Here is a 72,089-nt window from a genome sequence, read left to right as displayed (position 1 = left end):
TCTCTTCCTTGGGCCTGGTGAACCCTGGTGTGGTAACTGACTACCCTGAATCAAATTACAGTTGTTAGAAACTGTTAGAAAAAATGGGGCATAGGATTAGTTGTAGACATAACCTGAGAAGACATAATTCTATGACCCTCTTTAGGAGAGAGGATTCGAAGGAGACAGATATCTTAGCACTGAGACAGCTGTAGGATGAGTTAGACAGTGATCTTAGCACTAGGACAGCTGTCAAAGTGTAGGTTTTAGAAAGAGATTTTCTATCTAAAAAGCCAGCCAAGACTATGACTTTTTATAAAAGTTTATTAGGATGATGCATGTAGAGAATTTTCTGCATAAAATATTAGGAAAGGAAGCCAGTGGTGAAAAATGCCAAGACTCCACTAAAGATATTTCAGCATCTCATTCCTGTAGAAAGAAACGGCATGTAGACCAAGGTAGACTTAATGAAAGGATCCTAGCCAATTGTGGACTGTGTGCTGCTTAGCAGGGAACCATTCAGTCTTAGTAAAGAAATAAAATAAGTAACCCAGACTCTCCTCAATGTTCTCAGATCGTAGAAGTCCAGGGCACATGTAGCAGGTGCCTGACTTCAGAGACCAAAATGAAATGTTCCAGAGACTGAATAACAAGAAGGATATGGAGACTTTAGAGACTTTATGTCAGATTGTCATATACAAGTTAAAGTACTCTAGAGTATATGTGTATATATATATATTTTTTAAATATATTTTTGATGGAATCAAAATGCCCAGAATATATTCCAAACCCAAGTTGTTTTCAATATTTTTGTGTCTAAAGCTAATTTGATAAGGACATTGGAATCAAAGGGGGCTAAGGTAACCCACTGAAACTTGCAAGACAGAGAATGGACAAAAGAAAGAGGGACTAATGGCTGTATACCAGATAGCTTCCAGTCTTCCTGATTGCACTTAGGTGCATCACCACTTGGCCAGTGGAGATGGAGAGGTGATACTGAGTTCAGTATGAGGATGCAGAAATATACCAGGGATCTTCCTCCAAACTCATGAGAATTGTGCTTCATACATGACAGAAACTATCCATACCTCATTTAATTACTTGCTTAATGTCAAGATCTGTGAAGACTTTGATATCTCCCCTGCTTTTTACTGCCAGATTAGTATCCTGTTTTCATGGATGCTGACAAAAGATATGAATCAGGCACAAAGAACTTAATCTCTCAGAGCAACAGCAGCAGCCAGCGTATAATCATTTCTTCCATCAGTTTTCTAAGAACAATTCCCAAAGAGTCCTATGAAGAGAGTAAGGTGACCCCTTAGTATTAAGTAGGCTGCATTAAAGGAACTTGGACTTAGGGAACAGAGATATTTTATAAGCTATACCAAGAATGCCTGGTGTTTGCTTTGGAGAGACACCAACTCTATCTTCCAAGGCAGTTAGTTCACTATATAAACATCCTAGAAAGGACAGTCTGGAGAAATGGCAGTAGTGCCTCTTCTTGCAATTTATGCAAAAACACAAAAGATGTGTGAAGAGTTGTTTCCCATCAAAGAGAGTTTGAGTCCCTTGAGTCCGTTTTGGCCATGCTACTTCTTAGAGAATACACTAACCAATCCAGCCTGGTGATGACATTAGAGGAAAGAAAAGACCATATGGTCAAGCATGGACAGGGTAGAATGCAACTACTCATAATAAGTCTATATAACTTAGCTTGATCCTGATCATTACCTAGGAAGTGACCAAATGAGATGATCACTTGCTGGGGACAGCCACATTCATTCAGTGATTAAACTCTCTGACTACAAGATGTGGACCAACAGTGGCAGTGGAAGGTACAGTCACGATCATTTTCAGTTGATTTTTGAGGATGTTCTAATCCTCCATGATGTCTGTGGATAGTGCAGAGCATGGAACATCAATTGAGTAACTTGATTATCAGTTTATTGTTGAGTGGATTTTGCAATGAAGGTTTTCCATTATCAGACAGTTTAAGTATTCCTGGTTCCAGAAGCCAAAAATACAATAGTTTAGCTTCAAAGATCACAGTGGTACAGACTGAACTTGAACAACAGAACTGTAACCTGAATATGTGTCAGTGGTGGTGAGCCTGTACTGATTGATCCAAGATAGGGTAACACCAGTGGAAGCTGGAAATGGGCAGGACTCAATGTAATGTGACCTTTCTCCACTGCAGAAACACAGTCATGACACATGGGACACAGTAACAGTTAAGTGCCGAACATTCATTTATCAGCTTGATTGCTGTCAAACTCATGAGTAAATGACTCTTAACATGGGCATTTATATTAGGGACCCAGATGTTTTGATAAGGAGCAGCTATTTATATCCATAATTGTTGTATAGTCGCTAAGTGGTTTCCAACTCTTTGTGACTCCATGTTTTCAGCATGCCAGATTCCTTAGTCCATGGGATTTCCCAGGCAAGAATACTGGAGTGGGTTGTCATTTCCTTCTCAAGAAGAGCTTCTTGACCCAAGAATCAAACCACATCTCCTGCATTGACAGGTGGCTTCTTTGCCACTGAGCCACCATGTCCATAATACAGTACCCCAAAGAGGATCGTTTTTAATTTACCAGTTTGTAAGAATGTATGAACACCTAACACATAAATTCATAGTATAAACTCAGTTGTAAAATCAATGAACCAGTGCTTTGAATTGTCCCAAAGGACTCACCCACCCGCAAGGTCCATTTAGCTTCTCTTGCCCACTGTGAATTGTGCCCAACCCCATTGGTTGGATTTGAGCACCCTCTTCCTTCCAAGAGTCTAGGTAGGATTGTGACTTCATCAGTGTCCAATAAAGCCATTGAATTTTGATTCTTTCCCTTCCCTGAAATAGCCCAGCATGCTTGACACTGGTTTCCCTTTGGGGACCAGGAAACTTTAGCCAATCAATAATTATCTTTCTCATTGAAATGCCTGAGGTGGAAGTAAACATGGAGCAAAGGATTAGGCAATGTACACAAGGAAAACTGCTCCTTACCTTTAAAATTAGACTCTAGTATTCTTGCCTGGTAAATTCCATGAACAGAGGAGCCTGGCAAGCTATGGTCCATGGCGTCACAAAGAGTTGGACACAACTCAGTGACTGAGCATGCGGGCATACCTCTATTTATAAGATGTGTAGAAATGTAAATGATTTATAAAGAATTGTCTGTCAACATTCAAAATAGAAGTGTTGAGAACCCCATTGCATGGGAACCCTTATTTAAGGCATTGAGAATATGGTGGTGACTCATTTAGACACAATGTTTGCTTTTGTGGAATTTTCACTTTAAAGATGATGGTAGTAGTGGTGGCATTGCTTGTGTGTGAGTGTTGAGGATAGTGACCAATAATAAAAAATAACAAATGAGTCTGTATTTATATATGAGGCAATGGGATTGATAAGGAGGTTTTCACATAGCAAGTAGTTAAACAGAACAGTTCCGAAGCCTGTAATTGACTAGTGCCTCCTGCAGTTGGACATAACAGCAAACATCAGAAGATGCAGTTATACACCAAGATAAGATCTCAGGAACTGCTACCAGAAGAAAAGATGTTTCTTTAAAGACATAATTAGCAAACTATAGGAAAAGGACTTTTTATCTAGAATACCTTTTCAGGTATTTGGAATTTGTCATTTGTAGCCAGAACATGGGACCATGCAGAAAAGTTGTTGCTTCATAAAACTTTTCTACCTAATTACAGAAATGGTCCTGGCAAGAGAACAGCAGAGGTAATTACACACCCTGGACTGGCATCAACCTGTTCACATTCTTTCATAAGGCTCACCTTCAGAGAAATGCATGAATGAGGAGAAATCATTAACACCTAAAGGATCAATTCCCAGTGACCCAGTCTTGAACCACTTTCTCTTCTCTACTGACTCCTGTGGATCGTAATGCAGAAACTTTGGAGGGTTAAGCCTGTGGAACCTGGGACACCATTTTCTAGATAGGAATTTGGCTGACTAATGCTAACGGCAGCAGTGTAGACAAGTAGAGACTAAAATGATGAGATGAGCAGAACATATTTCTGTACAAAGTAGACAAGAGATCCTCAGCTGGGTGTCAGGAAATCATCTCTGTATGAATGACCAGTAAGGAGATGAACATCTCCATGAAAGATATTAGATCTTCCCTGGTGACAAGAATAAGGCAGTAGTCCCTAAGACTTCTCTCTTCATCAAGGTTAGAGCCAATAAGATTCTCTTTTACAGTAGTGCATAGGTTCACCAAGAAAAGGATAGCTGGCCAAGAAGGGCTTCTCAGACTCCTTCACTCCCTTAGTTCTTCCTTGCCTACCCGTGGTAGGGTTGAAGAGATTTGGGCATAATAGTACAATGGATTTGTGTTGTGAGAGGTGATAACACGTGGTGATAGAGGTGTCTGATTGCTAACAGAGGAAACAGAATAAAAGGTGAGCAGCTTTCTTAGCTTTGGCAACAGGGATTAGACAGGGAGATGAAGTTGGAGCTCTGGAGCAAGGAGAAAGGTTACAAGTAAAGTAGGTAGGACAAAGTGACAAAATGCGGAACCTTTGGGCAGCCATCCAAGGGCGGTCAGACTGGAACTGTAAAACAAATGCTTTTCCCCATCAGTTGTATCAATGCCTAGAACTATGTTACCAGTAGTTGACTACACGACTGAGCAACTTTCACTTCACTTCACTTGACTACATCAGAGCAACCATTTCAGCAGACTTCAGAAACACTTTGGTCTCATTAATATAAGAGATTTTATTTTATTCCATTCTGTTCTATTTTTATTTTTATCTTTTTGGCCATACAGCTTGCACGATCCCTCATGAAGGACTGGACTTGGGCCACAGCAGTGAAAGTGCCAAGTCCTAATCACTGGACCACCAGGGAATTCCCAAGAGATTTTTATTTTAAAGTCGATCTTCATACTCAGAATGGTTTGTGATTATGCATCTTTACATTATCCCTGCTTCATGTTTCCAGGACTCCATGTCTTTCACATTATCCTCACATTACAATTCTGAAATGTAATATAAACAAGTCATTTCTTAGATCAATTATTCCAATAGCTTTCCTTTAGAACAAATTCTGTAATACACCTAGCATGTGAGGCAATTTGGTCTATTGCTCTTACTTTGTTCTCATCTCAATTCCTGCCACTTCCTTCTTCACACTTTGTATTCCGGCAATATTAAGTGGATACTGGTTGATGCCAACATTTTAGTTGTGGTGGTTCTTGTTTAGTCACTAAGTCATTTCCAACTCTTTATGACTCTGTGGACTGTATCCTTTCAGGCTCCTCTGTCCTTGGGATTTTCCAGGCAAGAATACTGGAGTGGGTTGTCATTTCCTTCTCCAGATCTTCCCAACCCAGGAATCAAACGCATGCCTCCTACATTGGCGGGCAGATTCTTTACTGCTGAGCCACCAGGGAAGCCTGACACCAACATTATTTATACCTAAACTTCCCCATAGTTCACAAAATGAGAGCTTGGTCTTTAGTACCATCTTCTCTGCAAAATCTTTTTTTGGTTCTTATAGATAGACTTATTCATATATCTCCTTTGCTAAATTTCTTTCTTATACATTCTTAGCTACTGAATTTGCATTGTTTTAAAATTGTTGCTTTAGTCTTTTTTTTTTTTTTTTTTCTGATAAGAGCCTTGAAACTTTCAGGGAAAGATATTGTGTCTTATTCACTTTAATTTTTATAATGCCTATATTTTTACTGGCAAATGATATTTTGGATTGATTTGAACTTTTGATCAAGAACTGCTGCTGCTGCTAAGTCACTTCAGTTGTGTCCGACTCTGTGCGACCCCATAGACAGCAGCCCACCAGGCTCCCCCGTCCCTGGGATTCTCCAGGCAAGAACACTGGAGTGGGTGGCCTTGCCTCCTCCAATGCATGAAAGTGAAAAGTGAAAGAGAAGTCGCTCAATCATGTCCGACTCTTAGCGACCCCATGGACTGCAGCCCACCAGGCTCCTCCGTCCATGGGATTTTCCAGGCAAGAGTACTGGAGTGGTTTGCCATTGCCTTCTCCTGATCAAGAACTACTAGTAATCAAATATTATTTTTGTGACTATTTCTATATGCTCTGAATGAAAAAGTATCACTTTGATACGTAAACCATATACTTCATTCTAAGGAAATTAACACTATTTTGGTAGAGAAAATAGTTACAGCTGAAGAGAGACCATAATGGTCAAATAAAATGGAAACAATCTAAAAGATGCAACATTACACTTTGGAGTAAATACTGAACAAAACACTATCTAAATAGAAGAAAAACAAGCTTCATTTATGTTCTTGCTTTCTATTAAGATAATGAATATTTTGAAAAAGAATAAGGAAAATTTTATCAATAGTTTGACTAAAAAACAAGCTTCATTTATGTTCTTGCTTTCTATTAAGATAATGAATATTTTGAAAAAGAATAAGGAAAATTTTATCAATAGTTTGACTACATCAGAGCAATGATTCAAGTAGATGTCAGAAACTGGTCTAATTAGTACAAGAGATTTCTATTTTAAAATGCATTTTCAACTCAAAATAGCTGTTTACTCATTTCTTCATAATATATACTGAGTTAAGCACTAATCTCCATTAACATCAATATCAGTGAATAGAAACACTGACAAACATTTTTCCTGCCATTTAAGCAAAATAGCATCTTATATCCTCTTAATTCTGAATGCTCTAAGTCACCCACACAGACAATATACTGGTACTCTGAATGGTGATTGAGCTAAATAGCAGAAGATGGGCAAACTTACCACGTATTTCAAAATGAGGCAAAATAAGAGATTTCTGTAGTAGTCCAGTGATTAAGACTCCATGCTTCCACTGCAGGGAGCACAGGTTCAGTTCCTGGTAACTAAGATACTGCCTGCCACACTGTGCAGTCAGAAAAAAAAAACAAAAATGAGGCAAATTGTTGGCACTTAATTGAGATATTTTCAGAATATTTGAGGAATTAAGAAGACATGCAAGTCAGCAATATGCAAACCTGCAACAATTGGAAGGAAAGTGGAAGACAATTAACATTGACAGTATCAATTTTAAGTCAAAGTCTATCAAAACCAATGAATTCATGCCAAAATTAAGTACAAATACACGTTGCATATGTTAAATAAATTGTTTCTGTAAAGGAAAAGTAATCGGTGTCAGCTGGACTACTGAGAGAAAAAAAGTATTGATGAAAACAGGGCTCAAGGATAATAGAATTTAGATAATCATAGGGAAAGTATATATTTAGAAGAATTAACTGTATGCACATATAAAACAAATGATGAATTAGCCTGACAGAAGATATATGTAGCTAGGATAGAATTGATCCTGCACATTTTGGTAGTCATTTGTTATTTTTTACTGAAATCTTATGAAAGAATTGTTAAATTATGCTAGCAGCACAGTGCACAGTGGACTGCCATATAACTAGACTGGCATATAAACAAAAGAAGATGAATGAATAAAACCCCTGCAGTAATACACAAGGAAATGAGGCAAGAGCAGTGGTAATGGGAATAGAAGCAAAGGGCAAAGGGTAAAAGACATCCCAAATTAAGAAATTATTGCATCAACACAATTGACAAAATGATGAGATTTAGAGAATTAAAGAGAGGAAAGAATCATAGATGCTTAAAAATGCTTACTTTGTTAAAACATAAAAAATGACAGCAGTGTAATGAGTAGTAATCAGTAGTATAAATAAGAAGAAGCATAACTGGTGGTCATTTAACAAATTGAAGTTTGTACCTTTTGCTTGTAAGTTGATTAGAGACAAAAATATAAGACTAAATTCTGCAGCCAGACTCTTCTTCACTTTTCACAAAATGTTTATGAAGATTACACTAAAGTAAAATGGAAAATAAATGAGTTTTTGAAATATTCTGATAATCTTGCTATTGCTAAATTATTTAATGAAGAACTAATATGATCTTAGGCACTTTTCCTAGAAATAAAAAGTCTTAGCAAAATTCTCAGGAAATGTACACTTAGGAACTTTATTTTTTTTTTTACATATCTGATAATACTGAATATGGTGACAACTTTCATTTACTCTGAACAATGCCAAATAGTGTCTGAATTTTTTAAGTATGTGCTGGTATCCACTGTTGGTATCTACCACCTATTTCAGTGGTCTTTTTTTCCTTTTTAATTGCACCTAGAAGATATATGGTTGAAGAAAAATTACTTTATTTGAACAAATGATCCTACAAGAGCAACACATATCAGAATAAATTTCACAAACAAAAAGCAGTAATCGGGATTTATTTGGGAGTTGTCATACAATCATTATTCAACATTAGATAAGTTAAAAGCAATTTGGATTTTATAGTGAAAATCACCCTCCAACTTGGTTGTATGTGTTTAATGTATCACTGAAAATTTTGTCAGTATCATTATCTCCTGAAAGAAAAATATATTTTATTCTAGCCCTTAGAGAAGACACCACTATGGGGACTCATTCATTTAGCCTTAAAGTCTTGTTATTAAGAATGTAGCTCAGAGACCAACAGAATCTGCATCACTCAGGGGCTTTTTGGAAGTGTAGAGTTTCTAGTTCATTCCAAATTACTGAATCAGAATCTGCTTTCAAAAAAGATTCTTTCTGCATTTCTATGTCCATTAAAGTTTGAAAACACTAGATTAACCTTATATAAACCAATCCACACAATTCAATTTTGCAGGTAACATTCTTTAAAATGCATGATGATTAAAATTTAATGTTTTACGGAAATGATGTTAAGGAATTTATTTAACTAGAGGAAATAAAACCCATGTCACTCAAAGCCTATTCTCTGCCAGATATTGTGTCAGACATTTCCAAATCTACTAATTCACTTAATCTTTACAATACTCTTGAGGTAAGGAACACTATGTCCATGTTTCCAGGCGTGAAAACCAACCTCAGATTACATATCTCATCTATTCCACGCAATGGATTCTTTCAGTAAATGCTGAGCACCTCCTTTCTCTAAGTTGAGCCAGGAAATAAAATGAGTTTATGGTCCCTACTACCATGGAATGTACACTATATTTAAATTAGACAAACTCCAGGAAAATACAAGGTAGTGTAACTTTCTAAGAGGGAAAACTAAAGTTTTTCAAAAGTTGTACAGGGGAAGCTTCTGTTTGGAAAGAGTATCTACCCAGCTTTGTGAAGTTGCCCCTGAACAAAAAAAGGCATATAGTTTAGGAAGGGGATCCAGGGGGCAATTGAGGCTGAACATGGAAGGAATCCCGCAGAACTTTGTAGAACAAGGTACGGATGTTGGATCTTATCCAAGAGTCAAAGGAAGCCGCTGGACGGTTTGAAGTTAGGAAGTGACAAGCCCAGATCCACACTTGGCAAAGCTCCCGCAGTCAGACTTACGCCAGGGCCAGCGGGCGGGTGGGTTCATTAGGGCCACTCCCCTAGGCCGTCTTTCTCCACCCTGGTCACCGCCTCCAGCTCCTCAGCCAAGCCTTCGGAGGGGGCCGGGAAGTGAGCGAGAGGGGCGGGTGGGAAGAAGAACATTCTCCAAAAATATTAAAAAGAAAACATCCCCCTTGGCAGCGAGTGCGCGGGAAGTTGAGCGCGCGAGTTCCGGGCTTCCCGTCCGCCCCCCGCCGGCCGCAGCCCGGGTGAGCCCCCAGCCCCCGCTCGGCCGCCGCCGCCCACCGGGCCGCGGCCGCCGTCCGTCCGTCCGTCCGTCCATCCATCCCGTCGATCTGTCCGCCTCCCCATCCCCCACGTCCTTCCCAGGGCTCCGCGCGGGGTCTGCAGGGAGGAAAAGGGCCGGGGTCGGTCAGGGCGCGCGGAGCCCGCGGAGCCCCCGGCCGCGCCCGGGCGGCGGCGCCAGCACGACCCGGTCCCGGGCGGTTCGGGGCTCCGGGGCCCCGCTTTCGCCGCCGCGCGCCGCTTCCCGGGTCGTCGCCTCAGCGGCCACTTGTGGAATTCATCCCCGGAGGCTGTAACTTTAAACCGGCCTGAACAAGGCCTATTTTTATTTGGAAACCAGCGGCCAGAGTGCTGAACCAGAGTGGAGAACACTCAGATGGAGGGCCAGCCCGCCACCTGAAGATTCCTCACGAACTGGCCGCGAAGGACAGGCTTGTCCTGGGGCCTTTCTTTGAGATTTCAAAGCTCTGTCGCCCCCTGTTCCAGGATGGGCCGGACTGGTTTCTGGGGGGTTTTGGAATGAGGATGATGCCTGAGCCTTGCCAGCCGTATGTGCACCCCAACATTGAGCCTCCAAGCCGTGACTCAGAGGCCACCACGCATAAGCCCGGGTCACACTCCTGCAGAAATCACCCCAGGAGCTCTTTAGGGGCCGGCTTCTGGGGGTGAGGAGCAAGATGAATATAGCAGCTAAGTACCGCCAGGCGTCCTTGTACGTGGGTGACCTCCACGCGGACGTCACCGAGGACCTGCTGTTCAAGAAGTTCAGCGCCGTGGGGCCCGTGTTGTCCATCCGCATCTGCAGGGACCTGCTCACGCGCCGCTCCCTGGGCTACGCCTACGTCAACTTTCTGCAGCTGGCGGACGCCCAGAAGGCCCTGGACACCATGAACTTTGACCTGATAAAGGGCAAATCCATCCGTCTCATGTGGTCTCAACGTGACGCCTACTTAAGGAAATCTGGAATTGGGAACGTGTTCATCAAGAATCTGGACAAATCCATTGATAACAAAACCCTTTATGAACACTTTTCAGCTTTTGGGAAGATCCTGTCCTCCAAGGTGATGAGTGATGATCAGGGCTCCCGGGGCTACGCATTCGTGCACTTTCAAAACCAGGTTGCTGCCGACAGGGCCATCGAGGAGATGAATGGGGCACTGCTTAAGGACTGCAGGCTCTTCGTTGGCAGATTCAAAAGCCGCAAAGATCGAGAAGCCGAGTTTCAAAACAAAGCCCATGAGTTCACCAATGTTTACATCAAAAACTTTGGAGATGAGATGGATGATGAGAGACTGAAGGAAGTTTTCAGTAAATATGGCAAAACCCTGAGTGTTAAGGTTATGACAGATTCCAGTGGAAAATCCAAAGGCTTTGGCTTTGTGAGTTTTGATCGCCATGAGGCTGCCAAAAGGGCTGTTGAAGAAATGAATGGAAAGGACATAAACGGACAGCTGCTTTTTGTAGGCCGGGCACAAAAGAAAGCAGAGCGACAGGCTGAGTTAAAGCAAATGTTTGAGCAGCTGAAACATGAAAGATTTCGGCGGTGCCAGGGTGCGAAGCTCTATATTAAGAACCTGGATGAGACCATTGATGATGAAAAACTGCGGAGGGAATTTTCTTCATTTGGATCAATTAGCAGGGTTAAGGTAATGCAGGAAGAAGGGCGAAGCAAAGGGTTTGGCTTGATCTGCTTCTCCTCTGCGGAGGAGGCCACTAAAGCAATGACTGAGATGAATGGCCGCATCTTAGGCTCCAAGCCACTCAACATCGCCCTGGCCCAGAAACCCTAGGAGAGGAAAACTTTGTACATCAGCCAGTGTGTGCTGCAGACTGAGGAATGTTAGTGATCTCTGCCTGAATTCTCCTCAGTTAATTTTAAATTCCAGCTGATGGCTGGTTAGTTTAGTAAACGTTATGATGGAAAGTTTTGTATACAAAACTATTTATTTTCCTTTGGAGCAAAAATAAGTGAATCTTAGAACCTTGGTTCTTTTTACAGAGGCACACCATGTGATTATAATATGGTATATTTTTCCGATTTTGATATAGTGTTCATAGTAATAAGTATAATTGGATATATTTTTACTACATTTTGAACCAACTGAAGTGTAATTACTTGCGTTTTTTTGCATACTTTTTCTTATTTTAATAGTATTGCTAGCTTTAATTTCTTCCATGAAAATATGCCCAAAGTAGTTCTTATACCTGAGCATTGCAAAGTAATTTATTTTTATAAAAAAAAAAACTTTCTAATTTCTCATCTAATGTTTTTAAAAGAAACCAAAGTTTTAAAATTGCTACTACAAACTCAGTATCTAATCTCGTTTTGAATTAATATTTAAAATAGTAGAAAATCATTGAATTTTCTTTTGGTTTTTATCCTGAAATGATTGTTTTTCTGATGGCTAAAATTAATGATGGAATTACTTTAGTGTTGCCTACAAATCTGCCTTATAGGATATTTTACTGTTCTTCCCATTGGTTAACGTAATTCAGGTGCTTGCTGGTTATCAGATTTGTGACTTGAGTAGTAAAACCTTAACTTCTACATTCCTTAAGTTATAACCCTGTATCAATTCAGGTCAAAAATTGGCCTTCGCATACAGCATATAATTATGCGTTAAGTTTTGAATCAGGAACCAATATTATGTAAGTCATATATAGGGAACATAGAAATTTTGTTTAACAATTGTGTTTTCTAATCTCTGTTATATGTTGTTCCATGTAGTGATACTATCTCAGGGTTCAGAGAAGTAAAACTTTCCTATTTTTATGACCTCCATGTCCTTTTTATTAGACCTTAAGAGCTTTGTAACCCATTAAAGCTCACTTTTAGATTTGATTAATCAGAAGCTCACTAACTGATTTTCTGATAAATTGAAGTTACATCACTTAGCCTGTTGTCCAGAATAATTTTGATTTCAGCCCCATTTCCAGACTTTTCTTCTCTCCTGCCTTTTCTTTATATGATGTGGTTCCTCTTTACTTTTTAAAAAGGGTTTTATTATACTTACTTTTACTGTGTGTTATTTGAAATCCAGTTTGGAGATAGATACAAGAGTTATTTACATTTAACTAATTACTTTTAAAATTCTGATTCTCTCATACCAAAGGTGTCTAGAAAATAGTTTTGTTGTATTTGTTGTTTTATTTTTTTTTCCCTCTGCTTAGTTGCTCCCTGTAACCATATATCCAAGTCCTCTGTTTCATATATTACCAGTACAATATTACAGAAATATTAAAATATTTTACTTTGGCAATACTTTAGCTGTGAAAGAATGAGAAAATCTGATTCTGTTTATTTTTCTATCAACTATATGAACATTCATTGAACATTTTCTAAATTAAAAGTATCTTTTAGACAATGAAAAAATTATAGCAACATATAATCCTACTGTGCAGACAGATCTTCTGTTAAAATGTGTTGCATCTCTTCCCCAATTTTTCCTATACTTATACACATAACTTAACAAAAATAGAATCATACTTATAAAACTTCTTAAAACTGCTTTCCTAATTTGACAGTGTGACACAGTCAGCTTCCATGGGTAGTTGGAAGTAAGTATTTGCACTATAATTTTAATGACTTTTTTAACTTCCTTTTAACGTTTGTACCATAATGTTACAATTTTCTCTTGATAAACATATAGGTTACTAGATTATCTCTTCCATTCTCCTTTTTTTGCTCTATCATAAACAACTTGGAGATAAACACCCTTACAAACTCATATATGCTGATATATATAATTAATTTATTAAGAAAATGTGTGATTCATTGGAATTAATGTTTAAAAGGACAACAATTTAAAAACTAATTTTGATAAATATTACCTAAATGCTATTCAGAAACTTGTGCCACTTAACAATTCCACTGTGGGAAAAAAAAAAAAAGACATTTCCATTGTCAGTAGGACTGCTTATTTCCATATACTAAGAGGGATTTTGCTTACGTTGTTGTCTGATTCAACATGATATGTAAAAACAAAATATTTCATGATTATTTATTTTACTACTTTATTACCTCAAAATTTAAACAGCATTTCTTGTAATTACTGGACATTTGTATTTTCATATTTTGTAAATGATGTCAGTTTATTTTCATGATCTTAATGTGTTTTCCTGTGGGGGTGTTTTTTATTTATATGGAGTTTTTAGACTTCTTTTCCCTGATACTGTCACCTTGTTTATAGTTTTGAGGGTCATTCCAAAATTAAATTTTTAACCTCAGATTTTTCAAACTCTTAGTTTGGTGGCTTTAATGTTATATTTCAAAACACTTTAAACACCTCAAATATACAAACCCCCATACACACATACAATTCATCTGTATTGTCTTCTATGACTTTCAGAGTTTCATATTCTCAATACTTTCTAAGCAAAGCTTTCGTGTATACAGTATCTTAATCATAGCTTATATTAAATATTTTTTAAAGTATGTTGCTTTTCCAATTCTACTAACATATGTTGGTAAATACTGATTTACTATAAAAGTGTATGTGAAATCCATATGCCAATTATAATTCTTTAGCTCTTTGGATTACTGTGTTGAGAAGTACTTACCTACAAAGCAAAGAGCTTTTAAGAAAGGGTGCCAGGCAACAGGACTGGAAACTGTAGTACACATATCAAGCCTTGACATCTTTTTCTGGAAAATCCATTTTATATAAATGTTCATTTATTTGAACAATAGTTCACAGTACTTGTAAATGGATTATCAAGATAATATCAGGGAACTGAATTCTCTTCTCACATGTATGAGGATTTAATAGGGCATAATGTCAGTTGTTTAGGTGAATTGTGGCTATAGTTTCATGACACAGTAATATGCCATTTTAGTAAAAATTTCTTATTTTTAATATTTACCTTAAGAAATGACTGTCAGTTTACAAAAAAATCCTGTAGGTTTTTATTATTTAAATTTTACTTTCAATTTTGTGTGTGTGTGATGCTATCGAGTTCTTGTGGCAGCAGAGATTCAGGCATTAAAGAAACTTTACTCTTTTTAAATCCAAGTGCCTTGATAAATGAAAAGAATGTTCACTTTCTAATAAGTATTCCTGTAAAAGCTAATTTCCATAGAGATGCCTTAAGCCACTGCTTCTGCGCCCCCTTCTCTGTCCTCATACACATTGCCAAGTTTGTTATGCAGATGTCTGCTTGTACAGCCAATTGAATAAATATGTGCCTTTTGAAATTTTATTTTTTAAAATTTTAAGTGGATTTATAGTTGGTAAAAATAAGCTTTCTAAAGTGGTTTAGAATTTATATTTTCATGTTCTTAACATTTGTATAAATCCATTGAAAAGAGATCAAATAAAGACTGAATCTTTCAGTGGTGTCCAAAATTCTCATGTCCAAAAATCATTTTCATTTATTTATTTTTAAGTATTTCTGATTTTCTAGCAATCAGTTTCTCATAAGAGTAAATTGAAAACAACTTTCATTTTTAAATGAAGATATTCATTCATATTTTATGTTTTAAAAGGCCAATTCTCATATGAACTAGTGTTTGTTTTTAAGTTATTCATAATTATGGGACCATGATTGAAAAGAACCTCTAAGTTTTCATCAGAGACTATTTTAAAGACACTTTTGAATTTAATTGTTAAAGCAAAATTCAGTTAATATTTTGAGGATTTTGAATTAGCTTACTTGTATACTATTTGGAAAATGTACATCATAATGTAATTTTTTAAAGAAAATAATAATACTTCAAAAAGATAATTTTTTTTATGTTTTATTTTATTTTTTTTTAATTTTTTTTTATTATTATTTTTTTTTTGGTCATACATTGATATGAATCAGCCATAGATTTACACGTATTCCCCATCCTGATCCCCCCTCCCACCTCCCTCTCCACCCAGTTCCTCTGGGTCTTCCCAGTGCACCAGGTCCGAGCACTTGTCTCATGCATCCCACCTGGGCTGGTGATCTGTTTCACCATACATAGTATACATGCTGTTCTTTTGAAATATCCCACCCTCACCTTCTCCCACAAACTTCAAAAGTCTGTTCTGTATTTCTGTGCCTCTTTTTCTGTTTTGCATATGGGGTTATCGTTACCATCTTTCTAAATTCCATATATATGTGTTAGTATGCTGTAATGTTCTTTATCTTTCTGGCTTACTTCACTCTGTATAAGGGGCTCCAGTTTCATCCATCTCATTAGGACTGGTTCAAATGAATTCTTTTTAACGGCTGAGTAATATTCCATGGTGTATATGTACCACAGCTTCCTTATCCATTCATCTGCTGATGGGCATCTAGGTTGCTTCCATGTCCTGGCTATTATAAACAGTGCTGCGATGAACATTGGGGTACACGTGTCTCTTTCAGATCTGGTTTCCTCAGTGTGTATGCCCAGAAGTGGGATTGCTGGGTCATATGGCAGTTCTATTTCCAGTTTTTTAAGAAATCTCCACACTGTTTTCCATAGTGGCTGTACTAGTTTGCATTCCCACCAACAGTGTAAGAGGGTTCCCTTTTCTCCACACCCTCTCCAGCATTTATTGCTTGTAGACTTTTGGATAGCAGCCATCCTGACTGGCGTGTAATGGTACCTCATTGTGGTTTTGATTTGCATTTCTCTAATAATGAGTGATGTTGAGCATCTTTTCATGTGTTTGTTAGCCATCTGTATGTCTTCTTTGGAGAAATGTCTGTTTAGTTCTTTGGCCCATTTTTTGATTGGGTCATTTATTTTTCTGGAATTGAGCTGCAGGAGTTGCTTGTATATTTTTGAGATTAATCCTTTGTCTGTTGCTTCATTTGCTATTATTTTCTCCCAATCTGAGGGCTGTCTTTTCACCTTACTTATAGTTTCCTTTGTAGTGCAAAAGCTTTTAAGTTTCAATAGGTCCCATTTGTTTATTTTTGCTTTTATTTCCAATATTCTGGGAGGTGGGTCATAGAGGATCTTGCTGTGAATTATGTCGGAGAGTGTTTTGCCTATGTTCTCCTCTAGGAGTTTTATAGTTTCTGGTCTTACATTTAGATCTTTAATCCATTTTGAGTTTATTTTTGTGTATGGTGTTAGAAAGTGTTCTAGTTTCATTCTTTTAGAAGTGGTTGACCAGTTTTCCCAGCACCACTTGTTAAAGAGGTTGTCTTTTTTCCATTGTATATCCTTGCCTCCTTTGTCAAAGATAAGGTGTCCATAGGTTCGTGGATTTATCTCTGGGCTTTCTATTCTGTTCCATTGATCTATATTTCTGTCTTTGTGCCAGTACCATACTGTCTTGATGACTGTGGCTTTGTAGTAGAGTCTGAAGTCAGACAGGTTGATTCCTCCAGTTCCATTCTTCTTTCTCAAGATTACTTTGGCTATTCGAGGTTTTTTGTATTTCCATACAAATTGTGAAATTCTTTGGTCTAGTTCTGTGAAAAATACCGTTGGTAACTTGATAGGGATTGCATTGAATCTATAGATTGCTTTGGGTAGAATAGCCATTTTGACAATATTGATTCTTCCAATCCATGAACACGGTATGTTTCTTCATCTGTTTGTGTCCTCTTTGATTTCTTTCATCAGTGTTTTATAGTTTTCTATGTATAGGTCTTTTGTTTCTTTAGGTAGATATACTCCTAAGTATTTTATTCTTTTTGTTGCAATGGTGAATGGTATTGTTTCTTTAATTTCTCTTTCTGTTTTTTCATTGTTAGTATATAGGAATGCAAGGGATTTCTGTGTGTTAATTTTATATCCTGCAACTTTACTATATTCATTGATTAGCTCTAGTAATTTTCTGGTAGAGTCTGTAGGGTTTTAAAAAGATAATTTTTAAATATATAAAGGGTCAAACAAATTAAATAACCTCAGAATATCCTTGGCTTCAAGTAATAGAAAATCCAACTCACATTAGAAAAGGAAATTTTATTAAAATATTCAGACTTAAGGTATCTTCATGTAAGGTATATGAAAATGTCTATATTGGTTCTAACTCTTCACCCCCTCTGTCTCAGTGTCATCATCAGGGAGAGGGTCAGGATGTTTATAAGAATTCCTGTCATCACACTGAGACACAGTAACATTCAGAGTATAATACCTTTCCTAGAAACCTTTTAACAACTTTCTCTCTTAGTTCTCATTGTCCATTATTGATATGTATATTCTATAAGATCTGCCATTAGAATTAAGAAATAAGTCAACTTTATGTGTAGAATGGGCTTATGAATGAAAGAAATTTCATAAGAATGGAGATATTTATAGGCATATGCATCCACTAAATACTGGATTTGTTTTATCATTTATATCTAATTTTTAATTTCAGTACTTATGGATATTTTCTCCTGCTAACATTAACTTACAATTAGTTCTTAAAATTTCTCCCTGCAAATAATTTTCAACACTTGAGTCAAACTCACCAGTGTCTTCTCCCTCAGGTTGTATCATCATAGGGACTAAACTGTGCAATATATCCTGTATAAAATTGAATTCATTTTTGTTTAGTAATGGGAATTGTGTTTTTACATGTCATGCTTTATTAGATCTAAATTAGGCATCTATTGAAAATTTTACTGAAAAGTTCAAATTCAGTTTAGTCACCCCAGTGGGTTTTCAACCTTCCTAGGTGGTTCAGTGGTAAAGAGTCCACCTGGGTCAGTAAGATCCCCTGGAGTAAGACATGGCAACTCACTCTAGTATTGTTGCCTGGAAAATTTATGGACAGAGGAGCCTGGTGGGCTATAGTCCATGGGGTTGCAAAAAGTCAGAGATGACAGGGCATGCTATATACAATGGGTTTCCACCAAAAATAATTATCAACAGATTACAAATGATCAAGAATATTTCAAATATAACTCTACATTTAATAAGGTATTGGTTTCTTGAGCTCTAATTTAGTCTGTCAAGTATATCTTCATGTATGTTAGTTAATATTTTAGAATCATACCACCAGAGGGAAAGAATTTACTATGTATCACCAACTAATGTGATATTATGTATAAAGAATTTTTCTTAAAAAATTCCCACTGACAATGTAATAGAAAAATCTTGAAAAAGCATCTACAAAGTTAGGTGCCTTCAAAATGGCCCCAGTATATAAAATAAATCTAAGTAACACAAATCTAAATGGATGAGCACTCATTTTCTTTACTAAAGAATTTATATTAGATCCTTTAATACATTAAAATTGTCAGAATGAACAAAACTGGACTTATCCAGGCTTTTCAGTTTAATTTTTCCTGTATTACATAAATTTGGTACAACCTCACATTTTAACTATGCGCTGTAAGAAAACAAAAACAGAGGTACTAAATTCCGAATTACACATGTACTTGTATTTGAATCTGTTAAGATCAGATTATTTTGTAAGTTTATTCAGAGGAAGTATTTATAGCTCCTTTTTATTTTTGTCTAATGGTCAGGTCTAAGAGTTTATAAAATGTTTTTAACTATATTGAAGTTCCCTGAATGATACAATTGAACCCATCAATTAAGAAAAGAAAAATGATCCTCTTAGTAGCATTCTTTGTCATAGAACAGGCTTAACTTCTGAGAGATATTGGCAGTTTAGACAATGATGTCACATCAGAAGTTGTTAACCCACTCATATTTACATCACCTTAGATAAAATTATCCCTGGTTAAGTTCTGCCAAATGCTAACAGCACATTTTGAGTTTCAAATGTAATGTCACTAACATAGAGGATGTTGTTATTAATTTTTTTTTGCATACAGTGAATATTGGTTATGATTCACTGTGTTGTATGTGTGTGAATTTTTTTAATTGGTGTTTCCAATGGAATATTCTTATCTCAGAAAACCATATCTGACAGTGTGTTTTGAATCACAATTTTGATTTATATTCCATTTCATTTTGTACATGTGCCAGTGGCATACCAATACACCACAATTTTGACATATTGCTAAATCTAGTTCCTTGAAGTTAAAATAAGCCTTTATAATAGTAATTCCAGCAAATCTTTGTTAAGCAAAAAAGTGCCTCAATTTGAATGCAAGTCAGATGTTAGAATTATTTTGACACATCACTATTTTACTGAATTACCAAGGGAATTGTTAGTAATCTAGTATTATCCACTACTCTATTCACTTATATTTCATGCATAGTACTGAGATTGTATGGTTATTTCATTTTTATTTTAATTTACTTTATTTAATAAATACATTTAATTTATTTAATTTACTATTTATTTTTATTTTAACCAAAATATATTGCAACCTCTCATAGCCATGTCACATGTAAATCTTTACCATGCCTAATACATGCATTATTTTTGGTCCCGGTGTCTCTTTTTATCCTATTCCTATGCTATGATTTCTCTTGGTTAGTTTGCTAGAAATAAACTGTTCTTATTTAAGTTTTTTTAAAGTGTCATCCTAAACTCTGACTCACTCAGAGCTTTAACTTTTTCTCAAATAGTATGCTGTCTGTTACATGGAATAAAACAGATCTTCTAACTGGTTAATTAAAAAAAGAGAGAGTGGGATATATTGCCAGATCAAAATAAATAAGAGCTCTTCATTTGAAAATGAAGTATTCTTTTCTTTTCTTTTCTTACAAGGGTTAAGAAAGACTTTCTATAGACTGTTATACTATAGAGGCAGCAGTACCTGTTTTGAAATTAGACCATATGGCATATTGTTGTAGGGAGAAAAAAAGCAAGCATTTACAAAAGGTCAGGGAGGCTCATCTTCAAGCATTTAGAATGTTATTTTTAAATATTTTATTATTATTATTTTAATTAACAACTCATTTTCCTCCCTACCTATTTTTTTTTTTTTTTTTTTAGCATTTTAAGGCATAGATTGGATATATTTCTTAGTGGGATATCTATTATTTTACCAGGAACATGTGATGGAAACTGTCCTGCCTTTGTAAGAGAAAAAGTAAAGCAATCAATCATCAGTTTTTAAAAAGAAAATATTGGGTAGAGAAATAACATTTGGTAGCAAATCATTACATCTAAATGAAGTCTATTGTTCGGGATCAACTTGGGAAGTTGAATGAATGACTAATGCAATTTTTTGAATTATCATGTCCTCTTAGACTGTTATGAATCACGTGTCATAAAAGTAACCATTTTCAAATGTATGATTCATTGGTTTGTAGTATATTGAAAAGGTTGTGTGAAATCACCTTTATCCAATTCCAGAATATTTTTTATCATGTCAGAAGAAACTTCATATATTCACGAACAGTTAATCCCATCTTCTCCTCCTCCTTGAACCTAGCAAACACAAATTTATATATCTAGAATTTGCCTGTTTTGGACATATGACTTAAATGTTATCATATGTTACCTTTTGTTTAGGTTCCTTTGCCTAGCTTAATGTTTTAAGATGTTCATATTGCAGCTTATATCAGTACTCAATTCCTTTTTATGCATGAATAATATCTATTTGTATGGATATACCTCATTCTTTTGGGCTTGCCTCATAGCTCAGCAGTAAAGACTCCACGTGCAATGCAGGAGACATGGATTCAATCCCCTGAAGAAAGACATGGAAACCTGTTTCAGTATTCTTGTCTGGGAAATCCCATGGACAGAGGAGTGGGCTATAGTCCATGGGATCACAAGAGCTGGAAATGGCTTAGTGACTAAATAACTACCACAACCACATTCTTTTTATCCATTCATCTTTTATTGTATAGTTAGGTTGAAATATAAACAGATCATAGGTTGGATGGGTGAGAGCCCAGATTATGCCTTTTTTTGGTGATATCTAAAAGCTTAATATTTTACATTTAGATCTACAATCTACCTGAAATTTATTTTTTGTTATAATGTGAGTTCAGAAGTGATGTTTTTTATTTCCATTTAGACATCCAGCAGATTCAGTACTGCTATTTACTGAAAAGTATAACCTTTTCCCTGCCTAACTCTGAAGTGCTATCAGATGCCTTTATTTGTTTTACCAAGTCACTTTCTGGATTTCTATTCCGTTAGTCTATAGTTGTTTATCCTTTGCTAGTGTCATGTAGTCGTTATTACATTGTAATCTTTATATCAGAACAAATCCTTTCATCTTGTTATTCTTACTAAAGATTTACTTGGTTATTCTTAGTTATCTGATTATTCATAGAAATGAAAAAACACAACTTGTGAAGTTTCATACATCTATTTGTGCATATGTATGCACATGCATATAAACATGTATTCCTTTTGGGAATTCATTGTGATCATATTGATTCTGAGTTGAAAGCCTACTGACTAGTCTTCTAACTCATGAAAATGGATATCACTTTAATTGTACTCCTTAATTTTTTCAACAATACTATGTAGTTCTTGTTTAGAAGTCTTGCATATATTTAGTCTTATTCCTAGCTGTATGATATTTTTGTTATTATAAAATGTTTTGATGTTATTTCTTATTTTTACTATGTTATAGTAAAACATTTTTATTATTCTAAAAAAATAGAAATATATTTGCTTATAACATAATGCCTAGCTATCCAATCTCCTTGCCATACATTAATGATTATTTACTTTTTTATATGAACCACAATATGTTAATTGATTGTAATCAATTATCTATGGGATATTGAGTGTTCCCTCTACTCAGTTTTGTCAATTGAAAAAAAATACAAGGTAATGCATTTGCAGTTTCTAATGTGCCAACATTTAACATGTAATGTATTTGAGTATATAAATTTTAAAGTTAGTAGTGAAGCGTAGTTTAAACAAGCTATATTCTTTTTCTGATTTCCCTCATCAAGCTGTGGCCATGAGCTTAACTGAGGATTTTAGGTCACTGTTCATCACGTGTTTCTTTCCAAACTACACGAGTAACAGAAATTTCCCCTTTGCTTAAGCAGCTTTGCAAACAGCTTTGTATTCTTTAGGTATCTGAATTAATTTGGAAAGGGATTGCTGTTAAGACTATTTTACATTTGTAATTTTCTACTTGATTCTTTTTCTTTTATTTGATATATGTTCGTAAGGTATTTTCTTTGTATATTGCTCTGCAGCCTAGAATTACCATCATCTTCTTCCAAATTGCTCAAAGGAATCCCATTTTATTAATTCTTTCTCAGAAAACTGTGTTGATCATTTGGGTGACATCACAACCAAACAATCAAAGCAATAATGGCTTGAGTGCCAAGACTGGCATTAAACAAACTTAATTAACTTTTTATTTATTGAACCTTATTTTTTAGTAGGTCCACAAACTCACAAGTACTTATATCTTATCCTAGAAAGGACATGGAAATGCACGAAGCTATATAAACTATGACTCTAACTTTTAGTATGTTCTGAGGATCAGAGAACATCAACATTGTTGAAAATAAGTATTTTATGCTCTCTTAACTCTTCTGAACAAAGCAATGGGCAGGTTCCTGTAGGTGGTCAAGCAGTCAACATATGGCCATATTATATTGTCCACAGCTGACTAAAACAATGATGGGAAACAGTTCAAAAACAGCCCTGGTGAAAATCAGCAATAGGCAAACAAAAGAGATCTATCCAACTATAACTTTAATTCAGTTGGTAACTGGTTGAACCAATCAAATCTTGGTGCATCAAGTTATGCATACAGAAGGTACAGGTGGTAATGACATATAAATCCTGAGAGGCAAAAAAAATTCAGAGGTGAAGAATTTAAAAACGAATTAAACCAAAAGTAAGCATATTGGTATTTTCACTGAAAAAGAAGTTCACATCACTGAAATACAATGGAGTAATAATCTGATCTTGGGATTCACTGGTTCTAATGTATGTTCCATAATCAATTAGCCTTTAGTCTTATAGTACCTACTAGGGGTGCCGTCTCAAAAATGGCAGGATGATCTTGGTTCGTTTCCAAGGCAAACCATTCAACATCACAGTAATCCAAGTCTGCAACCACTGATGCCAAAGAAGCTGAGTTTGACCAGTTCTATGAAGACCTATAAGACCTTCTAGAACTAACACCAAAAAAAGATGTCCTTTTCATCATAGGGGATTGGAATGTAAAAGTAGGAAGTCAAGAGATACCCAGAATAACAGGCAAATTTGACCTTGAAGTGCAAAATGATGCAGGGCAAAGGCTAACAATTTTATTAAAAGAACACACTGGTCATGGTAAACACTGTTTTCCAACAAACCAAGATGTGACTCTACACATGGACATCACCAGATGGTCAGCATTGAAATCAGAATGATTTTATTTTTTGCAGCCAAAGATGGAGAAGCTCTACACAGTCAACAAAAAACAAGACCTGAAGCTGACTATGGTTCAGATCATGAGCTCCATATGGCAAAATTCAGGTTTAAATTGAAGAAAGTAGGAAAAAGCACTAGGCCATTCAGGTATGACCTAAATCAAATCCCTTATATTACGCAGAGGAGGTGAGGAATGGACTCAAGGGACTAGATCTGGTAGGATAGAGAACCTGAAGAACTATGGATAGAAGTCTGTAACATTGTTCAGGGGGTGGTGATCAAAACCATCCCCAACAAAAAGACATGCAAGAAAGGAAAATGGTTGTCTGAGGAGGCCTTACAAATAGCTGAGGAAAGAAGAGAAGTAACAGGCAGGGAGAAGGGAAAAGATACAGCCAACCGAAAGCAGAGTTCCAGAGAATGGTAAGGAGAGATAGACCTTCTTAAATGAACAATGCAAAGAAATAGAGGAAAACAATAGAATGGGTAAGACGAGATCTCTTCAAGAAAACTGGAGATATCAAAGGGAATATTTCATGCAAGGATAGGCAAGATTAAGGACAGAAGCAGTAAAGACCTAACAGAAGCAGAAGAGATTAAGAAGAGGTAGTAAGAATACACAGAAAAGCTATGCAAAAAAAGGTCTAAATGACCTGAATAACTGTGATGGTGTGGCCATTCACCTAGAGCCCGACATCCTGGAGTGTGAAGTCAAGTGGGCTTTAAGAAGCATTACTATAAACAAAGCTGTGTAGGTGTAGGTGATGGAATTTGAAATGTAGCTTTTTCAAATCCTAAAAAATGATGCTCCACTCAATATGCCAGCAAATCTAGAAAACCCAGCAGTGGTCACAGGACTGGAAAAGTTCAGTTTTCATTCTAGTCTCCAAGAAGGGCAATGCCAAAGAATGTTCAAACTAGCATACAATTGTGTTTACTTCGTATGCTATCAAGGATATGCTGAAAAGTTCTTCAAGCTAGGCTTCCGCAATACCTAAACCACGAACTCCCAGATATACAAGCTAGGTTTCAAAGAGGCAGATGTACCAGACTTCAAATTGCCAACCTTCGATGGATCATGGGGAAAGGCAGTGCCAAGAAAACATCTACTTCTGCTAAAGCCTCTGACTCTGTGGATCACAACAGACTGGACAATTCTTAAAGAGATGGGAATATTGTGTGGCCTGGTTTTTAACACACTGTGGACAAGTACGGAGCCATAGTCCCGGGGTTGCAGACCTCTCTTTTATAGGGTCTTTCCTCTGTGTCTATGTCCTACTCTCTTTTTATAAGAATAGGAGTCAGATTGGATTAGGGCCGCCCCTGTGCTGTGTGGTGCTGTGCTTAATGGCTCAGTCCTATCCCACTCTGCGACCCCACCCTGGTGTCCTCATTTAAAGATCCTATTTCCAAGTTTAGTCACATTCTAAAGTACTGGAGGTTAGGACTTGAACATGTAAATGGGAATGTGGGGGTGGGGATTGAGCCTTTAATACTAATAAACAGGATAACATTCCTGCAATGAAAGCATGCCCAAGAGGCATGCACAAAAAAAGATAAAAAGTTTACCTTACTCTTGCAAAATTTGTTAAAGTTTCAAAGAAACTATTAGGAATTATGAAAAACATCATCAATCAATGTTAAAAAAATCGAGACTTGATATGGGACATGATGATGTAAAAAGACATCTGATCATGTTAGAAATATGAAAATAAAATTTAAAGTGAAAAGGAAATAGTAATAAGTATTTAGATAATATCAAGAGGAAAATTCAACACTATATATATATGCCTGGCAAAATCAACTTAGAGTGAATAAAACCTAACACTTTGAAATTTTCTAGCAAAATTGTTATACTTAAGAGCAAAATGAAAAACATCCTTGAGCTTTCAGACAAAATGTTCATATATGAAGAAAATAAACTTATACTGACATTAGACTTTTGAACAGTAATGTTTTGTACCAGAAAACTGTAAGAGTCTAAGGAAAGAAAGTATGATTAAAAGATATTATATCTATCCATGTAAAAGCCATGAAAAGATTTTAAGAATATGAAAGAACACAGGAATATTGTTTCCAAAAGTTCTTCCTTAAGAAGTCTAGAAAATTATCTTTAGAAAATGAGAATAACTGAGGATATCAACTTGAAACTGGTGAAAAACCTTGAAAAAATTTATTTCTATAAGAAAAAGGCTAAGTGATAAACTCAAGGGAGATGATGAAGTATGTGTAACTTAAATGCTCTGCCATTTTAGTTAAAACAGAAGTGGTTTATAAAATTGAGAGAGACATGAAAGCAGAGTCAATTCACTAATTTCCTTTAAGTATTAACTGGGAGTAAAAGAGATGACTTCAAATTGAATTTGGAGGGAATGAGGGAGAAGAAGGAAGAAAAAGTTGCTAGTTAATATTGTTTGTAAAGGGAAACAATAGACAATATTTCTTAAATGAGAAGACTAAGAATATTCTAAAAATTATTAGTATAAAGTAACCATTAATCTAGAATCTAAATATTAAAATATACGATGCAAGAATAAATGACCACATATTGATATATTTATATATATGTGAATAAGAATTTAAAATATGATATTAGATGTTATATATATATATTAATTATAACAATAAATAAATCAGCTTAAATTATCAAAAGAAAGAAAATATTTTTGTTAAAAATTATGTACTATATAAGAGACAGACCTAAAGAAAAAAAAACCCTTCAAAAGTGATAAAAATAAGCCCAACTGAAAAGTAAATAGAGATTAAAATCTTGATATCTGATAAAGTAAAACTTAGACCAATAAAACAGTATAAAATAATGAAACTACAATTTTTTCAAAGTTAAAAACAATATTTGTTAGTGAAATTATGTAACTAATTTTATGCAAAAAATGAAACAGTTTTAATCAGCAGTTATAGCCATGACAAGAAGATATGTTTAAAAAGTAAAATTGAATACCTCTTCTTATCCCAAGCAGATCAAATTAGCAAATTTTATAAAGACATTGAAGTACTGAACACTTATCATTAATAACTTAGACTTTATATATTGAAATCTTAACCAAGAGATACTGCACTTATTTAACTGCAAAGAAAATGTTCATGCAAATTGACCATTTTTATGCCACGGAGGAAATCTTATTACATTCCCCAAAATAGAAATAAAATATAGAAGATTCTCAAACACTTTAAATAAAACTAGGAATACATAACAAAATTGAAAAACATAAATTTCTTCTACCCAGAAATTAACGTACAGCGTTAACTCTGATGAAACTGGAAATAGATATCAAACTGCAATACGTCTCAAAAGTTTAGCAGGCCATTATATAATCTGAGATAAAATTGAAGTAATTATCAGAGGAAATTTAATAGAATTAAATCACATCAATAACCACTAGAAAAATAAGACAAATACTATTTATTTTTAAATTATTTAAAAGCCAGTAGTAAATTAATAGACTTCCCTGGTGGCTCAGATGGTAAAGAATCTGCATGAAATGCTGTAGTGAATTAAACCAAAAGAAAACAGAAAGAACTTGAGGGAATTGTCACTTAAAGTATGCATTAGATTATTGGTACTAAATCTGTGAAGAAAAAGAATTCCTAGCCTCATGAAGTTTTTAGGCAGCTTGAATAAAACGGTCAGTTTAGGAAGGTAGATAGTTTTTTTTTTCTTCCCAAGTTGCAGTGTTCAGATAACAATTATTAACACAATATGGACATAATTTAACTATACATGCAAACCTTTACTATTTCATTATTTGAGATTTATAATAGAGATAGTGCTTATCAATAGCCACAAAGTGAATCCCCAGTTTCAACAGAGTTTCCTCATATAAATAATTTGCAGTGTATTTACTGTTTATTTCAGGAGTTTTTCTTTCTAGAATCTATTAAAATATTATTTTCCTGTACATTCAATGTTTGTAAAAACAGTTTGATGGATATGATGGTTTCTGTTTGATCAATGTTAATTTAAAGCTGCTGGCTATCCTTGGAGAGCTAATCAAGAAGGTGGAAATTTTTCCATGTTAATGTTGTCAAGTGACAGTAGATTTAAGAGGTAATGAACATTATTTACTTAAAAAGAAAATGTTTTCCCTTATGCAATTACTGTTAGAGGAATCATTAGCTACAACAAAAGCTCTATGAGTCAGTTAAACATATGTCTCATTCCATAATTTATACTTCTTCTTAACAGTCTGTGATCCCTTGGGTCACGATTACTTTAGAAATACAAAGAGAACCCTAAACTAAATAATTTCTGTTATAAAATGAACATGTAAATTATCTGCTAAATTACTTGTACTTAATTAGTAATTTTGCATAATGATATACATTCTCTTTGGGTCTCTTCAGACTCTGACAGATAATACTTAACAAATGTTTCTTAAGTTCCAATTACAGCACAAACCTTGAAGAAGTGTACTATTAATCTAAATATGCAAACGTGACCAATCCCTGTATTCCTCAGGCAAACTATCATTCAACATTCCTACAGAAGGGTGCCTTGGCTCCTTCTGAATACAGTGTTTCTGATTGTTGTTTCTTACATAAGAGGCTAGAAATGTCCTTTTTTTTTTTGAAAGTTTCTTAGTGAATAACACTTTGTACAAATTTTAGAATCAGCTCATTTCAGTTTTATTTTGGGAATTAAAATTTAAAAACTATTTATCTTCTGATGCAAAAGCTTCTTTGGTAGTTAACATTAAAATAACCATGTTAGACATGGCTGCTACTCCTCACATCAGACAGTATTCCCCTTGAGTTGTTCTAACCTTGTTCACACTAACCAAACTGTTACTTTGTTTCTTCAGCTGTGTCCTGGAATTCACTTAGAAGAGCAATGCATTTAGCTCAAATAGAAGGATCAAAATATAAAGTATGTTTACTTAGGAGATATTTATTGAGTGCCTACAATGTGCCAGGCTAAGTCTTGGGGATGGAGCAGTGAAGATGGCAGACAAGTTTTCCCCTCTTTAAGAAAGGGCAAATTCAGATTATGTATGTATATATGGGTGCATGTTATGTGTGTGGAACTGTATGTATGTGTGTGGATGAGGGAGAAAAATAGATAATGGATGACTAGAGGAACAAAATAAATAATATATAATCAGAGTTTATGAAGTGAAAATAGACAGGGTTCTTTAATAGAAACTTACTGAAATAAAGTATCAGTCAGTGTTAAATAGGGCCTAGAACTGCATTCCCTTTTACACATATATACAAAATAGATTTTATACAGCTCTCGTGTGCATCAAAGTTAAGTACTGAGTAAATTTTGCAGAGATTGAACTTTGTTTGGAGGTTAACCAGGAATTGTTTAACATTTTGAAAAATCATCTCATCTTTGGTAATATAATTTGTGATATATGAGTCATCAATACAGCTTCTGCACTGACACATATCAGTCTATGATTGCATAGGTACGATAATGGTGATCTTAGATCTTATTTTAAAATGTTGGGCTTCCCTGGTGGCTCAGCTGGTAAAGAATGCTAAATATAAAGAAAGATGTCAACATTATTTGGTTAAATTTTGTTGTTGGCTTTTATCTAACTTCATTCTAAAATGATAATATATTGACATGTTTTTTTTCTGGTTAAGCAACAAAAATATCAAGAGTGAATGCAAATTTTAAAAAAGAGACACTGACCACACAATTTTCATATTTAAAGACAGTTTTGAAAAGTATTGTACTTTCATTGGGATGTTCAAAAAGTCTTAAATCCAGAATGATCAAGACTTCTTTTCTTTCTTATATGAAGTACAAATAATATAAAATGTGATGAACTATGCAATATTAAGGCTTCTCAGGTGGCTCAACGGGTAAAGAATCTGCCTGCAATGAAGGAGACTCAGGAGATATGGGTTCAATCTCTGGGCCAGGAAGATCCTCCAAAAGGAGTGCATGGCAACCCACTCTAATATTCTTGTCTGGAGAATCCCATGGAAGGGAGCCTGGGGGTCTATAGTCCATAGGAATTCAAAGGGTCAGACGTGACTGAAATGACTGAGCATGCACACAATACAAAATTAGAGAAAAATTTATCTTGCCAACTGTATATTAAGTAATTTGTATTGTGGTGATAGTTCAAATGTAATAATTTATTTCTTTTCATTGAACAAAATTACTGTTTTTATATAAATCAATGAGAAAGCAAAAGTAAATGAAGTATATAACAAGCTGAGGTTACCATACACACACTTCAAAAAGAATGAAAAAATAATAGAGGAGATGTCATTTAAAATAACAGACTGTGGTACACAGAGTTTGTCAATATTTGAAACCTTTAAAATCAGTTCACAGAAAAAAAAAATTCCCTCTTCCAATGACACTGCTTGTACAACAGATGGAACACTAACTCGGGTTAGTGGGTAACACAGCTTTACAGCCAACTTAAAAAAGAAACGCCAGGTGTTTTAGCAATTTATTGCATTATTCATCAATAGCACTTAGTTGCCAAGAACTTTGAAAAAGACTTCAAAAATCAATGAAGTTACTGAGCTATTAATGCATAATGTATCATAATAATCAATGTAAAACGTATAGTAATTTCTGGAATGATAGATTATTTAGTAACCTTTTATTACCATTTTGAGCTACAGTGATACTTCAAAGAAACTTTTAAAAATATTTTCACCATTGTTGTTTTTTTTCAGTGAAATATTAAAAATTGAAACTAAAATATAGCAAATGGCATGATAAATTTTTTAGATATATTTGCAGAGTTAAAATAAATCTGTCTTGGGCTACATGGAAATGAGGTGTATCTCACTAAAGTGTGGGGAATAATCAGGGAATTACTAAAACCTGTATGTAATAGAATAGTCTTAGTCATGAGAACTTTTAGTTTCCAATACTGGTTGAAATTTGATAGGGACGTACTTAAACTGATTTGGAAGCATCTTGCTATTATTTTTTGGTTGCTGTCAAAAATTATGATTCTAAGTCAGCATGAACCTTAAATATTGAATTTATTTGAAGTGAATGAGGAATGTGTTAGCCAAACATTTGGAGGAAGAATTAATTGATGTAGAAGATGACTTTATGACATGAGAATGACAAAAGGAGTTGAGTTATAAAATCTTTTGGGTCCAGTTAAGACTTTCATGCTCATTTCTTTGGAACGAATTACATATACCTATAAATTACATGTACATTTGCAGCTACATGTTTATTTGAAAATAATTTTACATTGATAGTGTTTTCACTGTAAAAAAAGAAACTGCAAATGTTTTAACATGGTATTTGAGAGAGTTATCAACAAAATTATTTTGTAAGTAAATTTAAATAATATTAATTTAGCAGTGACTCAAGAAAAGTTGAGATTATATTGAAATTCATTAATAGAATGTTTTAATATATTTAATATCACTTTTGTCTACATATTTTTTTTTATCCAAAAATGATAAATCTATAGTATGTAAGTTATATACTAAAACTATTATTTTTGTTTCCATTGCTTTTCAAATATAATCTGATACTGACACCAATGTATGCCTCACAACTTTCATACAGTCTTTGTTTTATTGTTTTTAATTGAATTTTTTTGTTTACCTCTCCCTCCCTCTGTTCCTCCCTCCCTTCTTTCCTTCCTTCCTCCCCTCCATCCTTTCTTCTTTCCTACTTTCCTTTCTCTGTTTCTTATATGGAGCAGCTCTACTAGTCTTAAATTATTTTATGTATCCCCAAGCATCAAACTACTGCATTTTTTTTTCTAATGTAGCCTTGCTCAAATTTTATATCTTGAAATACATTTTTAATAAACAAATCACCTTTCTTACTATTATCCTTACATTATAATCTGATTGATAAGATATACTTTTAAATTAAGTGTTCATAAAATTATCAATGAACTTAGTTTCAGAATAAGTGTAAATTATGAAATTTTATTATAAATATGTTCAAAGCTAATAAAGTTAAGAATTATTGACTTATCTCTACATATGTTAAAATAAAAATCAATTTTTCACAAGTCTCAAATATAGCAAGGGATGAAATTTAATAAAATTTTATTTCCTTTCATGTAGAATTTGGGGCCAATATAACCACTTTACTGGTGTGGCATCTGAACTCCTTTTATATCGTTCACTTGCCCTTTACAACATGGCTTCCAATGCATTGTTATTCCAGCTTTTATCATCCCATCTCCTTACTAACTAGAAAGAAGGAGGGGAAAGAAAGAGGCCAGAAGGTCAATTTGCTTCTCTTTTTAAAGCATCAGTATGTTTCTTAACATGGGCACACATGTTCTAAATTAAAATTCTTTTTATTAATTAAAAAAAAAGGAATATCACTATTGCTGACTATTTACAATGGCCAAGAAGCATAGAAGCAGCCTAGATATCCACTGGCAGATGAATGTATAAAGCAGTTGTGGTACCTATATACCATGGAACATTACTCAGCCATAAAAAGGAATGAAGTTGAGTTAGTTGTAGTAAAGTGGATGAACCTAGAGCCTGTTATACAGAGTGAAGTTGGTCAGAAAGAGAAAAAGCAAATATCATATATTAGTACCTATATATGGAATCTAGAAAAATGGCACTTATAAAGCTATCTTCAGGGAAGGAATGGAGATCCAGACATAGAGAATGGACTTGTGTATACAGCGAGGGAAACAGAGAGTAGGATGAACTGAGAAAGTAGCATTGACATATGTACAGCGCAATGTGTAAAATGGATAGCGAGTGGAAAGCTTTTATATAACACAGGGAACCCCGCCTGGCTCTTTGTGATGACCTGGGGTCGGGGGATGTGGGGGTGGGAGGGGGCTCACGAGGAGGGGGATAAATACATATAGTTATGACTGACACGTTGTTGTATGGCAGAAACCAACACAACATTGTAAAGCAATTATCCTTCAACTAAAAATTCTTAAAGGACTTCTTCAAAAAGAAAAAAAAAAAAAAAAATATTGCAAGACAGTATACTTATTGGGGAACACTTAGCTGACACTGAAGCACCCAAATAAGATAATAAACAATTTTCAAGTAGGTTTGTGTCTTGTATTTTTTTAAATGTATCACCTAGGACAGTACTTATGCATATATAAGAAATGAATAAATGTGTGAAAAATGAGTGGTGTGAAAAAATAAATGATGCAAACCAAACGTCACACAGAGTTAATAAGAGGTTAACAAGATAAACACTTGATGATAAACTTTTTATTTTCTTCATATGGAGTAATTCCACTCTTTTTATTTATCAGTGTTGGTTGGTTTTAAATACCACAAATGTGCTTAATTTGAGGACCATCTGTGGGGTTATTAAACTTCCATGTTTCTAACAATTGCATTCAAATGAAGACATCTGTATTTTTATGAACCATCATCATTTCTCTGTTGACTTTTTAGTTATCTGCTCTTTCAATGAGTAAGTGAACTGGTTAAAGTAAGTTACATAGAAAGTTTTCTAGTCATTTTTCACTTATTCTGTCTTTTACAAAGGTCTTTATTTGAAAGGATTAAAAGGAAGAAAAAGAAATCTCATATTTAAATAAATAGTCCAGTGTGTTTGCCAAACCAATGTAAAGTAAAAGTTGAATGCACAGCTTATGTTTTTCTAGAATATCCAAGTTCGGCTGTTAAAAGTATATAGTCACAATCGGCATTAACAAAAGAATTTGGTACACTTCAACTTAATCCACACAATTGCATTAACTCTTGCCCCCAACAAATTCAATGCCCTGATGCAGGAAATTCTCAGCATATGTTTATAAATATGATCTTTTAAGACTGTCACATGGAACCTGAGTGTTCCATATTAAGTTTTATCACAACTGTCTTACCACAACTGAGGCAACTGTTGCCTTATTTTTTGCTCTGACTGCAAAATATTGCCTCCTATTCTGCTTAACAAGTGGTGAGCCTGGATTCTATATTCTTGAAACAAGATGACACAACTTGACTATCCATCCTTATATTACCAAGTCTTATCTTTACAGATAATCATCCCCTGATTTTGGGTTTCTCAAGTGACTGCCCTACAGAAATCGATCAGTTCAATTCTGTTCAGTCGCTCAGTCATGTCCAGTTCTTTGCAATCCCATGGATGGCAGCACACCAAGCTTCCCTGTCCATCACCAACTCCCAAACTTACTCAAACTGATGTCCATCAAGTCAGTGATTCCATCCAACCATCTCATTCTCTGTCATTCCCTTCTCCTCCCGCCTTCAATCTTTCCCAGCATCACAGCCTTTTCCAATGACTCAGTTCTTCACGTCAGGTGGCTAAAATATTGGAGCTTCAGCATCAGTCATTATAATACCTATTCAGGACTGATTTCCTCTAGGAATGACTGGTTGGATCTCCTTGCAGTCCAAAGGACTCTTAAGAGTCTCCTCCAACACTGCTGTTCAAAAGCATCAATGCTTCAGCAGTCAACTTTCTTTATGGTCCAACTCTCACATCCATACATGACTACTAAAAAAACCGTAGTTTTGACTAGACAGACCTTGGTTGGCAAAATAATGTCTCTGCTTTTTAATATGCTATCTAGGTTGGTCATAGCATTTCTTCCAAAGAGCAAGTGTCTTTTAATTTCATGGCTACAGTCAGCATCTCTAGTGATTTGGGGTCTCCCAAAAATAAAGTCTGTCACTGTTTCCATTGTTTCCCCATCTATTTGCCATGAAGTGATGGGGCCGGATGCCATGATCTTAGTTTTCTGAATGTTGAGTTTTAAGTCAACTTTTACACTCTCTTCTTTCATTTTCATCAAGAGGCTCTTTAGTTCTTCTTCACTTTCTGCCATAAGGGTGGTGTCATCTGCATATCTGAGGTTATGTTTTTCCCAGCAATCTTGATTCCAGCTTGGGCATCATCCAGCCTGGCATTTTGTATAATGTACTCTGCGTAAAGTTAAATAAAAGGGTGACAATATACAGCCTTGAGGTACCCTTTCCTGATTTGGAACCAGTCTGTTGTTCCATGTTCAGTTCTAACTGTTGCTTCTTGACCTACATACAGATTTCTCAGAAGGCAAGTCAGGTGATCTGGTATTCCCCTCTATTTCAGAATTTTCCACAGTTTGTTCTGATCCACATAGTCAAAGGTTTTGGCATAGTCAATAAAGCAGAAGTAGATGTTTTCCTGGAACTCTCTGGCTTTTCCCATGATCCAACAGATGATGGCAGTTTGAACTCTGGTTCCTCTGCCTTTTCTAAATCCAGCTTGAACATCTGGAAGTTCACGGTTCACCTACTGTTGAAACCTGGCTTGGAGAATTTTGAGCATTATTTGCTAGCATGTGAGATGAGTGCAATTGTGTGGTGGTTAGAACGGCTTTTGGTGTTGCCTTTCTTTGGGATTGGAATGAAAACTGACCTTTTCCAGTCCTCTGGCCACTGCTGAGTTTTCCAAATTTGCTGCCTTATTGATTGCAGCACTTTCACAGCATCATCTTTTAGGATTTGAAATAGCTCAATTGGAGTTCCATCACCTCCACTAACTTTGTTCATAGTGATGCTTCCTAAGACCCACTTGATTCTGCATTCCAGGATGTCTGGCTCTAGGTGAGTGATCACACCATTGTGATAATCTGGGTCATGAAGATCTTTTTTGTATAGTTCTTCTGTGTATTCTTGCCACCACTTAATATCTTCTGCTTCTGTTAGGTCCATACCGTTTATGTCCTTTATTGTGCCCATCTTTGCATGAAATGTTCCCTTGGAATCTCTAATTTTCTTGAAGAGATCTCTAGTCTTTCCTATTCTATTTTTTTCTCTATTTTTTTGCATCCATAGCTGAGGAAGGCTTTCTTATCTCTCCTTGCTGTTCTTTGGAACTCTGCATTCAAATGTGTATATCTTTTCTTTTCTTCTTTGCCTTTCACTTTTCTTTTCTCAGGTATTTGTAAGACCTCCTCAGACATCCATTTTGCCTTTTTGAATTTCTTTTTCTTGGGGATGATATTGCCTCCTGTACAATGTCATGAACCTCCATCCATAGTTCATCAGGCACTCTGTCGATCAGATCTAATCCCTTGAATCTGTTTGTCACTTCCACTGTATAGTCGTTAAGAGATTTGATTTAGGTCATACCTGTATGGTCTAGTGGTTTTCCCTACTTTCTTCAGTTTAAGTCTGAATTTGACAATAAGGAGTTCATGATCTGAGACACAGTCAGCTCCTGGTCTTGTTTTTGCTGACTGTGTAGAGCTTCTCCACCTTTGGCTTCAAAGAATATAATCAATCTGATTTCAGTATTGATGGTCTGGTGTTGTCCATGTATAGTCTCTTCTGTTGTTGGAAGAGGGTGTTTGCTATCACCAGTGCGTTCTCTTGGCAAAATTCTGTTAGCCTTTGCCCTTCTTCATTCTGTACTCAAGGCCAAATATGCCTGTTACTCCAGGTATCTCTTTACTTCCTACTTTTGCATTCCAGTCCCCTATAATTAAAAAAACATCATTTTTGGGTGTTAGTTCTAGAAGGTCTTTTATGTCTTCATAGAACTGTTCAACTTCAGCTTCTTCACTTTACTGGTGGGGGGCATAGACTTGGATTACTGTGATATTGAATGGTTTGCCTTGGAAATGAACAGAGATCATTCTGTCATTTTTGAGATTGCATCCAATAACTGCATTTCAGACTCTGTTGTTGACTATGAGGGCTACTCCTTTCTTCTAAGAGATTCTTGCCCACAGTAGTAGATATAATGGTCATTTGAGTTAAACTCACCCATTCCAGTCCATTTTAGTTCATGGATTCCTAAAATGTCAACATTCACCCTTGCCATCTTCTGTTTGACCACTTCCAATTTACCTTGATTCATGGACTTTACATTCCAGGTTCCTATGCAATATCATTCTTTACAACGTCAGACTTTACTTCCATCTCCAGTCACGTCCACAACTGGGTGTTGTTTTTGCTTTGGCTCTGTCTCTTCATTCTTTCTGGAGTTATTTCTCCACTGTTCTCCAGTACCATTTTGGGCTCCTACTGACCTGGGGAGTTCATCTTTCAGCTTCCTATCTTTTTGTCTTTTCATACTGTTCATGGTGTTCTCAAGGCAAGAATACTGAAGTGGTTTGCCACTTCAGTATTCTTGCCTTGAGAACAGAGTTGGATACATTTTATTAATCTCACTCAAGCAGTTGTTTGCATTTGTGTCAGAAGAGTAATTGAGACACTGGTTGCCAATATCATCCAGATAATTCAGTGAAATGTTTATATATATATATATATATACATATATATATATATATATATATATATTTTCCTTCTTCTTCTCATTTATCATATCATTTTCCTAGATTTCTTACACAAGACCTTTTGGGGAAATGAAGAATAGGCAATAAACATACACATTTTAAATCATGTTTCTTACCTAATGCTATTTTTCTTAAGCAATACTTATTTGCCTTGATTCTCATCTTTCTTTGAATAAGCACTCTCAAAGGAGACTTCTAGATTCCTTGTATAAGCATACCCTTGGTAATCAGTTCCAGTGGCTCATAAAACATGTCAAAATATATCTGATCATGGCTGAATCCCTCTTAGTTTATCCAGCTGAAACACTGGCCTTATGAATAATCAATATATCATCAATATATGCTCATGCCTAATTAAAAGTCTAATTGAACAGTCAATAAAGTATTAAATATCCTAAATAGATTAGCATGATTATTATGAAAGATGTCCATTCTTAATTTTTTGTGTGTTCATGCTAAGAATTTCCTCCTAATTTAGACCTTTTTCATGATAGCAATATGGTTTCTTAATTCAAAAAGGTCTCTATACATACTGGATAATTAGCAATCTCATTATGACTTTGTGTTTGAGTTTTGGAGGGATCGTATGTGCTCTCCTGGATTTTGGAATCTAGATTCCAGTCCGTGTTCTGCCATTTTCTGTCTGGGTTTACCATATGAAAGTTTTGTTTAGTTTCAATGCTTTTTATTTTTTCCTTAAATGTGAGACTAATGGTGCCTAGATTTGAGAGCTACTATGGGAATTAAACAAGAGAAGGTACAGAAAAAAATACTTGGGAGATAAGTATTTCATAAACTGTAGTTATAGTTATTATTTTTAATTTGAGGAGATGTCAGTATTAGTTTATTGGTGAGTATATATTATGTTGCTTAGAAAATCTGCTCCAGAACCCTGTTATTATTATTACCTTAAAACAACAACAACAACAAAACATTATTGTTTTGCCAACAAAATGGATTATTTTCAAGAATAGCAGAGGAATGAATGGCAATTTAGGACAAGCAACCCATAGCAAAAGCCAGTGGCAAGTCTAATAAGCAAAGAACAGGAATGCTACTTCATAAAGAAAAAAGGAAATTCAGAGAGGTTATTTTGAACCAAGGTTCACTCAATAGGAGTTCAGGATGGTGTGCTGTTTCCCTTTGGCTGGGCTGGATGCTGGGCAAGGAGCATTCTTTCTATGAGGGCCTATAAATTAATGCTTCCTGTTGAGGTCTGTCACTGACTTGGAATCGTAGCGCCTGAGGGCTTCCTCTTCTGCCCTCCTGACTCCATTTTAAGTGAGATTCCCTTTATTCTGTTTTACACATATGTATAGTAAAACATAGTTAACATAAAATTCTACTGAGGAAATTGTTTTTTTCATATAATACCTAAGTGAAATGGTAAATATTTGGGATATTAATTTATAATGTCATCTGTTAGAATTACACTATACAATACAATGGTAATTATATAAGAGAATGAATGTGTTAAAAGTTTATTGTGGTGATCATTTGGCACTATGTAAATGAACCAAATGATCACATCATATACCTCAAACTTACATATGTTATGTGTCAATGATATATCTAATAATGTTGGGGACAAAATTAGGGAACAGTCCTATGTAATGTTTGTCTCTATAATAATTTCTAGAAATGGTTTTTAAAAAGAAAGACACAGAGGCAGAGATTTGTGTGCTGTGTTTACCAGAGTGCCTGGGGCCACCAGAACAAAGAAGAATCCTCCTTTGGAGACTTCATGGGAAGTATAGTCCTTCTGATACCTGATTTTGGACCTCTGGCCTCTAGCAATGAGAATAATTTTTTTTATGTTTTAAGCAAAAAAAAATAAATAAATAACATTTCCAAATAGTTAACATTCTGAATTTCTGGAGAATCACTTGTCTCTAGAATGTAAGCATATGACTGACATTTTTACTGATTGGATGCCTCCTTATTGAACTTGGATGCAGAAATGAGTAACACCTGGCGACTGGTATACACTTGTTTTAAGAAGCACACAAGGTTTTCAGTTATTCAAGGGCAGCTGTGTGACACTTCCATGGGGGACAAGCCCTGAGAGTCATGTGTGTAGAGCAATGGATGACACAGACATTAATTATTGCCTGAGCTGGAGGAGTCCCTACACCATGGTTACTTATTTTCTAGATTCCATGCATCTGACTGCTTTGTGCCAAGCTGTGAAGTATCCAGGATTGACTCTCAAGCACCCCTGAAAATGCTCTGAGATGTCTAAAATTCTTTAAGAAATCCCCCTCTGCTTAAATAAACTGGAATGGAATCTGTAAGAATATTTGCAGATATAGACTTGTTCCTCCTTCCTTGATTTATCTAATTAGGTAGTGACCGTTGACACCCTGCTCTGAAAAATGGGTTTTTTAGCACACTTATACAATCTCCCAACTTACTTCATCTTACAAACTTTTCTTTTTTGGTTAGTCTTATATTTTTTAAGTGTAGAACATTCCCCTTAACTCATTACTCAGGAGTGGTATATACTTATTAAGTTTCTTTCAATATAACCTTTTACTCCACAAATATCTCATTCACTGCCAGTCATATCATTTTTTTTTTCAGTTGGCAAGACTTAAAACATTATATTCTGCTCTAGCCTTAATGTAAGAATACTGCTAGTATTCTGTAAAGATTAAAGACTCTAAAGATTAAAATCCAAGACACTCAGCTTTTTAATTTATGATTTGTTGATTATTGGATGTTGTAGAAACAAGTATTGCAAATGGACTTGCATAAAGAAGAAAACGTCTGTATCTCAGATGAAAAGAACAGACTTTTGGACTCAGTGGGAGAAAGAAAGGGTGGGATGATTTGAGAGAATGGTATTGAAACATGTCCATTACCATATGCAAAACAGATGACCAGTGTAAGTTTGATGTGTGATGCAGGGCATCTAAAGCCAGTGCTCTGTGACAACCTAGAGGGATAGGGTGGGGAGAGAGGTGTGTAAGGGTTTCAAGATAGGGGTGACACATGTATACCTATGGCCAATTCATGTTGATGTATGGCAAAAACAGTCATAATACTGTAAAGTAATTATCCCCCAATTAAAACAAATTTTTAAAAAGATATTGAAAAGAGGAGAAAATGTTATTTTATGAAATCAAATTTGTAGCAATTAGTAGTATTCCAAGAAAAATAAACAATAGATTTCATTTTCTTTTATCATATCACTTGCTCAAAATATTTCTTTTTCTCAATTTGATTCATATTTAAATTGTATGCTTTCAGTAATGTTTTGTTTTTCACAGAGTGTATGTCATCCCCGTTTCTTGGATTAAAAAATATAATTATTTTCCTTGGAAAGATGCAGAGGAAATAAATACTCTCAAAATTTCATATGTCAAATCATTTCTCTGCCTCATCTTGTTAATATTTAGTTACTTTAAAAATGTGTATACAGGTGCATTCCTTAATAATTTTATATCATTTAATCAGAGTTCCTGTGGAGATTCTATACAAAGTCAATTCTTATTCATTTTAAATAATCAGTCTTTCTTGCTTATTATTTTAGTGAACTTTTTTTTGATCTTTGGCTTTCTCAAAGCCTATTTATACATATCAACATATTGTAACCCCTTTCATTTTTCTACTCACTTGTGTCTTGCAATTTGAAACCACTGATTATTCCTGCCTTTGATAACCCTTCTCTGAGGCATTTATTTCCCTCTTCCATTATTGCTCTGATAATCTCAAACTCCTTTCACATGAAAATTGGAACCCCTATATTCATTAGCCCTGTCTCAACTTTTTTTTCTATTTACATATATGTGTATATTTGAGGAGTGTTATTAGTGGTTAGTAACTGTTAGAAACTTTTTCTTCCAGTTCTTTTTCTCTCTAAAAAATGTTTTAATACATCTAAGCATTCCATTTTATTGGCTCATTTTAAAAATATTAACTTGTTTTTGACTAAAAGTTAATTTTTTCAAAAGTTAACTCCTTAATATGTCAAGGCTGTTGATTTAGTTTTTAAAATTCTCTTCTTAAAATATATTCTCTCACTAAATTATCTACTTCTTTTTAACAATTTTCTAAATTATTTTTCTTGAAATTTCACTTTAAATAATATTGATTTTCCTTTGAAATCTGTTAATTTCTGGATGACAGTCCTTGTTTATAGGTAGCTGAGGTGAATTTTGTTTGCCATTATCCAGGCATGTTTCCCTAGAAGGATGCTGACCACAGGGTTTTTTAGAATTTTGTTTCTGGTGACTGTTGGTTATATTTACAGGTAATGGGTTGGATGATGGGGTAGGTAGACAGCCTATGGGCAAGTTCTACCTCTGTTATCCAACATATCCAATCCAACCTCAAAAACTGTTCTTTCTTCACAACATCCTTTACCATAAACATGCCCTGGATTAATTATACTTTAAATAGATAGGTATAATTATTTTTCAAAGCCAAGCTAACTAGGAGATAGCACAAGAACAAAACACATACACACACACACATATGTAATGTAATGTGATGGGGAAGCCTGGCGTGCTGCAGTCCATGGGGTCAGGAGTCGGGCAAAACTTAGCGACTGAGCAACAACATGTAATGTGATAGCACATTTATATTTACTTCCTAAGCATTTTATTTCATATGCCACTAACTTTATCTAGAAATGTCTTTCCTAAAAATCTCCAATAAATTCAAAATAAAGTAAATGAAGCTCACAATTGTTGAAATATTAATTACATATTGGCAATTTTATACTAACAACAACCTCTTGGTATTTATTTATTCATTCATTTACCTTTTCACTTATTCTACTAAATTAATATTCCTTCTCTGTACTTGGTACTGAAATGAGTTGTAAGGGGTTGAGAACTGATATTCCTTTAAGTGAGGGAGATTCTTTGTAAACATTTTGAAAACACATGGACTGATATAAAATATTACAGATTTTTTTAAAAAGTGATTCTAATGTGAGTGATATACTGAGGGTTGTTCCTGATTATCAGAAGACACTGGGAAATATTGCTCCAATGGGATCCTTACAAGCATTCTGTAACATTGATGTTATAATGTTAGACATCTTGTCCGATTTCTGTTTTGCTTTGTGTGTACTCAGCCGTGTCCACCTCATTGAGACTCCATAGGCTGTAGCCCACCAGGCTCCTCTGTAAAATGGGATTTTTACAGGCAAGAATGTTGTAGTGGGTTATCATTCCCTTCTCCAGGGGACCTTCCTGACCCAGAGATCGAACCCGCGTCACTTGTGTCTCCTGTATTGCAGGCAGATTCTTCACCCTTTGAGGCACAGGGGAAGCCCAATAGCAGGTTCTATTTTAAGCTTTGAATAGCTATTAACATTTAGAATTTACAGATAGATGACGGATAAAATAATCTAGTCTGATTGTCCTTGACTCTCATACACAGATCACTTTATATGCAAAGCCTGTACTTCAGCATTATGGTTATCTGTTGTAAGAGTCATTTTCTTGATCACTGTCCTGTAAGATTTAAAGGTAATTAGTGGGGGAACCTGATTTCTTTTATCAAAATTGTTTCTTATTAAGTTGCTTCTTAATTAGAGATGTGTTTCATTTAGGTGAATGTGTGGCATTTAAGCAACACAAACCAATATTTAGGCTCATATTTCCCTATCAGAAACTATAAAAAATTCAAAGTACACTTCAATAACTCAGTTGTATACAAGTCTACAATATAATTAAGTTACTGTATGTTCTACCACAGAAAGATTTTTTTTTAATTGAAGTATAGCTCATTTTTGACATTGCATTAGTTTCAAGTGCACATCAAAGTGATTCAGTTATTTTCTTCAAATTATATTCCATTATAGGTTATTTTTGGAGAAGACAATGGCACCCCACTCCAGTACTCTTGCCTGGAGAATCCCAGGGACAGCAGAGCCTGGTGGGCTGCCGTCTATGGGGTTGCACAGAGTCGGACACGACTGAAGCGACTTAGCAGCAGCAGTATAGGTTATTTTTCAAGATATTGAATATAGTTTCCTGTGCTATATTGTAAATTCTTGTTGCTTATCTATATATAGTAGTTTATATCTATTAACACCATACTCTTAATTTGTTCCTCCCTTCTCTCTTCTCTTTGGTAACCATAAGTTTGTTTTCTATGTCTATGAGTCTCTTTCTGTTTTGTCTATAGATTCATTGGTGTTATTTCTTAGATTCCACATATAAGTAATATCATGGAGTATTTGTCTTTCTCTATCTGACTTATTTCACTAAGCATTATATTTTAAGTCTATCCATTCTGCTGCAGATAATACTATTCATTCTTTTTTATGGCTGAGTAATATTCCATTTCACATTTTTAAACCATTTATTTATTGATGGCTACTTGATTATTCCCATTTCTTGGCTATTGTAAATAGTGCTGCACTAAACTTGGGGTGCAAGTATCCTTTTGAATTAGGCTTTTATTTTTTTTCTTGATATATAACCAGGAATGAGATTGCTGGATCATATGGTGGCTCCATTTTAAGCTTTTTAAGGAACCTCCAAACTGTTTTCCATATACTCCTGCCAACAGTGTAGGACAGTTCTCTTTTTTCAACACTCTCCCCAGTATTTATTATTTGTAGACTTTTTGATCATAGCAAATCTGAATGGTATGGAATGATACCTCATTATGGTGTAGATATGCATTTCTGTAATAATTAATGATATTGAGCATCTCTTGCTTATTATTCATCTACATGTCCTTTTTGGAAAAATGTCTATTTATGTCTTCTGTCCATTTTTTATTAGTTTGGGTGTTTTTTTTTTAATATTTGATTGAATTAGCTGTTTGTATATTATGGATATTAACCCCTTGTCTGTCACATTATTTGCATGTATTTTCTCCTGTGATTTATTTTGTCAAAAATTATAGATTTTAAGTGTTCTTTATGTTGCTATGTCTTCTTAAACTTTGTAAAGTGTAATATTTGCATCAAGTTGATAGGGTGCAGAAACTGTTTTTTTCCTCATGTTCAATAGCTAAAGAAATGATCTCAATATTATCCAGTTGATGCCAAACATATAAACAAGGAGTATGTTTTTGGCAAAATAAATAAAGCTTTCAAAAATAGTATACACCTTCCTATGAAGTTTATCTTATAAGATATCTGGTATTTTAAAAAAACTGTGATATTTATGCTGTTTGATTAGCATTGTAGTTCATGTGTAAGATGGGAGAATATAAACAATGATTTAATTCAGAACTTTGGGTTAAAATGAGTGGGATTTCTTGAATAGAGTTAGCAATCTGGAGTTCCATTTTTTTATAATACCTTATTTTGGCTAGCACTCTTTTTATTTTATAGTAAAATGTGAAGCCAAGCAAGAATAATAGGGACATTATGTTGAATATAAATAAAGGCAAGGTCAATTTTAGAAGAAAATAAATATGGATATGGGTGATAGTGAAATAGAGTTCACCCTAAAGGTTATGTCATAATATGTTATTCAAACTTATGAGTTTCCTGTTCCTATAGAAATAATTTTTACTTTCACATAGATAATTAAAATGAATTCTCTTTGTTGTGTGAATTTCCTATTTCCTTGATTCCAAATTAGTTCCCTTAGAGGGGTGGTTTGTTTTTCTGAGACAAAACAATTCACTGTCTTTCTTTTTCCTCTTTGGAGTAGGCTGAAATTTTTAAATTCCCTTTTAGTTTAGCCACTACTAATTTAACCTATGATAGCTTTAAAATATGCTAAACATTGGAAAGACTCATTAAGAATAAAGAAGTTTGTATTTAGATAAACTAGAATGTTGACTCTGGAAAATATATATAAATACATATAATCTTTAATTAAGGTGATTTTTATTCACCTTTAATAAATATTATCATGTGAGCAATTAAGTTTGAACATAAAATCTTCAAACAGTTGTACTCAAAATTGTGACTTGTGTTTTACTTATTGGACTAAATATTAATTTGTTCTGTTAACTTTATAAAACTCCTTTAGATAATACTCTTGGCCTGTACTATTGAGGAAATTATCTGTGCTAACTTAATTTGGGGAGGGACCCTGGCTGTCTGTAAGGCTAGGATTTTGAGAAGGGGTGTCCTGTACCTCCATATTGCTGACATGGCTGACAATTTGTAAGTCAGTGTGATCAGTGGGGTTCTCATGCTGCAAACAAGTTGGCCACACAGGAGTTTCTGATCCTCTCCTTTGGTGGAACAAACTTCAGGGAAGCCATGCACATCGGAGCAGAGGTTTACTACAACCTGAAGAACATCATCAAAAAGAAATATGGAAAAGATGCCACCAATGTGGGAGGGTGAAGGCAAATTTGCTCCTGGGAAATAAAGAAGCCCTAGAATTGCTGAAGAATGAGATCAGGACAGCTGGTGTACCCCTGAGGTTGTCATTGGCATGGGCTTGACCGCCTCTCAGTTCTTCAGGTCAGGAAAGTATGACCTGGATGTCAAGTTGCCCAGTGGTCTCAGCAGGTACCCCCACCTGACCAGTTGTCAGACCCTTATAAATCCTTCATCAAGAACTCCCCAGCAGTGTCTATCAAAGACCTTTTTAACCAAAATGACTGGGAAACTTGGCAGAAGTTCACTGCTAGGGCAGGAATCCAGGTGGTGGGGAATGATCTCTCAGTGACCAGCCTGAAGCAGATTTCCAAGTCTGTGGTTGAAAAATCATGCAACTACCTCCTGCTCAAAGTGTACCAGATCAGCTCATAGCCAAGTCTCTTTGGGTGTGCAAGCTGGCCCAGTCCAATACGTGGGGCGTCATGGTATCTCATAACTCTGGGGAAACTGAAGGTATCTTCATTGCCAACCTTGTGGCAAAGACATGCACTGGGCAGATGAAGACTGATGTGCCTTGCCTATCCCAGTGCTTGACCAAGTACAACCAGATCCTCATAACTGCTGAAGAACTGGGCAGCAAAGCTAAATTTGCTAACAAGAGCTTCAGATGAGCCAAATAAGCTGGGAACCGGGGAGCACCTAAATCTTTCAGTCACTAGTTGGCTGGTTAGAATGTTATTCTTGATATTTGCACAGATAGTTCAAGGTCTCCCTTGATACTTGCAGGGGCTTCTGATAGTTAACTCCTTCTATTATTCCTGTATTGTTCTCTCACTGCATCCTTAGAGCTGCTTCAGAAGCCAAGTTGACCATGTGAAACCCTGTTGGAAACTTTAGTTCTATAATCATGTCATTGACCCAAATCATTGTTTTTCTCATCTCTCTTCCCACCAACTATTTGGAGTCATGAGTATCTATAGTATAATCTCTAAGGTGTCCACAGGCAATACCATACCTAGTGGTTTTATGTGTAAAATGAAAAGGTCTCAGTGACCAGTAAAAAGAAATTAATGTATCAGAAAGAACAGTTAATTAATAAAAGTTAACATATGAGGAAAAATTTATATCCCTTTATTTTACTCTTATAACATTATAATATATTCTTTTTGGTGAACAAAGAAACATTCAAATTAAGCGATTTTTACAAAGTACTGAGAAAAGTTTAATTATGTTTTGAGATATAATGATTTGCATGCACAACTGTGAGATCTTAGTTTTTGTTCTTTTTATTATTTTATTGTGAGTCATAATATACATACTGTAATGTATATCAAACAGTAGGAAGTACAACTTAAAGATTTTCTCACAAATGCATCTGTAATCACAGACAGATTAAGAACAGGGCTTTTCCAGCCTTCTAGAAGTCCCTTGCATGCCTGTTCCAATCCCAACTCCCTGTTTCTTTCCCTAAAATAAACATTATCCTGAACTCTAACACAGTGCAATAGTTTTGGCTGCTTTGTACTTCATCTTCCTAGAGTTATATAGCATGTACTCATTTGGATCTGACTTCAGTTACTTGACATAATGTTTGTGTGACCCATCCCCACTTTTGAGTGGTTTTATTTACTTTAGTTCATATATTTTCATGGATATATAATGTCTCATTTATTAATATTCCCAAATTTACATAGCCCTTGCTTATGGACTTTCAGGTTATTCTGAGTTTAGGCTCTTATGAAGAAATTTGTAAAATGTTAAAAAAAAATCTTGACTGTAAAGCAATGGTGGATGTGCATGTATTTCTCTTGTGTTAGGATTTAGTTAATTAATTAAGCTCTATTGCTAACTCAGATACAAGTCTTAGGATTCCCAGAATGTCAAGAGTAGGGAGGTTCTGTACACTGAGTTGAAACTTGGAAAATATATTCCCCAGGAATCAAAATGAACAGAGTAAAAGCATAGCCCTTAAAGGGATTACCATCCAGCTTTGAAACACCTCCATCCCTAAAATTGGCTTAATAAAATTAATTGATTAAAATCAATCACAAAATTATTAGCACAAGCATAGCTGACCAAACAACTCAGAAAACAACAAAAATGTTCTGTCCTTAGTCTTCCTTGAAAGGAATAACCATAGTAGCAGGCTTGGTAAATATGCTTGGGCCCAACAAAAACTCCCTCTTATTGAGACTGTAATAGACACTGTGACCACTGAATGCTCAACAGATAGCAGTAGAGCCTTAAGTGAAACCTTTGGTAAGGTACCATCCTTTGAGCGGCTCAGTTAGCCACCCAGGGATAGATTGATTACACTGGATCCTTTCTATCCTCAAAGGGTAAATAATTTATCCTCATGCTTGATTGATACATATTCTGGGTGACCAAGGAGACTTTAAATTTCCCCTCAGCTTAACAGATTTAGACAAGTTTCTTCTAACGACAGACCCCTGACCTGCCTTTTCTTAGAGCGTTTACTTCAGAAAACTTTCTGGACTGTAAATTCTTGTTCTGTTCCTTTGAAATGTATGTAAATCTGCTTCTAACTTCTTGTCAGTTTTATAGCTCAGGAAATGTCTTTCTCAAGGACCTGGGAACCATCTCTTTGAAATGTAAACATCAAAGGCGATAACACCCCGATTTCCTAGTCTCTGAGGGAGAGGGGAGCTAACTTCATGAGGCAACACTTAACAAACACAAATAGCTTAATTACAGAGAAAAAAGATTTGCAAACCCAGGAAAAACTCAATGTGCTGGACACACACCTTAGATCAACCCTATCCCACAAAATTCTCCAATACTTTTCCATGAGCTCATCCCAATGCTTATGATCTTTCCCATCTTTTATATCAGTGGAGATTAAGTCAGTCTTTCTCTTTATTGAAATAGTCTTGAAAAAGGTCTTTGGGGGCCTGTTTAACTGTCTGGTGCAAGTTTTGCTTTGACAAGGGTGTGGCTTTTCCTTGTCTGTCTGCACTCTCTTGGCCAGAAAATCTACTCCTGGGCTAACAAATTGATTTATTACAATGGGATTATGAATAGTACCTTAGAAAGGCAATCAAAACTATGGAGAAGATGGTACAATAATTAGCAAAATGTCCATGAAAGCCCTTGACCCTAATACTCTCAATATTCCCTATAGATGGAATAGCTTTGTCTGAGTACCCTCTCACTATTGTTCCTAGTGATGCAATTGATTTATTTTTGCCTCATTGAGCAACTTCTGGCCTCTGCAATAGAGGTCCTGATGCTGAGGGGAGGGGTATGTTTATACTAGAACATATGAAGGACTTCACTAAACTTAAATTTATTGACTCAAGTTACATTGGGGCTTTCCTGGTGGCTCAGTGGTAAAGAACCTGGCTGCCAATGCAGGAGACCTGGGTTTGATCCCTGGGTTGAGAAGATCCTCTAGAAAAGGACTGGCAACCCAGTCCAGCATCCTTGCCTGAGAAATCCCTTGGACAGGGGAGTCTGAGGGGTATAGTCCATGGGGTCGCAAAAGAATTGGACACAACTTAGTGATTGACAGCAATAAAAAGTTGTTTTGCATTGAGTCCCTCAGGCCAGCAAAACAAGGAACAGAAATGGAGCTACTCTGCTGGCGGGGATAACTGATCACAGTTTTCACGAGGAGATCAGGTGGCTGCTATGTGCTGGGCCAGGGAAACGTATGTCTGGAGCTAAGGAGATTTCCTACGGTACCTCTTAATGCTTTTATTGAGTTAAAACCTTACATGCCAATTGCAGGAAGTGCAGTCTGACAAAGACGTGGTAATCAAAGGATCAAAACTCTCAGGCATGAAGGTATGATTTATTTCATGGGAAAGCACTCTTGGCCAGCTGAAGTACTGACTCAAGTTGAGGGAAATCTAGTATGAGAAATAAAAGAGGAATATAAAGGGTATGAGCTGTGGGTAGCCTCAGCACCAATTACAGAGGTAGGGCTCCTTATTCACCATTGTCTTATAACTTGTTGTTTTTAAGTTGTGACCAACCTTTAAGAAGCAGTGACATTAATACAACTGTGTATTTAATGTAGGGTCTGAGGAAGACCTGAACAATATAAAGTGAAGACATTTATTGCCACGCCCTTCCCGGTACTGCAAGTAGCTCCCTATATCATGGCTAGTCTCCAAAGTCTCCAAGTGTGAATCTCTGCCTCCTGGGTCGATAGGACATTTTCTAGAAGCACAGAAGGCTGTTCTCTGTGCTCTCCTAGTGCTGGGAATGATCAGGGGATTCAGATCACTCTGGGAGTTGATGGCTAAATATATAACTCCCTTCCTCTCAAGTGAGAGAATTTGAAGTTGTGATCTTATACCACTGTTTAGAATTTCCCTAGGGGATTAAATTCCATTAGCCCAGCATGATAGCTGATAGAAATGCACATTTGATGGCTGCCTTTTCTTCCCTATGGTTTTCTCACATTTCCACCAGTGACATTTGTACTCCAAAATAATTATTTGCAGGCAAGTCTTTTAAATCTGACTATCTGCTTCTAGGAGAGGAACAAAATCATATATACACAATATGATTTCTGACCATTGAAAGAAGGGGTTAATTTCTAAATACCCATGTTAAATACAATGGTAGTCATTGGTATAATTTTTTAAAAATCCTGATAGAATGATATTTCTAGATCAAATTGAATTATTTTCTTATCTATTTTAATTCATGAATATATGTGTGTGTGTGTATATATATATATAACATATATATACATATATAATGAATGAGTTTAAATTGTACAGATATTATTTCCTATATAATAAACAAAAATTTTAATAGCATAAGGTTATCTTGATTACTTCCTTTACTTTAGTTGCTGAGAAATTTCTCAAATTTCATTCCTTGAAAATAACTATTCACAAAGTAGTTAAGTCTTTGGTCAATTGTATAGCATCAAAAGTATTTCTTTGGATTAAGTTAAAAGAAATTTAAAAATATAGAATTATTTCTAGATGAGGCAAGCTAGAATTTATAGTTCAAATGTGAATAAAATAAACAGCACAATTGGTTATGTGATCCACTTTAACGATTAAGAAAGTTCAAAAGAATGCATTGACTATTGTTTGTATTTTATGAATTTGGAACAATTTTTATAATTGTTGCTACGTTAAGAAATGATACAAAGCCAATGTATACCCAAAATTAAAAATATTAATATCATAATTTTGATTGACAAACTGAATAAAATATGTATCTCTGTGCATATATTCCATTACTTTTACTATTCAAATAAGAAGGCATTTCCCAATAAAAAATAAATTCACATCTCTATTATGTCTTGGGAAGGCTTAGGTATTGACTAGCCCTGGTGGCTCAGTGGTGAAGAATCCACCTGCTAATGCAGGAGACTTGGGTTTGGTCCCTGGGTCAAGAAGATCCCCTGGAGAAGGAAATGACAACCCACTCCAGTGTTCTGGCCTGGGAAATCCCATGGTCAGAGGAGCCTGGCTGTCTAAAGTCCATGGGGTCACAAAAGAGTTGGACATGACTGAGCAACTAAACAACTACAAGGCCATTAATGGATATATATTTAACACAGTGAACTAGTTTTTTACTCACTTTTACACTAAAAGTTCCCCAAATTAAATATTTGTAAATGTCTAATAGTGGGGATATGCCTGTTTAATATAATGGATGTAATGAATATTTATTACAGGTCTAAATAATTATACTATCCATGAAATGCTATCCTAGAAAAAAAAAACATGTTATTCATTTTATATAAACAGACATACTAAAAAGTATTAGCAATCTAGGTTTCTTAAATATTAGTATAATCTCTGACAAGTCCAAGAGACAAGTGGATAACTCTGTCTTGGCCCATCGGTACTTTTTTCCCCATGACCTTCAGAGACCTATTTGATTATTAGCATAACATTTTCTCACCTCGTAGGACTCTGTGTGTGCTGCAATAGCCTCATTTACATTTGGCTTACTCACTCAGAAGTACTGCAGAACTTGTCTCAAAGAAGGAAACAAGCTATACATGGACAGGAAAATTAATCAATAGCTTACAATTTACATTTTTTTTAATGTCCTAATTTTCATTCCTGTCAACATCCGTCTGGAACTTAACTCTATTCCTTTATTCATTGTTTATGTTAGCCTACAATTCCCCTCTTATCTTTATTCCTTTTTCTTTTCTAAATAGTGGTAAAGCCTGCAATCTCTTTTATCATGCTTGTGCTGCGCTAAGCTCAGTCGCTTCAGTCCTGTCTGACTCACTGCGACTCCATGGACTGTAGCCTGCCACACTCCTCTGTCCCTGGGATTCTCCAGGCAAGAACACTGGAGTGGGTTGCCATGCCCTCCTCCAGGGGGTCTTCCTGACCCAGAGATGAAACCCACTTCTGTGTCTTCTGCATTGCAGGCGGATGCTTTATTGCTGAGCCACCAAGGAAGCCCTTTTATCTTGTTTCTTTGTTTTAAAGTATTTTTTTACATCATAAAAATATTTGCCCATCCTAACTATCTACCTATAAACAGCCTAATTCATGCGAATTATGTTTGCTAACATTTTAGCATGGCAGTAGGTCAGACAGGTTCATCAAGTCCCCAGAGTATGTTGTAATTGAATACTGATTATACTTGGGAAAGATCATGCAGTTTGTTTACCTGGGTCTGCAAACAGTTGAGGGTGCTGTGGAAATTTAGAGCACTGATGTTCAAATCATTTTGAATAGCTTCAGACTGCCTCCTGGCAGTCATTTTCTGTTTTGTCCTTCACAGAAGTTTTAATTAGGTGGATCAAAGTTGGTTCTCAAATCATAAACAAGGAAAAAATGAAAAAGTCAGCATGAATTTTTATACAAGCAAAGGCAGAATGATTCAGATTAGAAGGGAAAAAAAGAACTAAAAGATGCAGTTTAGATTTAAAATAATTTTAATGTAATTGAATTAAGATATGCAAATATACTTTGAAAACTGTCTGATGAAAGTGCATCTAAAAGCAGATCCTGAATCACAGCAGGGTCATTAGTACAATAGAAAAGTCAATGAGAAAAATAATTATAACTGTAAATCCATAGTTTATAATGGACCTAAAGAAGTATTTCTTTCATGTAAACAAGGCTGATGTGCTTTTTAACCTGGTGGGCAATGGCTTAGAGAAAGCTCATTAAGCTGTTTCATTTTTTTCTACGTCTCTGCCTCAGTTGGATGACAATTTAATTAAAAATATGATGATTTATGAAATCAATAGAAACACATTACAAGTAAATTTGTGTCTTGTAAAGTATAATTTGTATAACCAATTGGATAGATGGTTATAAATACACAGAGAATATTAAATAGCCATGTCTACCTATGGGAAATTCAAGTAAAGATTATATTTTGTGTGCTAAAAAACAGGCAAGTATAAGGGTGGTAAGACCGTTACTATTCTACCTACTACAAGTGTTATATGGAACCCCCAACTTTCTATCACTTTGTTTTGCAAAGTTGTTGCCATATGAAAGGAATTCTGATGATCAAATATTTTTATAAATACTTGCAGAGGAATTTACAGTGATTTTAAATACCACAAGGGAAAAACTAATATAACATGTTTTAACAGTGTGTTGATTTCTAGTACAACTCAGCATCCTATTCTTGTATAGTTTCGGCCTTGTATTGGGAGGTTGCCTAAGGGATTATGGTAAATGATCTTTTCAAACGAAATAAATTGTCAGCAGAAGATCTAGTTTGCATATTTTCTTTTGAACACTTCAGTTTTCATGAGTAAAATATGAAGGTGCAATGTATAAATAATAAAACTAGAGACATTGAAAACCTCAAGCCTTTCTACTTGCCTAGTGGTAGAAAATATAAATCACTGCTGAAAATAAATTGTTGTCATGTGTGTAAAATTCCAGAAAAACAACTAAAGGAACTCTGGGAGGGAAAAAAATAAAGTTTTATTTGTTTAATTATCATGATCTAAAATGTCAAACATTTGAAGTTTCCCTTATATTTAGTTGATCAGTACATCTTTATAATTTATTAATGAACTCTAATTGATTCAAGACTGAATCATGGTGCCACCTTTCTCTTTTTGCAGTTTGTTTATTTTCTTTTACCTCATTTGAAATAATAGAGAAATAATGAAATTAAGCCTGGGGATGTATTTTTTGCAACAAAAACACAATCAGTGCATTTAGATGAGGTAAACTTAACATATTTCCCTGACTTCAAAATTAAGATTATTTTACAAGTGGACTTAATCATTACTACCTTAAAAACAATTGGAGCTCAGGCAGGAGAATGAATCACTAAAAAAAAATTATTTGGTCATTCTTTTAAAAATATTTTTGAAAAATACAACCTAGAGAAATATACTTGGAAAATAATATATATGTATGTTCTTATGTTTTCCTTTTAAAACAAGAATGCAGTAAATAAAAAGATTATAGCCTTGATTACATCTTACCCAAATTATAAAAGAAAGGGGATTACAGGGATTAAGAAAGGAGGAAAAGAGCACATGGAGTATTTTCCAGTATAAACCATATTAGGCCACAAAATAAATCTTAATAAATTTAAAAAGATTAAGATCACAGCAGAATGGAACTAGAAGATAACATCAGAAGGAAAACTGGGAAATTCACATATACATGGAAAGTAAACAACACATTCTTATACATCAGGGAGTCAAAGAAGAAAGCACCAGGGAAACTAGGAAATATATTGAAATATATGAAAATGAAAAGACAACATACAAAATTTATGGAATGCAGTGAAAACAATGTTAAGAGGGAAATTTATACTTATAAATATTTACGTTAGGAGGGAAGAAAGATACCAGCAACTTAAAGTTTATACCTTGAAGAAGTACAGAGAGAATAAGCCAAGTCAAACCTATCAAAGGAAGGAAATAATAAAGATTAGATCAGAGTTGAATAAGGAAGAGAACAGAAAAACAATAAAGAAAAATCAATAAAACCAGGACATTTTTCTTTGAAAAGGCCAGCAAAATTGGCAAACCTTTAGCAAGACTGGCTAAGAAAAATAGGAAGAAGACAAAAATAACTAAACTCAGATATAAAAGGGTAAATAGTATTACTGATTTTACAGAAATATAAAGGATTGTAAGAGAGTACTGTGAATAGTTGTTATGCTGGCAAATCGAATAACAGATGAAATGACCAAATTTGAGAGGCAAACTAACTACCAGAGCTAAATCATGAAAGAAATAGCAATACAATCATGATGAAATAGAAAATCTGAAGAGACCTTTGACTAGTCAAGGAGAGTGAAACATAAAAACTTTTCAATCAAGAAAAGCCCAGGGCCAGATGACTTCACTGGTAAATTCTACCAAAGATTTAAAGAATAATTAACACCAATTCTTTAATTATTCTGAAAACTGAAGAGGAGGAATCATGATTTCATTGCATGAGGCAAGTTTCACCCTGATATCAAAGTCAAAGACACTATAAGAAAAGAAAACTAAAAATCAATATATATGATGAATATTGATGTAAAAGCTCCTACCAAAATACTAACAAGCCAAATTCAACAGTATATTAAAATCATTATACACCATGACCATGTAGTCTTTGTCCTAAGAATGAAGGATGGTTCAATATAAGAATCAATCAATGCAATATCTCTCATTACCAGAAAGAAAGGGAAAACAGTCATCTCAACTGATGCCTAGTAAACATTTGACAAAATTCAATATCCTTTGTGATAAAAAAAAGAACACTCAACAAAATAAAAATAGAAAGAACTATTAATGCCTCAACATAATAAAGACCATATTTGACAAACCCTCAACTGCCATCATGTGTGCGTGCATGTTCAGTTGCTCAGTCATGTCCAACTCTTTGTGACTCCATGGACTGTAGCCCACAAGGCTCCTCTCTCCATGGAATTATCCAGGAAGAATACTGGAGTGGGGTGCCATTTCCTGCTCCAGGAGATCTTCCTGACCCAGTGGTCAAACCCACGTCTCTTGTGTCTCCTGCATTGTCAGGCAAATTCTTTACCAGTGCACCACCTGGGAAGCCCCACTGCTACCATCATACCCAAGAGTAGATACTGAAAGCTTTCCCTCTAAGATAAGGAACAATAAAAGGATGCCTGACTTTACCACTTCTATTCAACACAGTACTGGACATCCTGTCGAGGGCGAATAGTTAACAAAGAAAAATCTAAGTCTGAAATAAAGAAATAAAATATGTCTATTCACAGATGACATAAACATGTATGTAGAAAACCCTGAAGATTACACAACCATTAGAACTAATAAATAAAAATGACATGACTTCTGTAGAAAACCAAGGGATTAACAGATAACCAATAATTAATATGTCACCTGCACTAATCACTGGCAAACAGATAGTTTATATTTATCTGATGTAAAGTCTTTTGAAGTATACCAACATCCTTCCCTCCTCCAAGCTAACTGGCCTTCAAGTAAAATGCACTCAAATATTTCTATTAAAAATTTCATATGTAAAATAATCATATTTTCCCCCCTCAGAGTCTTTTCTCTGTTTCCTGTTTCTATGTGGTATTTTCTGTGTAAAGAGAACTAAAATTATTTCTACAAAATTTTAATGAAAATTATTTTGGGAGAGGTTAATTATTGTCTTACTGAACAAAGGTGATTTAAAACTAATAAGTCAGTATTCTAAATAGAATGATAGGCGTGTACATGGACAGAATAAAGAATATTATTTCTCTTATCAAACTTTGAACATAACTATCACATCACATTCTGCTTTAAATTATACAAATGGCAATGAAAAATGCTCAGAGTTATAAACTTTTAGTCAATTTTTATCATTTTCATCATTTTATTTCCATTTTATTTGTGACTTTAAAAATAAACTCAATAGAAAGCAGTTGCACAGTCACGTGTTGGAAGAAAATTATTTAAAAGATACATGATTATCTTAACTTTGTGTATTAATTTAATATGATTTCTCTGAAACTCCAAATGGATCTTTATTAACCTCAAGCAAATATTCTGAAACCCATTTGGAACAACAAACAAGTGACAATTATAAAACAATTTAAGCGGTAGAATAATGAGAGAACTGGCACAAGGTTATTCACCAAATAATTGTAAAGCTTTAATAATTATGACATGCTATGTGTACAAAATAGCTAGATCAATGGAAGTAAAGAGTCATCTCAGAAAACACTGCTAGCAATTATATGCAACAAAGAAAAGATGGTTTATTGTCTTTGATATTTTTTTAGAATTAATTTGTTGAGAGAAATTGGTGATTTACATTTTTTAGTATTGGTCCTATATGTATCTTTTGACAAATAAAAAAGGTTTGCCCCCAAACTCTCTTCAGCCAGATGAATGACATTCTGAAAAGAAGTATAAGATTGTACATTGAGATTGAAGAGCAGAGGATGATGGGGAAAATATCAAAGAAAGATGTAAGCATCTACATTTAAGGGAAACATTTAGGTAATGTGAGAACTAAATAAATAGAATGTTATTTTCTACATGAGACTACATGAGAAAAATCTCCTCGAGAAAAGAGGCTGCATTGTGAGGAGCCAAAAGTTTATTTATACCAAAAGTATTTAAAATTCATTATTAATCAAAATTATTTTCAAACATTGCAGAAAATTAAATATTTGTCAGGTGGTTTAAGAAATCGAGTAAATTTTGAAGAAAAAATTTTCAAATTTTTTATGTTGCATCATCATAAAAATAAACTCCAGAGGAGTTGAAGAATCGAATGCAAAACCTAGAGATATAAAACTAGAAGAAAAAAGAAGTGAATACTTGAGGATTATTTAAAAATAACTTTTATAAGTATCAACAAAAGAAAATTTAAGCTGGGGATAGTGGTAGTTGATATACCTAAAGAGCTACAAATTTTAAATTATGATATTGAAAAATGTATAAATATTAAAATTAAAGACAAATAACAAATTGAGAAACATAGTTCATATTATGTAACTCGTAACATTAAATAAATAAGAACAATATATAAAATGATGAGCAAAATCATTTACCTCAATATAACTTTGGCCAAAGAAAGAACAAGCATTTCATTTAAAAAAAAAAAAAATACAAAGACATATAGATAGTAGAACAGAATTGAATTTATGGAAATAAACCCATACACATATATTCAATTAATTTTTATGCAATGAACCAAGAATATACAATGAGGAAAGGACTGTCTTTTCAAAAAATAGTGTTGGGAAAACAGGACAGTCACATGCAAAAGAATAAACCTAGACCACTATCTTATACAACATTCAAAAATTAACTCACAGTGTACCAAAGGCTCATTAAAGACTTTAATGGGCTTCTTAAGTGACTCAGTGGTAAGGAATCCACCTACTAAGCAGGAGACTTGGGATTGATCCCTGGGTTGGGAAGATCCCTTGGAGAAGAAGATGGCAACCCACTGCAGTATTCTTACCTGGGAAATCCCATAGCCAGAAGAGCCTGGCAGGCTAGAGTGCATGGAACTGCAAATAGTTGGATGTGACTCAGTGACTAAACAACAACAAAACAACAAAGACCTTAATATAAAACCTTAAGCAATAAAACTCCCAGAAGATAAATAGGCAGCAAAATTGGTGATGATTTTTTTTCATCTGATACCAAAAACAAAGGCAACAAAAGCAAAATTAGGGATTAGCAGATGTGAACTGTTATATTTAGAATGGATAACCAACGGGGTCCTACTGTATAGCACAGGGAACTATAATAAATATCTTTATAAACCATAATGGAAAAGAATCCAAAAAAGTGTGTGTGTGTGTGTATATAACAATCATTTTGCAATACAGGAGAAATTAACACAATATTGTAAATCAATTATACTTCAATAAAATGATTTTTTAAAAAAGCAAAAATAAACAAGTGGGTCCATATCAAACTAGAAAGATTTATCACAGCAAAGGAAATCATCAATAAAATGAAAAAGTAACCTACTGACTGAATGGGGAAAAATATTTGCAAATCATATGTCTGATAAGGATTAACCATCAAAAACAAAAAAAGAACCCATATAATCCAATTACAAACAATCCAATTAAAAAAATAGGCAGAGAACTTGAATAGACATTTTTCCAAAGACACACAAAAGGCCAACATGTATGTGAAATGACACTCAAAATGAGAGAAAGCAAATGAAAATTCTGTAGTATATCACCTTACACCTTTTTGAATTTCTATTATTAAAAATGTAAGAAATAATAAGTGTCGGAGAGGATGTTGAGAAGGAACACTGTGCAGTCTTAGGTGGAATGTAAATTGGTACAGCCACTACAGAAAGCAGTATCGCAGATTTAAAAAGCTTAAAAATACAGCTACCATATGATCTCGCAATTCTACTTCTGGGAATTTATCCAAAGAAAATGAAAAATACTAATTTGAAAAATTACGTGCATTCCCCCATGTTCATTGCAACTTAATGCATCTTTAACTGAAGGAAAACTTCCATTTGGAGCCCTCCTGGATTCTTCCCTTTGTGTCTTTCTATGGCTAATTTTAATGTATCTTTGCCCTAAATGAATGTAAATGTGTTTATAGTTTTCCATGAGTTGAATTTTGTAAGGCTTATTAGCAAATTAGAACTAATTTGTAGAACTGAGGTTTGGGGAAACTCCAAAACTTGAAGTTGTTATCAGAAATTAGAATGATCTTATATGCACTTTCTTTTAACTCTGTAGTTGAACCCTTACTTACAGCTGGTGCTAGCAGTCTTAGGCACATCTTGCAGTCTAGAGGACTGTGCCCTTACCTTCACAGTTTCTTTAACTCCAGGGTGGGGCCTTATTGTAATTCAGTCTTGGGTCTCACAAATAGGGAGAAGCCTGGAGTTAAAAAACTGCAGTACAGAAAGGGGTTAGGAAGAAGAATTTCAGTTCTCATACTTAAGATGTTCAAGACACAATGATGCCCACTGGACTGGATGGTGGTGAATATAAAGGAGAGTGGTATGAGAGGCATCCGTGCACACCTTTGCTACATCCTAACTATGCTCCTGTTTAACAGGTTGAATTTCTTTTGCCTCTTGTTTAAAGAAAACTCATGAAAAACCTATGCACCTCAGAGCACCAAATTGTTTTTACCTCAAGGCATTTGTTTGAAATTCTGTTTTCACTCACTCTCTCGGTACCCTTCAATGTCACCACTGAAGATGATGTTCCCTGATTACTGTATGAAAGACACCTTACTGTCTCTCCCCATTCCTTTACTTCATGGCTGTTTCTTCTTCTGCCATAGCCAATTCAATATGATATATATTTATCAGTTTATTTTCTGCCTTTCTTTCTAGAAAGTAAGCTCCATACTGAAAACACTGTTCAGCACATAGAAGGAAAAAAATAACTTGTTCTGTAAATCAAGAAGCATAATACCGTGTGTGTTAGTCAGTCATGTCCAACTCTTTGCAACCGTGTAGACGGTAACCCACCAGGTTCCTCTGTCCATGGCAGCATTCTCCAGGCAAGAATCCTGGAGTGGGTTGCCAGTTCCTTCTCCAGGGGATCTTCCTGACACAGGGATCAAACCTGGGTTTCCCACATTACAGACAAATTCTTTACCATCTGAGCCACCAGGGAAACGTACTGCACTCAGCAAATTTTACGAATCGGTCAAATAAGGGTTTTGAAACCTGCTTATGTAATTGTATCTGAGGAGCAATATGGACATAACAAACACTCAGTATTATTCTTAGTACATCTTAGATCTTTGGAAAATATTTCCAGATTATGACTCATGTTGAAGCTAAACTACCCATAATTCTTTAAATCTCAGAAAAAAACCAGTTTTTTTCCAGGTAGTAAGATCCCTTGGGCTTTCCAATCTGTATGAGAGATGAGCAAAATCAGAACATACAAAAATGACAAAACTAAGGAAATACTGATGGCCTTTACTTTGTTGTAGATTCAATGCTCCTTTGAGATTTTTCAGGGAGCATATGAGGAGGAAATGCAACCCACTCCAGTATTCTTGCCTGGAGGGTCCCATGGACAGAGGAGCCTGGCAGGGTATAGTCGATAGGATAGCAGAAGTCAGACGTGACTGAAGGTGTCTCAACATGTACACATTGTAATAGAATTGCATACACGGATAGACAATGAGTGAAAATATTTTAGAAATACTGTGTGGGGTCCCCAAATTTGTGATTTTTGTATAAACTTAAGCATGTGTAAAGATCTTCTTAACACTGTATGTTCATTTATTTTTACTTGATAATTATTTTCAAAGACTACCTATGATAAAGCAATCAGCTTTTATTGCCATTATTTAGAAAGATTTAAGTTATTTCTTTTTTAAATTTTATTTTTTGGAACAGTTTTACTTTTATAGCAAAATTAGGAAGAAAATACAGAAATTTCTTAAATATCCCTGACCCACACACCCACAGGCATAGCTTCCCCCATTATCAACATCAATCATCAGGAAGGTGCATTTTTTTTTTTTTTAAACTAAGGATAAACCTAAGGTGACACATCATAATTACCCAAAGTTCATAGCTTACATTAGGGGTCATTCTTGGTGTTGTGCATTCTATGGTTTGGAAAATGTATGATGGTATGTATCAATCATTGTAATATCTTTTAGAGTATTTTCATTGCTGTAAGGATCATCTGTGCTCCACCTATTTATCCCCGCTCCTCCAATACAATGGCCACCTAATGCAGAGAGCTGACTCATTTGAAAAGACCCTGATGCTGGGAAAGATTGAAGGCAGGAGGAGAAGGGCCGACAGAGGATGAGATGGTTGGATGGCATCACTGACTCAATGGACATGAGTTTGAGTAAACTCCAGAGATGTTGATAAACAGGGAGGCCTGGTGTGTGCAGTCCATGGGGTCGCAAAGAGTCAGACATGACTGAGCAACTGAACTGAACCGAACTAAGTCACTTCAGTCATGTCTGGCTCTTTGCAACCCTGTGAACTGTTAGTCCACCAGCCTCCTCTATCCATGGGATTCTCCAGGCAAGAATACTGGAGTGGGTTGCCATGCCTTCTTCCAGGGGATGCCTTCCTGACTTAGGGATGGAACCTGCATCTCTTGTGTTTCCAGCATTTGGCAGGTGGGTTCTTTACCACTAGCACCACCTGGGTAGCCCCCATTTCTTGTTAATGCCCAATAATGTTCCATTGTCTGGATCTAGTTATTTATTCATTCTCCTGTTGAAGGATATTCTGATTGTTTTTAAGTTTTGGTAATTATGAATAAAGCTGCTATAAATGTCTATGTGTAGGCTTTTGTGTGGACATACACTTACATCTCCTTTGGGTAAATATCAAGGAGTGTGCTTCCTAGATTGTATGGTAAGAGTACATTTAGTTGTTTTTTGTTTTTGTTTTTTCCATTTATTTTTATTAGTTGGAGGCTAGTTACTTTACAATATTGTAGTGGTTTTTGTCATACATCGACATGAATCAGCCATGGATTTACATGTATTCCCCATCCTGATCCGCCCTCCCACCTCCCTCTCCACCCGATTCCTCTGGGTCTTCCCAGTGCACCAGGCCTGAGCACTTGTATCATGCATCCAGCTTGGGCTGGTGATCTGTTTCACCCTAGATAATATACATGTTTCGATGCAGTTCTCTCGAAACATCCCGCCCTCGCCTTTTCCCACAGAGTTCAAAATTCTATTCTGTACATCTGTGTCTCTTTTTCTGTTTTGCATATAGGGTTATCATTACCATCTTTCTAAATTCCATATATATGTGTTAGTATGCTGTATTGGTCTTTATCTTTCTGGCTTACTTCACTCTGTACAATGGGCTCCAGTTTCATCCATCTCATTAGAACTGATTCAAATGAATTCTTTTTAATGGCTGAGTAATACTCCATGGTGTATATGTACCACAGCTTCCTTATCCATTCATCTGCTGATGGGCATCTAGGTTGCTTCCTTGTCCTGGCTATTATAAACAGTGCTGCGATGAACACTGGGGTGCACGTGTAAGAAAGTGGCAAACTATCTTCCACTGTGGCCGTACCATAGTGCACCATGGATGTACCGTGGATGATGATGATTCACATCCTCCCCAGTAGTTGGTATTGTTGGTGTTTTGGAATTGTCCATTCTTTCTAATAGGTGTAGGGTGGTATTTCATTGTTATTTTGATTTGCATTTTCCTGATGATATATAAGGCAGAGCATCTTTTCATGTACTCATTTGCCATCTGTATATCTTCTTTGATTAGGCGTCCATTAAAGTTTTTGATTCCTTTTAAAATTAGGCTACTGCTGTTTTTTTATTTTTTTAAGGTTGAATTTTAAGTGTTTTTGTGTATTTTGGGTGATAGTCCTTTATCAGATGTGTCTTTTGCAAATACTCCCCCTCAGTCTCGTGCTTGTCTTATTTTCTTAACATTATCTTTCACGCAGCAGAAGTTGCTATATTTAGTGAAGTTCATTTCATCAATTATTTCCTTCATGGATCTTATTTTTGATGTTGCATCTAAACAAATCATCACTATACCTAAGGCTGTCTAAGTTGGTATCTTCTAGGATGTTGTAGATTTTCACTTTTATATAAGTTTATGATCCATTTGAATTCATTTTTGTTAAGGGTGTTTGTTAGTTAGATCTATGTCCAGAAGTCATTTGTTTTCTTTGCATTGGGTGTCTATTTATTTCAGTGTCATTTGTTGAAGACTGTCTGTGCTCCATTTATTGCCTTTGTTATTTTTGTCAAAGGCCAGTTGATTATATTTATGTGAGTCTATTTCTGGACTCCCTATTTTATTCTATTGTTCTATTGGTCTATTTCTTTGCCTATACTATACCACCTTAATTGCTTTATCTTTATAATATGTCTTAAAGTTGGGTAGCATCAGTCCTCCAACTTCATTCTTCTCCTTTAATGTTATATAGAATATTCTGGGTCTTATGCTTTTCCTATAAACTTTATAATAGTATGTTAATATCCATAAAGTAAACATTTTATTTCTTACATATGAAAGGGTCAAGTATTAGTATATTTCAGTGTCATGTCCCTATGGCAGGTCAGTCAGTATTGTTAAAATGATTTTATATTTATTTATTATTCTTTGAATTTCTATGAGATACATTTTAGTTATTTTCAGTTCATATAAGAGAATTGTAGTCTCAAGGCCATGAGAATTGTAGTCTCAAGGCCATATGTGCTTTAGTACAATATTATTTGTCATGTGAATCTAAATTTTTATAGTTTGCCTTTTGGAAGAAATAAACTTCATGAATCTCATTCATTTATTTTTGTAGTTTTGGAAGTACCAGGACATCTGTGGTCTTTTATGGTTAGCTTAACTCCTATTCAATGTGAGGAAATCAGTGAGCTACACCAATAAAAATTGTATAGACTTGCAATACAGAGTCATTGACTAGAATGTACAAAGCGCTACACCCAGGGCTCCACAAGGCTGGGATAAGAGAAGTTGAACCAGCTATAAATAACTGTGGTAAGAGAAGAACTATTAGAAAAAGCTTTGTGCTAACTTGCCATTTCTTTTACAATATATTATTGTCTCTTCATTGGTGAGTTTTTCAGGTCTGCATCAAAACTTCCTGCTGAAGGAAGGAAGTATGATGCAGTAAGAGCTTTGTTTGAGTGTCCACATCAAAAAGACTAATTTACTTCCTTTTTAAGTGCCTTGGCAGCTTATGTATTTATTAATCATACCAATAATCACTTACCATCAATGACCTTTCTATATATCAATAATCAGTGATGTCTCTATATACACCTATATCTCTATATATGCATATCTCTCCATCTCTGTTTCTTTCTCAATATATATGCCATATGCATGTGCAATAGAGATGTTATTATAAGGAATTGGCTTATGTAATTATGGAGGTTCCAATTCAAGACTTGGCAGGTTTGAGACCCAAGAGCTGTTGCTACAGTTTAAGGCAAAAAGCTGGGGAAAAAATAAAAACTCTGGTGTTGTAGCTCAAAACAGTCAGGTACGAGGAGTTTTCTATCACCCAGTGGAGGGTCAGTCTATTAGTCTATTCAGTCCTTCAACTGATTGGATAAGGCCCACCCATATTTGGGAAATCAATGTGCTTTACTTAATTTACCTATTTAAAGATTTAAAGATTAGTCTCATCTAAAATACCCTCACTGGATAATGTTTAGCCAGCTATCTGGACATCCTGTAAAATTAAGTATCAATAAAATAATTGATATTTTATGGATAATTCTTGTACTGTTCAGATGGATTTTAATGCTTAGACATCTCTTCTCTGGATACAATGTGCCCCTCCCCTTTCATCACATGCTGAATGACAGTCCTTATTTCTTACACTTGGACCCCTACAAATGATTAGACAAAAGAGATCTTTTTGAAACATTAGTTAGTCTGGGTTTTGTGGCTGTCATTTAAAAAAATTTTATAATGTTTCTAAAATAAATGATTTGTTTTTACTTCTGTATAAGAGCTACACATCTTTGGAAAACTTGGCACTCCCTAACTCACTTGATATTTCTGGGATCTTCATATTGCATGTGGGCATTTTTTACTCATTTACATCACTATATTCATTTTTATAAATTTGCTTTTTTCTTTTGCATAAACATGAAATGTGCCTTTCAATCCATATTATGTATCTTCTACTGTTAGGAAGGTAATTGTAAGGATGAGGAAAGACAGATAAGCTAGACAGCTATTAAAGAAAAAAAAAGTGACAGCCTTTTGTTCTAGAATGCCATTTGCATTTATGAGATATTTTCTGATGTGTCTATCAGAGCAAGTTAGCAGTGCAGTGTTAAATTTTTCAGAATGTGCCTGTATTTCTCATTTCTGATGACCTTCTGACATGGCCTTTAATGATTTAAAGTAAAGGCTCTCAACCTCTTCATCACCCTAGTGGCTGGTATTTCCAAAAATAGGGAAACATGGGAAAAATAAAAGTGAAAATTGAGCATATGTGCAGTGAATTTAGGAAGAGGAAGATAAATTAAGGTGTAATTGTCTTCAGTCAGAGACTAAACATTGATTGGAAAACTTGTAAAAATGTAGCAATAATTCATCAGTAATTGTTTGAACTATTCAGATTACCCACCTCTAAAGTCACCAGATATTTAAGATTCAGCTGCCTATCGGGTATATTGATTGAGCCAGAGTTAACACCATTGCATTTTACTTCATTAATGAAATAAATATTTTTCAAATATCTTCTCTTATGGAAGAGTGGCAAGTTGGAAAACTGTACATATATATTTTTTCCTCATCTTGGAAAATTATTGCCAATCAAGATAGAAGAAAATAAAAGCAGAGGAATTTTTTGTTGTTATTTGGTTTACTTTTCCTCCCAGTTTAGCCCTTCAATATTTGGTAACTTTATTGCTGAGAATACATTTTGCTTGCAATCTCTGTTCTCAAGCAATAGCAGTTCAAAAACACCACAAGGAGTGGTTTGTATCCTCTGCCCATAATTTAAGGATACTGCTTTTTGGGGGCTGCATGTCTTAGACCATACACAGTTTGAGTGATTTTATTAGCTCTCATTTTCAAGAAAATTTCATAACTCAAAAGATTACTATGCCCTCATGATACACTGTGGTTTCCATTGGCACATTTCCTGCTTCCATGATGGAAGAATTAATGGCTTCATTCTAATTCTCTTCTAAAAGAATGAAATCCACACCTCCTACTTTCTAATCTATGCTTATTTGTTTTACTACATAAAAGTTTTTCAAGTATTTATGAAGGAACCAGTTATATAATAAAGCAGAATGGGCAGAAAGTCATGAATTAGATAGAGAAAATCTAAGCCACATCCTGGCTTAACCTAATTCTTTCTAAGGACATATTTTATTCTTAATAATCAATGGCCACAGATGATCCACTCATTAAATGCCATTCGGTTAACTGGCAAGTGAATTCTGTTGTCTAAAACGATGTTCAACACAATCAACTATTCCAAATATGTGCATATCGAATCTTCACATAATTATCTTTGCAAATAAATAGAAGTACATAGATACTATTAGTGTCTTGACCTTCTATATTATATATCAACAGTGTATATCAGGGCTTGAAAATATTCAATTTTATTAACAATTCCTTCATGTATCTGCTTTTATACAAAGCAATTTACTGACATGTGATTAACATCATTTCTTGCCTTCATCATTATATAGTCCAATTCATAAAAACAGTAAAATTAAGGTGGCTGAAAGTTATTATGCTTTATGTCATCCTGTTTTACCTGTGTAAAATGGTAGAAGAGGAACAATGTCACATAAAACTGATGCCATAATATATGAATATCTCAATTTCACCATGAGATACAGTTTCCAAAGATATTTTAAATTTCAGAAAAAAAACCCATTAAAATAACCTATAATTACTTTGGTTACTAAAATTATCTTAACCTCTCTTCACTCTCTTATAAACTAAAAAATAAAATTGATGTAAACATGTAATGTAATAAATAATTGATGTAATTATTTTGATGTAATAATTTGATGTAATAAAATTGACGTAAACAATGTAAAAACATGTTACAGACTTCCTTTTCAACTGCATCACCATATACAGTGCACAAATTTCCTATTAGCATGATTGAATTGCTCTATGCCATATTAGAAGCATCCTGGCATTCTTGAAAGACCCAATTTTTTATGCTGCACAAATGCTATATAAAATTGTTTGAATCTTTTCATACCATAACACCCTTGTTTTTAGTATTGTATTAAAAGAATGAAGGGTAACCCCACAAGATAGTACTTGTAAGGCATAGCTTTGCACTCTATGTATAACTCTACATATATCCATATTTTTTTACTTGAATGCTACTTGAACAATAAAAAAGACATTATGTGGAAGAGTTATTACAAAGTATGGTTATGAGATCTACCTTTTAATTAATGAAAAAGCCCTAGTGTTTTTCAGTTTAGTTCAGTCACTCAGTCATGTCCCACTCTTTGTGACCCCTGCAGCATGCCAGGCTTCCCTGTCCATTGCCAACTCCTGGAGCTTACTCAAACTCATGTCCATCGAGTCAGTGATGCCATCCAACCATCTCATCATCTGTCATCCCCTTCTCCTTCCACGTTGGATCTTTCCCAGAATCAGGTGCTTTTCAAATGAAAATCTAAGAGTGTTGGTTCTTCACATCAGGTGGCCAAAGTATTGGAGTTTCATCTTCAACATCAGTCCTTCCAATGAATATTCAGGACTGATTTCCTTTAGGATGGACTGGTTGGATCTCCTTGCAGTCCAACGGACTCTCAAGAGTCTTCTCTGTCTAGGTTTGTCATAACTTTCCTGCCAAGCAGCAATCATCTTCTGATTTCATGGCTGCAGCCACCATCTGCAGTGATTTTCGAGCCCACAGAAGAGGAAATCTGTCACTACTTCCATCTTTTCCCCTTCTAGTTGGCATGAAGTAATGGGGCCAGATGCCATGACCTTCAGTTCAGTTCAGTTCAGTCTCTCAGTCATGTCTGACTCTTTGCAACCCCATGGACTGCAGCACGCCAGGCCTCCCTGTCCATTTCCAACTGCCTGAGTCTACCCAAACCCATGTCCATTGAGTCAGTGATGCCATCAAACCATCCCATCCCCTGTCGTCCCCTTCTCCTGCCTTCAATCTTTCCCACCATCAGGGTCTTTTCAAAAGAGTCTGCTCTTCGCATCAGGTGGCGAAAGTATCAGAGTTTCAGCTTCAACATCAGTCCTTCCAATGAATATTCAGGACTGATTTCTTTTAGGATGACCTGGTTGGATCTCCTTGCAGTCCAAGGGACTCTCAAGAGTCTTCTCCAACACCACAATCAAAAGCATCAATTCTTTGGTGTTTTTAGATATTGTTACTATTTGTGCCTCTGCCTCTGCCTCTTCGCTTATAAGCTGGTTGACATGTTCCCTCGGTTACAGCTACCTTGGTTTTAATTGCTGGTTGTCATATTGATTGATTATTGTCAATTCTTAGCAGTCAGCAGCAATGCCTCATTGCTTCATATCATAAATCAGTATACATTTATGTGGTTTCTGCTGCTCACCATAAAGCAGCTGCTTGGAAATCCTGTTAACGGTAAGCCACCCATTGTCTTGCTCAGTATGTCTGAGTATGTCTTGCTCAGTATATCTGCAATATCAATGATACTGCAGTGCATACCATTCCAAGGTTAGGGGACTGGCAGTGTTCTAAAGTAAGGAACAATTATCCATACGTTCAAAGCTAAATTTGACAGAGAATTTTTGTTGAATGAATACTATATTCTTAGAAGAGTGTTTTTGTGTCTTTGTGTTATGTTGTGCTTTCTTTGTGAGCTTTTGCTAAACTCTAGAGTGCAGTAAAGTTCTTGTACATCTGTGCGTGATGACGATCTAGTGGGGAGATGATTTGTTTATAGCACATTAATGTGGAAATGAGTAATGGAGATAACATGTACTTTGGAGCCCTTCAGGGATGAGTTACAATACTTGCTTCCACCTTGTAATAATAGCTGTATTATTTTCTAACATTCTCTGAGAGAGTCTACAGCCAGCCACAGCTTTAAAGCTGGAGTACTGTGTGACTCCACAGGATTTATTTTTATTTTTTAGGATGAAATGAGATTGTAAAGTGGCTAACATGCTGAGTAAAATTTATTTCTTATTTTTCATTTCCAGCTATCTAACAGTGGTCAGTTTGTACTTCAGTGATAAATATTTGATTTTTTAAAGTCAGTATCTACAGCAAAGTTGGTTTATTATTTAGAAGTTTATCATACTTGCCTTCAAAGAGAGTTATAGCTCTTCAAAAGGCAAGAAGTTTTTTGTTTTGTTAAAAAGCAAAAAAAAAAAAAAAAATTTAGTATGCCTAGTAAGTCATGGACCACTTTGCTAATATATATATGACATCCAATTCTGGCTGCCATGCAGCTGTATACTTTCAAAGAAAGAAAATTTAAAATTAGGATGTACAATAAAATCAAAATCCATTTGATTAGAAAGCTACCATCATCGGAACAGAGTGGTACTGGCACAAAAACAGACATATAGATCAACAGAACAGAATGGAAAGCCCAGAAAAAACCCATATACTTATGGCCAATTAATATGACAAGGGAGGCAAGAATATACAATGGAGAAGAGAGAGTCTCTTCAACAAGTGGTGTTGGAAAAGCTGGACAACCACATGTAAATCAATGAAATTAGTACATTCCCTTATATTATATACAAAAGTAAACTCAAAAATGATTTAAAAACCTAAATGTAAGACATGGCACCCTAAAACTCATAGAAGAGCATGTAGGTGAAATAGTCTTTAGTATAAACCACAGAAATCTTTACTTGGATCAGTCTCTCAAGGCAAAAGAAATCAAAGCAAAAATAAACAAATGAGACCTAATCAAATGTAAAAGTTTTTGCCAGCAAATGAAATCATGTACAAAATGAAAAGACAACCTACTGAATTGGAGAAAATAATTGCAAACAATGAGACAAAAAGGGGGTTAATATCCAAAATACAAAGAAATAGATCATGCAATTCAATATCAAGAAAACAAATAAGCCAATCAAAAATGAGCAGAAGGCCTAAATATGTCAAAAAAGACATATAGATAGATAACAAGCATATGAAAATATGCTCAACATTACTAATTATTAGAGAAGTGCAAGTCAAAGCCACAGTGAGGTACCTCACACCAATCAGAATGGCTATTATCAAAAACTCTACAAATAATAAATATTGGAAATGATGAGAAAGAAAAGGAAACCCTCATACATTGTGGGTAGGAATGTAAATTGGTGCAGCCACTATGGAAAATAGTGTGGAAATTCTTTTAAAAACTAAAAGTAGAACTACCATATGATCCAGCAACTCCACTCCTGGGTATAGCTGGGAAAAAATAAAATAAAAACCTTAATTTGAAAGATACATGCACCTTAATGTTCATAGCAGCACTATTTATAATAGCCAAGACATGGGAGCAACTTAAGTGCCCATCAACAGACAATTAGCTTAAGAAGATATGGTATGCGTATGTATGTATGTATATACACACATATATATAAGAGAATATTAAAAAGAATGAAATATTGTCATTTGCAACAACATGGATTGACCTAGAGAATATAAAATTTAGTTAAACAAATCAGATAGAGGAAGACAAATACTACATGATATCACTTCTATGTGGAGTCTAAAAAAATAATACAAATGAGTCTACATACAAAATAGAAACAGACTCACAGACATAGAAAACAAATTTCCCCTTTACTAATAGGGCAAGGGGGAATAAATTAAGAGTATGGGATTAATGAATAAAAACTACTACACATAAGATAGATAAGCAGCAAAGATTTACTTTATAGCATAGAAATAATACCCAGTATCTTATAATGTTGTATAATGCAATATATTCTGCAAAATAAATAGATAAATAAACCCAAATTACTAGACTTTACACCTGAAACTAGCACAATATTTTAAGTCAGCCATACTTCAATTTAAAAAATTAGGATTGCAGTAAGTTCAGGTTCCATTGTGCCACTGGAAAATATGTACAACTCTAAAGCATGGAATTTTAGATCCTTTACTCATGAGAAAGCATTTATGTCAAAATAAAATACATTAGATGAAAAATCCTGAAATGCTTCATCTTTATTTTAGAAAACAATAATGGAAATGGCCCAATTTTATTGGATCATAGAATTATTAGTCACTGGAAGAAGTGGAAGAAACAGGTCAGAGGAAGTGTTCCTTGGGTTATGACACTTTAATTTGATTTAATGCCCCATTAATTTGATTTTCAATGGGAGTATCTAGTTGTAGAAAAAGGAGTGATTTTCATGTCTTTATTTTATTTTTATGCCTGATTAATTAGGTCTTTTCCATATTCATATTTTTCTAGCAAATGTTGTTATTCCTTATTTATATTCTAATGCAATTTATTATCAGTAGGTTTTGATAATAATTAAAGTCAGGAAGCACATATAGCAAGATGATTATTTTTTTAATTGAGATTTCATCTAATAGGGAAAGCTGTTTTTTCATTTATAATGAATTGGTTATCTTAACTCTTTGAAAGTGAAAAGCATATACTGCATATATTAGCTTGGAAGTTACATGAAGAAATAGAAAAATACCTTTCGAATGTGCTTCCCTGGTGGCTCAGAAGATAAAGAATCTTTCTATAATGCAGGAGACCAGGGTTTAATCCTTTGGTCAAGAAGATCCCCTGGAGAAGCATTCTCCAGCATTCTTACTTGGAGAATTCCATGGACAAAGAGACTGGCAGGCTATAGTCCATGAGGTCGCAAAGAGTCAGACATGACTGGAGATGAACACTTCATACTTTCAGAATAGATTCTGTTAGATGTAGCTTTCAATCCTGCTTCTGTCCCTGATTAACTAGCTGTGTCACTTGGGAGATGATTATAGCACCATGAAAACCCCCAAATATTTGAGCATAAGAGAGATAAGTAAAATGTTTTTTGCATAGCTGGTATCAGTAAAAACTTATTTCTCTGTAATTTTGAAAGTGTTGGATCTGTTCGTCTCCCTCAGTTCTTGTCTCATGAATGGAAAGACAGACCAGGGCAGCTCAAGCAGGCAAGATTTATTAAGCAACCAGCAAGCAGTACCCTCTGGAGATGTGAGTGCAGACCAACCCGACAGGAGTGGTCCTAGTTTTTTGGTTTTCCTTATTTAATCCTTTGTTCCCGCCCCTGGGCAGTCCCTGGAGCCTGATTGGTTGAGGCCTGTGCAAATAAAGCATGCGTCTGAAACCAGTCGGGGGAGGGGGCATGTTTTCCCACTGGGATTCCACACTCTGGTCCTGTGTGCCCCTTTTCCATAGGCTTTTTCTTTTCTTGGTTTGCCCTCTTCTTGGCTCTTCTAGTCGCCGTTTCCTCTAACTGCCTTTTTGGACCCCTTTCTCCCTATTCTAGCTATCTAACAAAATGTTATGGGGAGAAGTGCCTAAAATTCTA

General features: G+C 35.1%; 1 protein-coding gene and 1 pseudogene across 1 annotated transcript; both read left to right on the top strand.

Moving 5' to 3' along the window:
• The first annotated feature begins 9,885 nt into the window (after positions 1 to 9,885).
• On the top strand, positions 9,886 to 15,486 carry PABPC4L (poly(A) binding protein cytoplasmic 4 like). Its single transcript, XM_061142353.1, has one exon. It carries the CDS (start codon positions 10,312 to 10,314, stop codon positions 11,422 to 11,424), a length of 1,113 nt encoding a protein of 370 aa, XP_060998336.1. The 5' UTR covers positions 9,886 to 10,311; the 3' UTR covers positions 11,425 to 15,486.
• Positions 15,487 to 44,354: 28,868 nt separating this feature from the next.
• LOC133055534 (alpha-enolase-like) lies at positions 44,355 to 45,887 on the top strand (annotated as a pseudogene).
• The last annotated feature ends 26,202 nt before the right edge of the window (positions 45,888 to 72,089 follow it).

Source organism: Dama dama, chromosome 5 (assembly GCF_033118175.1).
Source record: "Dama dama isolate Ldn47 chromosome 5, ASM3311817v1, whole genome shotgun sequence".
Classification (NCBI taxonomy): Eukaryota; Metazoa; Chordata; class Mammalia; order Artiodactyla; family Cervidae; genus Dama; species Dama dama.
Note: the sequence above shows the minus strand (reverse complement) of the source record. Positions and strands in the feature narration are given on the sequence as shown.

Coding starts and splice junctions, on each gene's coding strand:
- PABPC4L (XM_061142353.1), top strand. CDS start 10,312: ATGAATATAGCAGCTAAGTACCGCCAGGCGTCCTTGTACGTGGGTGAC.